Source organism: Euphorbia lathyris, chromosome 5 (assembly GCF_963576675.1).
Source record: "Euphorbia lathyris chromosome 5, ddEupLath1.1, whole genome shotgun sequence".
Classification (NCBI taxonomy): Eukaryota; Viridiplantae; Streptophyta; class Magnoliopsida; order Malpighiales; family Euphorbiaceae; genus Euphorbia; species Euphorbia lathyris.
Window position 1 is genome coordinate 29059516 of NC_088914.1, and position 62533 is coordinate 29122048.

The 62533-nt window shown below is 37.1% G+C and overlaps 6 protein-coding genes, 1 non-coding gene and 2 pseudogenes across 12 annotated transcripts in view; 6 read left to right on the top strand and 3 right to left on the bottom strand.

Moving 5' to 3' along the window:
• Nucleotides 1-1145, top strand: part of LOC136229996 (xyloglucan endotransglucosylase/hydrolase protein 2-like) — a 2147-nt gene extending 1002 nt beyond the window's left edge. The window contains exon 4 of the mRNA XM_066018897.1: nucleotides 520-1145. Coding sequence (XP_065874969.1) covers nucleotides 520-910 — 391 coding nt within the window. The 3' untranslated portion in view covers nucleotides 911-1145. The remainder of the gene's footprint in view (nucleotides 1-519) is intronic.
• Nucleotides 1146-3586: 2441 nt separating this feature from the next.
• On the top strand, nucleotides 3587-4659 carry LOC136229736 (xyloglucan endotransglucosylase/hydrolase protein 2-like; annotated as a pseudogene).
• Nucleotides 4660-8733: 4074 nt separating this feature from the next.
• Nucleotides 8734-13269, top strand: LOC136229995 (GPI transamidase component GPI16). Its single transcript, XM_066018896.1, has 5 exons — nucleotides 8734-9112; nucleotides 9798-11033; nucleotides 12208-12357; nucleotides 12450-12630; nucleotides 12886-13269. Exons 1-5 carry the CDS (start codon nucleotides 8873-8875, stop codon nucleotides 13062-13064), a joined length of 1986 nt encoding a protein of 661 aa, XP_065874968.1. The 5' UTR covers nucleotides 8734-8872; the 3' UTR covers nucleotides 13065-13269.
• A 250-nt stretch (nucleotides 13270-13519) lies between these two features.
• Nucleotides 13520-14839, bottom strand: LOC136230771 (uncharacterized). Of its 2 annotated transcripts, none has more exons than XM_066019948.1 (4): nucleotides 14436-14839; nucleotides 14288-14356; nucleotides 14104-14199; nucleotides 13520-14010 (listed from the first exon to the last, which is right to left on the bottom strand). In XM_066019948.1, exons 1-4 carry the CDS (start codon nucleotides 14737-14739, stop codon nucleotides 13874-13876), a joined length of 606 nt encoding a protein of 201 aa, XP_065876020.1. In that variant the 5' UTR covers nucleotides 14740-14839; the 3' UTR covers nucleotides 13520-13873. The 2 variants fall into 2 exon arrangements, with proteins under 2 accessions (XP_065876020.1, XP_065876019.1); XM_066019947.1 differs by having other exon boundaries at nucleotides 13520-14013.
• Nucleotides 14840-24683: 9844 nt separating this feature from the next.
• Nucleotides 24684-29054, top strand: LOC136230633 (uncharacterized). Of its 2 annotated transcripts, none has more exons than XM_066019760.1 (11): nucleotides 24684-24857; nucleotides 24946-25044; nucleotides 25325-25401; nucleotides 26145-26224; nucleotides 26421-26481; nucleotides 26744-26811; nucleotides 26921-27002; nucleotides 27509-27595; nucleotides 27703-27774; nucleotides 28009-28128; nucleotides 28651-29054. In XM_066019760.1, the coding sequence occupies exons 1-11, from the start codon at nucleotides 24839-24841 to the stop codon at nucleotides 28834-28836; spliced, it is 951 nt and encodes a 316-aa protein (XP_065875832.1). In that variant the 5' UTR covers nucleotides 24684-24838; the 3' UTR covers nucleotides 28837-29054. The 2 variants fall into 2 exon arrangements, with proteins under 2 accessions (XP_065875832.1, XP_065875833.1); XM_066019761.1 differs by having other exon boundaries at nucleotides 24949-25044.
• Nucleotides 29055-29184: 130 nt separating this feature from the next.
• On the bottom strand, nucleotides 29185-29839 carry LOC136229737 (acyltransferase GLAUCE-like; annotated as a pseudogene).
• Nucleotides 29840-41901: 12062 nt separating this feature from the next.
• Nucleotides 41902-46491, top strand: LOC136229350 (uncharacterized). Of its 4 annotated transcripts, none has more exons than XM_066018073.1 (8): nucleotides 41902-42171; nucleotides 42413-42465; nucleotides 42615-42686; nucleotides 43646-43707; nucleotides 43812-44083; nucleotides 44981-45061; nucleotides 45154-45216; nucleotides 46064-46491. In XM_066018073.1, exons 1-8 carry the CDS (start codon nucleotides 42151-42153, stop codon nucleotides 46106-46108), a joined length of 669 nt encoding a protein of 222 aa, XP_065874145.1. In that variant the 5' UTR covers nucleotides 41902-42150; the 3' UTR covers nucleotides 46109-46491. The 4 variants fall into 4 exon arrangements, with proteins under 4 accessions (XP_065874145.1, XP_065874146.1, XP_065874147.1 ...); XM_066018074.1 differs by having other exon boundaries at nucleotides 41910-42171; nucleotides 44987-45061; XM_066018075.1 differs by having other exon boundaries at nucleotides 41911-42686.
• A 713-nt stretch (nucleotides 46492-47204) lies between these two features.
• Nucleotides 47205-55866, bottom strand: LOC136229214 (uncharacterized). The gene is made up of 13 exons (XM_066017847.1): nucleotides 55667-55866; nucleotides 54847-55555; nucleotides 54319-54403; nucleotides 53787-53876; nucleotides 53536-53609; nucleotides 53130-53214; nucleotides 52934-53023; nucleotides 50329-50459; nucleotides 49505-49586; nucleotides 49384-49431; nucleotides 48362-48434; nucleotides 48142-48245; nucleotides 47205-47635 (listed from the first exon to the last, which is right to left on the bottom strand). Exons 1-13 carry the CDS (start codon nucleotides 55842-55844, stop codon nucleotides 47516-47518), a joined length of 1869 nt encoding a protein of 622 aa, XP_065873919.1. The 5' UTR covers nucleotides 55845-55866; the 3' UTR covers nucleotides 47205-47515.
• An 86-nt stretch (nucleotides 55867-55952) lies between these two features.
• On the top strand, nucleotides 55953-56025 carry TRNAK-UUU (transfer RNA lysine (anticodon UUU)). Its single transcript has one exon. It is a non-coding gene; the product is annotated as a tRNA-Lys (tRNA).
• Nucleotides 56026-62533: the final 6508 nt, after the last annotated feature.

A 62533-nucleotide genomic window follows, 5' to 3' on the forward strand; every position in this document is an offset into this window, starting at 1 on the left:
TCATTCGCTATAAAATTTAGCGGATTAAGAACTTTGAATTTTATCTAGATTATTTCCAGGCTATGCTTACTTTGTCAAAAACAAAGTAAGCATAGTCTAACCCCTTATTTCATATCATCTTTTGTAATAACGATATAAAAAATGTCTTCCAACTTTAATCAGTGTTACAAAAAAAAACTTTTTTTTTACTAATATTAAAAATCATACAGTATCATTTTACCATAAAAAAAATTCATAACCCTCAAAATATTGAAACATAACACCATATTTAACAAAAAAAACCCTTAATTAATTATTAATTAATTAGTAGATGAGTTGGCTCATAAATTAATTAACATTACTCGAAATTTTACAATATTTCTAATGCATTATACTATTTGTATAGATTTATTTCTTCACGTCAATCATTTCCCATGTAGTGATATCTGTTTTAATTGGTTAAATGGATTGTTCTATCAGTATAATAGAAGTTGTTTTAACACTAAAGATATTTAGATGAATTGTTAATTTAATTGGCAGATATTTTGTGGATGATATTCCAATAAGAGTATACAAGAACGATACAAAAATTGGAGTGGATTATCCATCACACGCAATGCAAATAGAGGCAAGTCTTTGGGATGGATCTAATTGGGCAACAGATGGAGGCCAAACTAAGATTAATTGGAGCCATTCTCCTTTTAAAGCTTATTTTCAAGGTTTTGACACTAATGGCTGCTCAATTCAAGAGAGTTCAACCAACCTCGGCCAATGTTTCTCTGAAAATTACTGGTGGAACTCACAGAAATATTGGAAATTGGATAATGCTCAACAAAAGGTTTATGAAAGTGTGAAGAAGAAGTATTTAACTTATGATTATTGTTCTGATAGGTCTAGGTATCCTACTATTCCACCTGAATGTTCTCATTGATCACTTCATCTCATCATGTTTAGAGAGGGATGTATATGAGACTACTTTATTTTGAGAATTTGGAGAATCCTAATTCAAATCTTAATTAATTACACATTATTTATAATAATAACAAAATAACAAAAAAAAAATCTTGTGGTGGTGGTTGAGAGCTTACCTATGTCTTTGGAGGTCATGAGTTCGAATCACATCCGGGTCTGGTGGAGATTTTTCTTTCTTCTTTAATGTATTCGTATTGTGTGCAAATTTATATAAAAAAAACAAAAAAAAAATCTTTGCTCTCTAATATATATAATTATGTATGTGTTATTATTTTAAATTTCTTTATTTTATTTTTTTAATCATTAAAGGAAACTAAAAATAAGGTGTAGAAATAAATTTTTATATAATTTCAGGTTAGAATCAGTATAAATTCAGAAAAGAGAATCTATAAAAGATAAAAGAATTCATAAAACAAAAACCTAGACTGCACATTGAATAAAATACCATTCTGAACCTAAAAAAAATAGATGCAATCCAAATATAAAATTCAATTCATTCTTGTACTCATCATCACCACTCACTCACGCCTTTTTTTTTATCTCAACTTATCTACTTCGGACCAAATCGTTATATTTTATCATCAAAACTCTCACCATGAATTGTCTAAATAATAACTTATTCAATTGTCCATATTGATTATTTAGTTTTTAGCTAATGATTTCCTTCAATTTAAATGGTTAAAAACCCGAGTTTCAAAATTTTCTGAAAAGCCTTCTTAATTAAGCTCAAACAAATGGGGCGGGCTTTAAAGGCCCAAAATCCCAACTATTAACTGTCGTCGCCGGTGTCTAAAGTCGAATTCCAACTTCTGCGAGCTCCAAACCAAATCAGTGCCGGTCTGTAATGGCGGATGCAGTTTGGTCTATGTTCCTAGCGCACAAAACTATACCAATGATTGACGCTTCTACAAAAATCGAGTTCTTGCTCTTTCCATTACTCGGCCATATTGCTACTATATTGAAGAAACAAATCAGCTTCCTGCACTCGTTTGGGTTGCAAAAGCTGACCAAATTGGCTCAATCTAGTCTCAGTTCTGTCAGCAGCAAGGACAACACCAGCCAGTGGCGGATCCAGGATTTGAGGGAGGGGGACAAAACTCTATGTAAATGTTTTTTTAGACAAAATAGCATTAATTGAAAAAAATATACTTGAGTACATAATTGCTATTCGATACAAAATGTCTTAAAATAATAAAAAAAACTTCTAATGCTAAGTAGATCGATTACGAGGTGGCAATTGACATCTACGATCTGTTATAGCTTGAAAACGATCTGATGCCTCTATCTATACTGCTTTTTTTAGGGTTAAGGTGCAAAAATACCCGGTCAGAAGCAATTTTACCCCTAATGTTTGTAGCCAAGAGCAATTTTACCCCTAACGTTGATAAATTGGATCGATTTCAGATACTATTATAAAATACAGTCATTTTTTCTTTATTTTGCACCAATATCAATTTGTTTTTGAAAAAAAAAAGGATATAATGTTTTTTGTAATTTAATAATATAATTGGAGATTAATATTTATAAATTTGGTGAATTTTTTGATTTTTTTTTGTCTAATTCATACAAAAGACAGTATATTTTTAATATTTTTTTTCTTATTTTTTTCACATCCCAACATATGTCTGTGATTTGTTACTGATAAAATAACGCATGTGTGAAGTGTAGATGACAAGATTCATGACCGAGAAGACAGGTTGATGAATTGTTTCTCAAAATGACCTAATTAATCAATGTTAGGGCTAAAATTGCTCTTGGCTTCCAACATTAGGGGTAAAATTGCACCATTTTAGATGTTAGGAGTAAAATTGCTCCTGATCCAAAACGTTAAGGGTATTAACCCCACAAGGCAAAACGGCGTCGTTTTGAGGGGAACCAAAACGACATCGTTTTGGTGCAAATTGTCCGACAAAGAAATTATAGGTAACATCCTGACCCAATACCACGTAGATATTATCCGCTTTAAGCCAAATCCAATACCTTGTGTCTCATGGTTTTAAAATAAGCCTCTGCCACTCTATTTCCATTTTCCATGTATTCAGTTCATTCATGCTCTCGTCGACAGCCAATATCCGGTTGTTACATCAGAAGCCACTAACAAGCTTTCACAAAACAAATATGAAGTTCCTGGTATGGTACTATACAAATTAATGCTTTTTCAAGTTGCAATGCAATATTTAAACTTGATTTCCTTATCACCTATATGAGCTATAAATCTATGTATCTGAACTTTTAAGTTTCAAATCTGGCATTTTAGTTAAATTTTGATAAAGAAGGGTACTATTTATGCACTAATGCTAAATAGGATACAAGAGCTTAACAATTTCATTTCAGCTTTAGCAATTTTGAAGTTCTTGTCAATATTCTCTCAAAGAAAGGAAGAATGAATTTTTCTTGGTGTATTGGAAAAAATGATGTGGCTATATTTATAGGCTTGTAAAACCTATAACTCTCATCATCCACAAATTAAAGGAACATTAAATTTAAGTTGGTAAGAAATAAATATTAAGTTTTGAATTAATTAAAAATGAAGTTACAACAGTTAGTTTATTATGTATATAAACATGCACAGATGAATGAATACTATCAGAAATACAAGCAATAACATATATCTAGTAAGCAACTACATAAAACAATGAATTTTTTGTCTAGCATTCTGGGATTTCTTGTGTTTGCAAAAGTAATATATTGTGCTGATATTAGTTTTGGTCAAAACTATAACCTTACTTGGGGATCTAATCATGCCTTCTCCCTTAACCGAGGAAGACTAATTCAGCTATCCTTGGATAATTCTTCTGGTTATTCTTCTCTTCTCTTTGATTATTCTAATTTTACTATTAATGTACATTTTTAATATATTACTTTTTCAATTGCAGGTGCTGGATTCCAGTCAAAACTTGGTTATGGTTCTGGATATTTCCATATGAAGATCAAGGTACCTGTAAGGGATTCAGCAGGAGTTGTTACTGCTTTTTATGTAAATACTAAACACCCTTTTACTAGCTACTTTGTTAAATTATTATTCCACGCTCTCAATATGTTGATTGTTGTTAAAATGTGACAGCTAACAAGCTAGACTTTGAGTTCTTAGGGAACGATGTCGGAAAGCCAATTGTCTTAGAGACCAATGTGTATGTAAATGGTGCAGGGAATAAAGAGCAAAGACTTTCTCTTTGGTTTGATCCTACTGCAGATTTTCATGATTACAAAATTCTCTGGAACCAACATCAGATTGCGTAAGAATCCTTTCCATTTTCCAGAGTTCGAAACCACAGGATTTTATCATTGTTCTTATTTAAACTTTTATTGATTGGTGTTATTAGATTTTTCGTGGATGAGACACCCGTAAGAGTGTTCAGGAACAACCAAAGAATAGGAGTAGGGTACCCAACATCACAGCCAATGAAAGTATAGGCAAGCATATGGGATGGAAGTGATTGGGCAACAGAAGGAGGGAAGAAAAAGATAAATTGGAGAAATGGTCCTTTTAAAGCATATTTCAAAGGATTTGACATAAATGGGTGCACACTTAAAAGGAACATAAACATATGTTTCTCAAGAAGATTGTGGTGAAATTCACAGAAATATTGGGCATTGGATGATGCACAACAAAGGGCTTATGAGATTGTGAAGAATAGATATGTAACTTATGATTATTGTATTGATAAGTCAAGATATCCTACTTCTCCACCAGAATGTCCTCAGTGAGCAATTCTTCATTATCATGGATGATGGTTCTTTAATAATTTGGAGACTCCAAAACATTGTAATAACTATATTTGCTTTATCCACTTAATATGTAATGTTCTGCTTTTGTAATGCTCATTATTTGGTTTATAATTATATGATATATATGTTCATTATCTTGATTTCTATTCTTAAGTTACATAATCTCATAAATTTCAATGAGATAGTAAGGAATGGTTTATTAAAATTCTTTCATTTACGTATATGAAAATTTGTTTATTTAGAATTTTTTTACATTCAAAGTGGATTGCTATTTGTCGCCCCTATTTTACTTACCGTCGCCTCATGTTTGACATTTTTGCCCTTTTCATTTTTCATTCAAAAAAAGTGAAATTCTCTCAACCGCGAAAAACAAAACGAAGAAAAATCATGCCTCCAAAACAAGGAAAAATAATTGAAAATCTAAGTTTCGTATTTACCAATAAACTGAAATTTAACGAATTGAACTTAAAAAGAAATTTTTTTTTCGTTGAATTTGCTCTAAACGGGTAGTCCATACGGTCTGGCCTATGGACCGGTAGCATGAACTACCCTATTTTACCTAGGCAAAACGGATAGGCTACCCTATTTTGCCTAGGCAAAACGGGTAGGCAAAATAGGGTAGCCTACCCGTTTTGCCTAGGCAAAATAGGGTAGTCTACCCGTTTTGCCTAGGTAAAAACGGGTAGGCTACCCGTTTTCCTTTAGGGAAAATGGGTTTATTTATTTATTTTTTTAATTATAATAAATATTAATTATAGATAAATTATGTATTGATTGGAAATAAAAAATACGTATTGAAGTGTCCAATTAATTTATATTTGGTAAATTATATTTATTTACCTTTTAGAACGTAAATTTAATTATACGTAAATTATGTATTGACTGGATAGAAAAAACGTATATATAAATTATTGATTGGAAATAAAAAATACGTAAATTATGTACTGCACGCGTTAATACATAATTTATCTATAATTAATATTTATTATAATTAAAATAAATAAATAAATAAATCCATTTTCTCTAAAGAAAAACGGGTAGCCTACCCGTTTTTACCTAGGCAAAACGGGTAGGCTACCCTATTTTGCCTAGGCAAAACGGGTAGGCTACCCTATTTTGTCTAGGTAAAATAGGGTAGTTCATGCTACCGGTCCATGGACCGGACCGTATGGGCTATCCGTTTAGAGCAAATTCAACGGAAAAAAAAATTCTTTTTAAGTTCAATTCGTTAAATTTCAGATTATTGGTAAATATGAAACTTAGATGTTCAATTATTTTTCCTTGTTTTGGAGGCATGATTTTTCTTCGTTTTGTTCTTCGGGGTTGAGAGAATTTCACTTTTTTGAATGAAAAATGAAAAGGGCAAAATGTCAAACAGGAGGCGACGGTAAGTAAAATAGGGGCGACGTATAGCATAACCCACATGAGAACCAGAAAATACAGAGTGAAGAATCGGTAGATTATAAATAAGTGAATATACAAGATGAACAACATCCTCTCTCTCTCTATATATATATATATATATATATATATATATATATATATATATATAATGGCTTAAAGCATTATTTGGTCTCTGACCTATTATTTGGTCACATTTGGCCACCACCTATCCCAATTGGTGAAATTTCACCCAATTTGTATGAATACTTAAAAGAATTGTTATCTTATAAGAATTATCAGAAAAGAATTGTTATCTCATTGACAAGTAACGATATTTAGACACTTGAACTTGAGACGTAATATTTTTTTGAAGTTTTTTTTGCCATTTTATGTGGAAATAATTAATTAGATTAAAAAATGAAAAATAAATCCTAAACTAAAATCTATTTATTTCAAGTGTCAAAATGTCATTACTTATCAATGAGATAACGATTTGGTTAAGTTTTAATATGAATTGGGTGAAATTTCATCAATTGGGATAGGTCAAGTGCCAAATGTGACCAAATAATAAGTTAATGACCAAATGATAAAATTTTGGATAAGTAACTTTAAGCTTGTAGAAAAGTAAACCATTCCTACGCTAGTGAATAACAGTTTTTTAACTAATTAATTATTAACATCCAAGATAAATATCTAGTATTTCCAACTGTTGTCTAAGGAATGAATGAAACTGAGGTAAATGTAAATACTTTGGTGAAGCAATATGGAAATTGGTTTTCAGAAGTTACTAGTAATAATTCAATCTTCCAAAATTGAACTTTATCAAGATAAAATCAGAGTAAATTATATATATGGTACTTAATTTTATTTTAGTTAACACTTTGGTACATCAATTTTATTTTGTTCCAAAAATATATCTGAAATAACGAACGCTGGATAATTTAAATTTTTTACCAATCAATGACAGATCAACATAAATTTGACAAATTTTAATTAAAAATTGGGCCCATAATACACACTCTGTTACCATAAAAAAAAAAATACTATCCTTTAATTAAAAATGCAATACTACCTTTTATATATTTTTCGTCCCAAATTCTCTACTATTTATTGGACAATCCATGAAGCCAAAGTTTATAAGGAAAACACCAAACTCTAATTTCCTAATTTTCCTAATCTAATAATCAGCCACTCTTTTTTCTTTTTTTTGTCATGAGATCATTCCAAATTTAATCAAACTTGTTTCCTCACACAACCATCTGCCTTTGAATATCCATCCAACAAGGGGCGGATATAGGAGGTCTGGCACCCTCCGGCCGCCGGAACCACTATGACCACGAAGCTTCCTTTACAAATTTTGAAGCTGTGGTGGTTCCGGTCATCTGTCTCCAAGAAATTTAGATCAGGTACTGAATTAACACCCTAAAATTGGCACAGGTCATGTTAGGTCATCTCTAAATCCAAAATTCTAATTTTTTTTACTTGTTAGACCGTCTCTTAATCCAAAATTCTAATTTATTTGGTCTGTTAGGGACTTCGTAAATCCAAATTTCTATTTTTTTTTGCCTATTAGGTCGTCTTAAATACAAATTTCTAATTTTTTTTGGCCTATTAAGCCCTCCCTAAATCCGATTTTTTCATGTTAAGAATCTTAAGTATAATGTAACTTAATTTTGAGAGGTTTTACATTGATACTTAAAAATTGGTTTTTGACCACTCAGATTATAACATGTATATATACGGAAAAAATTTGAACAAGTTCGATTTAGTAAAAAAAGATTTTTTTTTTTTACACACACATGTAAAATCACCGTCCCCAACCAAACAATTATGTATTTGCCGCTGCCATCGAAGGATGTGGAGATAACGGCAACAACAGTGACACATTAAACATCTCCATCACTTCACCATCCCAAAACTCATTGCAACTTGATGGCTTCACCAGTTCCGTCGTTCCAGCTTTCGCTACTTTACCATCATTTTCCGATGAAAAAACTTTACTCTTTATTATCTTATTATTGTTTCTATCATCTTGTTATGTGAAATATGTTCTCTGCGTTTTATTAGTTATTAGTAGCGTTTTGTACTATTTCAAGCCATATTTACCGTTACTCTATCATGATCTATGATATCGAATATATAGATGTACTTCATTGTAATTATTTAATTACTTATAACGAGATGTATTATTTATTTTTTTACATTTTTTCTAATTAATATATTTACTATCACTGTCTTACTTTTTTTTTTGTTACATATGTATTATAATTTTTATATGAATTTTTTGAACTTATTACAATAAATTTTGATTGATTACGGTTAGCAGTGGAATGATGAGTTTTTTTTTTTTTTTTGATAAATAAACACTTGTATTAACGAGCTAAAGAACTACAATCAGTTTAAATACAAAAAAAACACATAAAAGAAAATCTTCAATGAGAATTTCTATTTCATCAAAAGAACTTGCCCATGCTGCTAAAGAATGCGCCACTGTAATTGTAGATAATTTTTCAAATGTGAATTTATATATAAATTTCTCAAATAAAAAACGTAACTATGGCTTAATTTAGTTAGCTATACTGAATTGGGCCGGCTTTAAAGATTGGGGCGGGCCATAAAGCCCAAATCTTAACCGTCGCCGCAGTCTATAGCCGACGATCGGCGGAAAGTTCAAAAAGTATTTTTCTGGTCAGCTACTCAGGTGCTGAGGTACATCGGGTTCTGAGAACTCCAAACCAAATCAGACCCGCTCTGTAACGGCGGAAGCAGTTTGGTTCTCGTCCCTCTTATAGCGTGGAAATCTAAACCAATGGCGCTTATAAAGAATTCGGACTTTTTTCTCTTCCTAATATTCGTATCTATAGTCTTCACTGCTCTATCCGCTCCTGTGTTGGCGATCAAAGAAGAAGAAGAGTTCCATGAAGAATTACTGTTGAGACCTTTACCCGATCGGAAAGTGTTGGCCCATTTCCACTTCCAAAGTACAGCTCCTCCCTCAATTTCCAATGGCCGCCACCATCACCTCTTCCCCAAAGCCATTTCCCAGCTGGTATTTTTTTTTCTTCAGAAATCCTTTTTCATTTTCTACACATTTGTTGTGCTTATAGTAGAGTTCGTTCGCCATTGATATTTGCATTTATTTCCTGCAATTAAGCGTTTAAGATATTTGAGATCTCGATTTATTAGCTTATTTTAGTTTATTGTTAATTTTCAAGTAGTTTTAGCTTCCAATATGAGCAGTTCATAAATTTTCTTCTTCTTGGAGATTAGGATGTTCTGCTAAGATAGTTCGTATCCTCTTTGTTATTTTATTTCTGGGTTTCTTGCTGAAAACATAAGAATTATATCTGGTTTTGGAATCTAAATCCTGCATTCGGAGTTACAAGTTACAACTTCAAAGTGCTGGGACTGAGAAAGTTGTTTTAGTTTCTATCACCATTACGGCATTACCTGGACTGGTTATTGTTAATTATTTCAGCCTGATTGACTCGTGCTTTTTTTTTCTTCTTATAAAGTTATTGTTCCAACCAAAATACGGGCTAAGTAAATATCTCTATTTGCTCAGTTTTGTGCTTCAATCTTGTCCACTTTTCCAAGTTATGCCTCTCTTTTTTGCCCTATTTGGGCTTCTATGTTTAGTTCTCATGCAACTTGTGCAAATGAGCTCAGTAGTTTTTTCTTCTTCTTGTGATTGAATATAGTACATAACTTGTGGAATTGTATTACTTGTGCAGGTACAGAAATTTCACGTTATGGAAATGGAATTATCTTTTACACAAGGTCGGTGGAACTATGAAAGCTGGGGTGGATTTGATCCTATATCTAGCAGCAACGCTAAGCCTCCTGGGGTTGAGTTGTGGGCTGTATTTGATGTCCCACATGACCAAGTTGATGAATCTTGGAAGAATCTAACCCACACTCTTTCTGGTCTCTTTTGTGCTTCAATTAACTTCCTTGAATCCCCTACAATGTATTCAGCTCCTGAATGGAGCTTCAGACCAGCTTCAGGCAATCTAAGGCATGGTATGTTGCCTCGTGAAGCTGTTTGCACTGAGAACCTAACCCCATGGTTGAAGCTCCTTCCTTGTCGAGACAAAGCTGGGATTTCTGCATTAATGGACAGACCATCTATTTACAGAGGTTTTTATCATTCTCAGCGGTTGCATGTGACCTTGAATAAATCTAGTCTGGAGGGCATCAATCCAGGCATAGTTCTAGAACAAACGCTTACTGTTGTTCTTCAGCCAAATAATTATCAAAATGGTTTGACCAAGAATTTTCAACCAAGCTGGTCCTTAGGATCAATATTTGGAAGGAAAATCAGTGGAAGGTGTGTTCTTGCCAAATGTAGTAATGTATACCTTCATCTTGAGGGAGGCCTGGTTACTCAACTCGAGCAAAATGAGAATAATAGGGCTGACAATGTAGCTTTTGAAGGACTTTGGGATGAACTCGGCTTTGAGCTGTCAGTTAAACCAGACAGGGTGCTTAGAGAAGAGAAGAGCAAACACAGAATTGGCTCCTCTGTTCTTTATGAGTTTTCACTTGATAAATACAGTGACTTGAAGCCTTTTAATCTAGGCCTTACATGGAGATATCCTATTACTTGGTCATGCCAATCAACCCCATTACATGCTAGTAGGTTTTTGATGGGAAGTGGGAATGAAAGGGGTGCAATTGCTATCTTGCTGAAATCTACAGAGTCACGTGATACTTTTCTGGGCACTAGCAGTGCTGGTGATGGATGTAAGTTACAAGTTGATGTTTTCCAGGTTGTGCCTTGGTATGTTAAAGTGTATCATCATACTCTTCAGGTTTTTGTGAATGACCAACCAAAGGCAGTTGGAGATGTTATTGAGAAGATTCATGTTTCACCTTCCAAAGATAAGATTTCACCTGGAGTAATGGAGATGGCTTTGCAATTTCCTTGCAATGTGAAATCAGCTGCTTTAACATTAGAGTTCGATAAGGTATGCCTGCATTTTGTTGATTTCAGATTTGACCTAAATTATATATTAAATTGCAATTATTAAGCTGCTTAATGATAATAACAGTTATTCAAGTGAAAAAAGAAAACCTATAAGCAGGCATATAAGTAACAACATCGTGTTTTGAATTGGTGCCTCATATCTGTATTAGCAAAAGAACTATCATTTGGAGGTATTAGTAGGTTGCAGCGCTTTCATTATTAACTTAATTTACAAATCTCTTCATTTTTGGGCATGTTTTTACCCTTTCACCCGACCTTCCAATGTGGACATATATCTATTTTGTGCTTTATAACTTAAAAATCAATCCGTATTAATATATGCTTCACTATGGTTACATTGTTTATGCTAGAATTTTCAGAGATATCCTACATAACAGCCTTGCTAAATTTTCTAATCATTAATGGAAATTAAATTGCTGGACTATTTTACTTTGCCTAAAATATAATCCTTACAAAAATCCAGTGGTGGTGAAATATTTACGAATCATTAAACTAGAGATTGTATGTGACTGATATGTTCAGTGCAAATTAAATGGCCTTCAATTTTTAAACTAGCTGCGAAATTAAGCAATGTTAAACTTTTTGTTTGTCAGAGTGGGGAAATCTTAATCATTGTATAACTCACAGAAAATATGTTAGTATTGCACTTCACTTAGTGTATATGTTGAAAGGGTTAGTCTTAATTTTGGATATGTTTCCTCTCTCTCCCTCTGTTGAAAAGGTTAGTCTTAATTTTGGATACGTTGAAAAGGTCATTCAGCATTTAATTCCTCCAACGGAAGAATCCTGATTTTGGCCCTGCAGAGACATTCTGCTAATGCTGTTGTTGGCAAATGTTGAACTTACTGACACTTCCTACTGCAATGATACCACATTGTGAGTTGCAGAATAAATATAATCACAAAAATGGAGCATCATAAAACTGTTGCTCATAATGATAATAGTTCAATGAAAAGTGCTGCTTTTTATTATTATTTTGGGTAAGAATGTAAAGTTGTTTCTACTAAACAGTCGAAGGGGCTGAAAGCTGCATGGAATCTACCTTACCAATTATGATTCTACACTTCTCACTGAATTTTATCTGCATTCAGTTGTTCATTGCTCATTATGACGTGTAGCAAATGCTCATCTACTCATTTATGATGTGTGTATAGGGTTTTCTTCACATTGATGAATACCCTCCAGATGCTAATCAAGGATTTGATATACCATCTGCTGCTCTAAGCTTTCCCAACTTTTATACCAGCGTGCGTCTTCCTAACACTAACTCTGTGGAGAACTCACCCCTGTTATCTATGTTTCAGGTAGGTTAACCTCCTAAAACTTGGTGGTTCCCAATTTCTACCATTTTGGCTTTTTTCTGGTTCATTTGATTGACATTTAACTTTTGATGCAGAAAAAGAATTCGGTTCTCTCTTATACGGAAGTATTACTTGTACCTTTGACAACTCCTGATTTTAGCATGCCGTACAATGTTATCACAATCACTTGCACAGTATTTGCATTGTACTTTGGATCTTTGTTGAATGTTCTTCGAAGGCGCGTTGGTGAGGAGGAAAGATTACTTAGAAGTAAAGGTAATATCATCTCAGATCAGGTTGGATGTTCTTGGTGACATGCAATATATTGATGCTGTTACTGAATGCATCTTCTCAGTCATTTGGTTTACTGCTAATCATTCAGTGATAGATATGATTCCCATATCTATTGCTTTGTAGAGAATCCGGATCAAGTTTCAGGATTCACTCTTTTTCTGTGCTTATTTTTAGTTGTTTGACTTAATACATTTATACTGCTTCTAATCTCTCTGCATTTTGTTTTGCTGGTTGCAGCTAAGGAAGGCAGTCGACTTTCTAAGCTGCTGTCAAAAATTTCAGCTAAGCTGAGAGGAAAACCACAGGAAAATCCGGAGTCACCCTCAAATTCGGTATCCTTGCTTAATTCGAAATTAGTGTTGAAAGTATTGTTAGTTGTTGTAATTGCTGTTGCTTGGCAATACTATTTCGGTTGATTTCGATTGAATAGATGTGGAATTAACAAGTTGAGTGTACAATATATGAGAAGAATAGAGTGCATACTCAGTTTAGGAATCAGTGAAAAGAATTGTTTTTTCACTAAATATGTAACATTTTTGTTATAAAATCCATAGTTTGTTTGTATTCCCAAATGCATGATGCATTATGATAAATCATGATGGGTTTTTTTCTTCTTTTTCCCATTTGATGGTTCTGATTTACTCTAGTTGAAACAGGTATGTCGGATTTAGTTCTCTCTGATTGAACGTTTGTGAATCTACAAGTTTTTTCTCATTTTACATTAATAGAATGAAAATTCATACTTCAGGTACTATTGGCTTACAAATAATGTTATATTAACAAGTTACATAAACATATGGAATTTTGCCCCTTGTTTAGATGAAGCCTTTTTAAAATAAGGTAAATCATGGTATGCATGTTATCATGGAAACGCTCTGAAAAGCAGACACATATAATTCCATATATTTATCTTGTTTTATTAACCCTAACCCTCAAAACAAGGAGGGTAGGGATTAACAAACTGTAACTTGTTGAAATTTTTCCATTTGACTCTTTTCAGGGAACTGTAACTTGTGGTTATTTTATTTGTTTTAATTCTTTAAAATGAGGTATTGCTTTGTAGTAATTCAACCAATTAGAACAAACGAAATGGTTTCGATTCAATATATCTATAAACCATCTTCAGTTAAACCATCTTAATTGTTTGTTTTATAGGTAGAGTCAAAATTTGTTATGAGTCTAAATTTTGATATATCACAAGCAAAAGGTGGTTTAATGGCAATTTTCATCGGATCTTTTTGCAAGGAGCAGCTATGATCATCTCATCTTCTCTCATTCTTTTCATAGGCCCAATCGTGTGGCTGCATCTCACTTTCCCGCTTGAAACAGTGCTTTGAAACTTATCTCCTCTATCTCCAATTTCTGCTACAACTCAAAAGAAAGAAAAAAAAACCTAAGCAATAGGTTGAAGACTGGTAAATAAAGGCAAAATTCAAAAATATTGTTAAGCATTACCTGAATCGGTTTCGCTTATCTTCAATCTCTTCAATAAACAGAAATCTTTCAACACCTGTTTCCTCTTTAAGCTTACTTGATCAACATCTCCATATCCTGCACATCCAAAAATTCAATATCAATCTCAAATCTCCCAATTTCACACAACCTCCAAATCTTTAATTGTCTAATATGGAATTTGCACCTGAACTTAATTTTTTATTCTCCACTGCCGACTTTCTACTTCTATCCTCTGGTTCAGGCTCATATCCTCCTGCAAAATCAACAATCAATGTAAAGTTCCCCCAATTTTCTCGGCAACCAAACAGAAGAAACAGATTGAAAATACATACGTTTAGGGCGTGACTTGGAGAGCTTGCCGTCGACAATAAGAGCATCATGATCGTGTGTACCAGTGGACAAGCCTTTAGTAGAAAAGAAGTTGAGAAGCGATCTCCAAGTAACAGAAGAAGAAACAAAATCAACACCTCTGCTAATGAAGTGACCGTTGAGCTTTAAAGTAGAAGGATCTAAACCGAAAGCTTTGGCAATGGAAGCTAAGTCGAGTTTTTGCTCATCCCATGCCGCGAATGATATGATCTTTGATAGTGAAGGGCAGAGTAGCTTAACTGTTCTGGGTTTATTGTCGCCTGACATTGATTGCCTCTTCCTCAACTCAACCCAACCTGCAATCTCTACAACAATCTAGGCTAGAATATATTTATTTTCCGCACTTCTGGAACTCTCTGCAATGCCATGGCGCTTGAGTCCTTTTTCTAACATGGGCTTGGGTTCCTCCGGGTTAACCCGCCTACGCATGCGATCCGATAATTTATGTCCGTTAAATTGAAGTCAAAAGAATACAATTATTATTTTATATTGTCCCTAACAATTTTTTTTTATATAGTTTCTCTTATTTCTCAATTCGATACTCGTAAGAGCAAACTTTAAGTACGCTAGGACGTAAACAGAGAAGCGAGTCTAGGGAGGTAGCCCTCAAATTGGATATCAATAAGGTTTATGATAGAGTTGATTGGGGTAATTTGCTGGCAGTGTTAACCATAATGGGCTTTTGTGATCAATGGGTTAGTTGGATTATGCTATGCGTGAATTCAGTTTTATATACAGTTTCAGTTGATTCGACTAACATTGGTCCCATTATCCGGCGAGAGGGTTGTGGTAAGGTGATCCACTATTTCCTTACTTATTTATCTTGTATGCGGAGATTTTGTCACGCCTTATCTATCGGGCTGATAAGGATGGTCTGATTACTAAATGTAAAGTCTGCATTAGGGCGCCTAGTATTTCCAATTTATTTTTCGTGGATGATAGATTCTTACTTTTTGGGGATTCGGATGAGGAAAGCAGGACCGTGACCGATATTCTGAGAGAGTATGAGATGGCTTCTGGTCAGGCAATCAACTTAATTAAGTCCGGATTTTTTTTAGTGAAAGTGTCAAGGAAGAGGATCATCGGTCTATTTGAGATATTCTCCGGGTTCACTTGCCTTTGGTTACGAGGATGATGTGTCGGTCTATGCTGCTCCGGCTAGGTGGAGTCTTCCGTCCTGAGACGCAGTCAAGTGCAATATCGACGCAACAACGTTTGGGAAGATGGGACTGTTTGGGGTAGGGGTTGTGGTGTGTGGCAGTTCGCAGGAGTTTCTCGAAGGGTTCAGTTCGGTTTCAAGTGGCAGCCCGTCAACGACATTGACAGAGGCACTGGCTGTACAGACTGGAATCAAGTGGGCACTGGATGGCTTTGCCAACATACAGTTCGAGACGGACGCTAAAAGCATAATTGATGTAGTTCACAACTCGAAGAGGGATGCATCAGAAGTGGGTCGTGTGGTAAGTGAGATTCGAGACTCTTTACTTAGTCGTCAAGATTGTTCTTTGACTTTTATTTCAAGATTAGTAAATGAGGTGGCATATGTCATGGTTCGTCACGCTCGTTCCAATGCTATCCTTTTAGTTGTGTAATAACATCCAGTTTTTAGTTCCTATTATTTATAAAAACACTTAGGTGCCGTTTGGTTCGCGGAATAGAATGGAATGGAATAGAATGGTTATTCCAAAGGAATAGAATAGCAAAGAATGGAATAGAAATTCTTAGGAATTACTATTCCTATGTTTGGTTGGTGGAATAAGGTAGAATAGAATAAATAATTTTTTTATTAAAAAGACAATATTATCCTCAAATGTAATTTCTTATTTATTTTAAAATTTTAAATTTTTACTATAAATTGTTCAAATATTTAATATATATTATTTTAAAAAATATATAAAAAATAGAAAAATGGGAAAGACGAAAGACGAAAAAAACACGAAAAATACATTAAAAACGAAAAAACAATAAGAACATGAAAACGGAAAAATTGTAAAAATGCGAAAAAAGAGAGGTAAAAAAACAAAATGTAAAAGCGCAAAAAAAAAATATTAAAAACACAAAAACAAAAGAAAAAAATGAGATAAGAGTGGAAAAGGGTGAAAACGCAAAAACATATAAACGTGTTAACACCTAAAAAAAAATACACACGCAAAATATGAAAAAACACAAAAAAATGTGCAAACCGTAAAAAACACAAAAACATGAAAAAAGTGGAAAATACGAAAATGTGAAAAAAAAGAAAAACGTGAAAAAATCGAAAAACATGAAAAAGTGTTAAAAACACGAAAAATGTGTTTGTAACGTTTTTTATGTTTTTCCGTGTTTCCCAAGTTTTCTTGTTTTTTCCGTTTGTTCACGTTTTTGTATTTTTCACGTTTTGTCATGTTATTGTGTTTTATTTTGCATTTTTTCGATTTTTCACGTTTTAGTTTTTCGGTTTTTCCCCTTTTTATTTTTTTTTCGCGTTTTTGTATTTTTCGTATTTTGTTACTTTTTCGTGTTATTCACGTTTTTCCATGTTTTTCGTATTTTTTCATATTTGTTTGTTTTTAACGTTTTCGTGTTTTGTTTGCGTTTTTCGCATTTTCATGTTTTTCACATATTGTCACGTTTTTGTGTTTTAGCATTTTTCGTATTTTTTCGCATTTTCGTGTTTTTATTTTTCACGTTTTTTAATATTTCGTGTTTTGTTACTTTTTCGCGCTATTCCTATTTTGTGTTTTTCGTGTGTTTGCTTTTTTTTGCGTCTTCGTGTTTTTCGCATTTGTTCACGTTTTCATGTTTTTCGCGTATTTTATTTTTTGCATATTCTCGTGTTTGTAACATTTTCACATTTTTCGTGTTTCATATTTTTCGTATTTTTAAATTTTTGAATGTTTTCGTCATTTTTCCATTTTTCACGTTTTATATGATATAAATTATGGATTGACCAAAATTTATAAGATTTGGGAAAGTGATTAGAGAGAAGATTGAGGATTTAATGGAGGATAATTTTGTAAATTACAAAAATATAATATTAGGAATAGACTATTCCTAACTTAAATTGAAGAATAGCTATTCCATGAAATCAAGGAATAGGGATTCCATGGAATAGCTATTCCATAAAAAAAAAATCAACCAAAGGTGGGAATAGCTATTCTTAGGAATAGACTATTCTATTCCCCCTCTATTCCGCGAACCAAACGAGCCCTTAGAGTATAGATTAATTCATTGATTTGTTCTCTTCGAAAAGAAATTACTAAATGGCGATACTAAATGGATTTAATAGAAAATTAAGGCAAGTACAAATTACTAAATGGAGATAAATTTTCAATTGAATCAAAGACTTGAACAAGGCATGTCCGAAAGATATGTATCCACTTCCTAACATTGATATATTGGTAGATGGAACTGCAGGATATGAAGTTTTATCGTTCACCGACGTGAAATCCAGTTACCATCAGATACCCATGGAGAAGGCGGATGAAATCAAAACATCATTCATAACTCACCAGGCGACTTATTGCTTCAAGGTGATGCCCTTTGGATTGAAAAATGCGGGAGCAACATACCAGAGGATGATGAACAAGATATTTTCAGACAAATCCGGCGAGAACTTCTCGATCTATGTTGATGACATGATCATCAAAAGCAAGAAAATGCAAGACCACCCGCGGGATATCAAAGAAATCCTAGAAGTGTTGATCAAATATGGCCTCAAATTGAACCCAGAGAAATGCACATTCGGAGCAAGAGCGGGAAAGTTCCTAGGTTTCATTGTTAGCGGCAAAGGGGTTGAGGCGAATCCTGAGAAGGTTAAAGCAGTAATGGAGATGAAGACGCCAAGGAACATAAGGGAAGTACAGAGACTGAACGGGCGGTTGGTGGCATTAGGACGATTCATATCATGCTCAGCTAGGCGATGTCTACCTTTCTACAATGCCATCAAAAAATCCAAGTCATTTGAATGGACGCCGGATTGTCAAGAAGCATTTGAGGGGATAAAGCGATTACTATGTTATCCGCCCTTAATGAGCAGGCCGGAAGACGGAGAAGATTTGTTTCTTTATGTATCCGTCACCAGCATGTCGATATGCACTGTGATGGTGCGAGAAGAAGAAGGGCAACAATATCCAGTGTACTGTGTGAGCAAAGTCCTGAAGGATGCAGAACTCCGGTATTCGAGGTTGGACAAAATGGCCCTCGCAGTGATAACCACGACGGCTAGATTGAAACCATACTTTCAGGCGCACACTATCATTGTGAGAACTGGCATCCCAATGCGAAAGGTACTGCAGAAACCTGATGCATCCGGCCGGTTGATGGAATGGTCAATTCGCCTGGGCGAATTCGATATCCGCTATGAAGGAAGACCAGCGCTAAAGAGCCAAGTGCTCGCCGACTTCGTGAACGAATTCACCTGGGATGATGATGAATGTCCAAAGGCATAAAAAGAAGAGTGGAGCATGTACACAGATGGGGCCTTATCTGCAGACGGAGCTGGGCTAGGAGTCGTCATCAAGGGTCCGGAGGTTATTCGCCTGTGCTATGCAGCAAAATTAACTTTCAAAACTACCAATACTGCCGCAGAGTATGAAGCAATGATATGCGGGTTGAAGTTGCTCAATGAACTCACCCCAGAAAGAGTGGTAATCTACAGCGATTCCAAACTCATGATAAACCAGATCACAAAAAATTATCTGGTGAAACAGGAGGAGCTCGTAAAATACCATCAGGTAGTCGGCCGATTGACACAAGAGTTAACGCACAAGGGAGTCGTTTGGGAGATGGTGCATGTTCCACGAGGCCAAAATGCAAAAGCTGACGAATTGGCAAAAGCAGCGGCAAGTAGAGAACCATGGAGTCAAAAAGCATGCAGCTTGGAAATAAAATCGGCACCAGCATTCGAGGTTGATCAGATTATGATCATCGAGGAACTGGAAGACGATGAAGATTGGCGGATACCAATCCGACAGTATCTGGAGCAAGGAGATTTGCCGGTTGATAAGAGCTTAGCCAGAAAAATAATTGGGCAGTCGGCACGATACTCAATGCGAGATGGAACTTTGTATCGGAGATCATACACATGTCCATGGTTGAAATGCGTTAGTCGCAATGAAGGAGACTATGTGCTGCGAGAACTACACGAAGGAATTTGTGGCGCGCACGAAGCTTCGGCGGCATTGGCAAGAAAGGTCAAACTGTTGGGATACTACTGGCCCAAGGTGGTGGAAGACTCCCAGAAGATGGTTACGGAATGTCACAACTGTCAAATCCATGCGAATGAAAAGCATGTTCCCGGAGCTGAACAAATCACTATAATGACGGCGTGGCCATTCGCAACATGGGGAATTGATATAGTGGGTCCATTCCCAGAAACAACAAAGAAAAGAAAGTATTTGATAGTCGCAGTAGACCACTTCAGCAAATGGGTAGAAGCGGAGGCAGTAACCGCACAAACACCTGAGCGAATGATCGAGTTCTTACGAGAGAACATTATCATGCGATTTGGGATCCCACAGAAGCTTATAACCGACAATGGCACCCAGTTCAACTGTGCCAAGTTCAAAACATACTGCGAAAGCATGGGAATCAAGAATCATTTTTCTTCTGTAAACCATCCCCAATCAAATGGTATGACAGAAGTTACCAACCGGGCCATGGTTCAAGGCATCAAGAAGCGACTAGGTGACAAAAAAACAGGTTGGCCGGATGAGATACCCCATATGTTGTGGGCATACAGAACCTCTGTAAAGGCAGCAACAGGCGAAACACCTTTCTCGCTAGTTTATGGAGCCGAAGCAGTCCTACCTGTTGAAATCAAGTCGCCCACAGATCGGACAATTTATTATTGCGACACACAAAATCCTATCAACATCAGAGATGCTTTGGATTCTGTGGAGGAACGAAGAGAGAAAGCTTACATGCGAATGGCAATGTACCGCAATAGAATCAAGAAATACCACGACAGAAGAATGCGAAAAGTAATAATCAACGAAAACGACTTGGTCTTGAAAAAAGCGGATAAAATACAATCCAGAGATGGCAAAGGCAAGCTGGGCGTCAACTGGATCGGACCATACAAAGTATCCAAGAAGCTGGGACCAGCCACTTTTGAAATAGAAGAAATGAGCGGAAAGAAGCTCCCGCGCACCTGGAATCTAGAGAATCTACGCCTATATAGAAAGGCCGAGTAGTTCGAGGAAATGACGAGTACTCTTTTTCCTTTTATGAGTTTTTCCCACTGGGTTTTCTGATAAAAGGTTTTAATGGGGCTTCGATCCCGCACAATTGGTGTACATATGTAATAAACTTTTTCTCGTCATCAATAAAAGTTATTACATACTCAGTATGTTACAACAAAATGCGGATTCTTTACAAATAACACATAAATGTGTTGCCTCTTAAAGAAAGGCGGATGCATGATTACGCAGCACTCGCAAAAAACCTTAGGGTTAAAATCAATAACACATAAATGTGTTGCCTCTTAAAGAAAGGCGGATGCATGATTACGCATCACTCGCAAAAAACCTTAGGGTTAAAATCAAAAAACCTTAGGGTTAAAATAAAAAACACATAAACGTGTTGCCTATTAAAGAAAGGCGGATGCATGATTACGCATCACTCGCAAAACCTTATGATCAAAACTTATGATTATTTTCGAAAGAAGAATTATAAGTTAAGGCATAAAATTAAGCGGATAAACGAGTACTCAAAATTGCAAAAAGGGTCTGGCCACCCTAGCTATGAAGAAACACAAATATGGAGTCGGCAAAAAGACAAAGGGCACATATAAAGGGCAAAAAAGTGACAATCACACACATATGAAAACCAACAACCGAAAGAAAATATATATATCAGAGCGGTTTGTTACATGGTTTTTACATACAAAAGTCCAAATATAAGTTAAGCTATGCTACAGCTTCCTCTCCTTCGCCCCTAATGCCCTCCTGGACTGCGGCAACTCCCTCATCTCCTCCGGTAGGAGGATCTACTTCAAGCGAATCCTCAACCCTCGAATCGGTAACCGCTTCAGTAACCTCTTCGGTGAGAGGTACCTCTCGCACAGGTTGAGAAACGGCTTGGGGTGCCTCTCCTTCCGCGGGCTGAATAGTGATCTCGCAGCTAATCGGAGGATCCTGAAGACTCTTCCAATCTAAGAAGAGTACCTCATCCATATCAGCATCCTCGGCTTCCAGCTTATCCCACTCCCCAGTTAAATCCTTTTCAGGGATGGGAACTTTGGGGCGGTTAAGTACTAAACCCTGATGCCCGTGCTCATAAGCCGCATGAATCCGCTCCCCATACCAGTAGATGCGGGCGCCATCTTCAGCCAAAATCTCCTCAACCCTCTTCTGTTGGGCCTCCTTGAAAGCAGCTAGGTCATCGAGGGCTTTTTGCAGTTCATCGGACTTGGCCTGAAGGGATTTAAGGGCTTCCTCCTTCTCGCCCATGGCCTTCTGACAGGTGCCCTCTAGGACCTTCACCTTCCCTTGGACATCATCATAAAGCGACTTCTGAGTCGCCAATTCCGTACCAAGACTTTCCAACTCCTTGGCTCGCTCTGCATCCCTTCGAAGAATGCCCTCAGCGAAATTGAGAATCTGCATATAACACGACTCACAAATAAAAATGGGCGAATAGAAATATGCGGTTACAATAAACACAAGATATTTGAAAGCGAAGGACAAAGCAATAATATACCTCTACAGAACGCTTCTCGATCCCTTCCACAGCAGCAGGGAGCGATACTTGCTCGCGCACACGGGAGGCAGAGGGAAGTCGCCCGAGGACATTGCATATGGAAGATACAATATCCTTGCAAGAGAAGTTCACGGCCAGGCCGAAAGTCCTAGTCCACCATCCGCTAATATCGGGGATTGGCTGCAAAAGCATAAAGATAAATATCGAAAGAACGGCAGATAGCTCATGAGGAAAAAGTAGCAATACGAGAGGGAGTAGATCAAGATACCTCGTGAATGGGGGTACTGCTCTTTCCTTTAGATGAGGCGGATACAGGTGCGCCGCCAACAGTAAGGGACACATAAGTGTTCTTCTTTTTAGAACGAGAAGACTCTGTATCCGCACTTACCTTCCGCTTCCTGGTTAAAGGAAGATCCTCGGAGGCAGAAGCGGGACCTTGTGAAGCGGAAGCCCTAACCGGGGAAGCCGCCCCAATAGAAGGAATCGTCCCTCCAGAAGGATCCGCCCCTACAACGGAAGCGGTTTCCGTCATCCGCTTCTTTCTTCTCGCCAGGGCTTTGGCCTCCCGATCTGCAGCGATTTGAGATAAAGGATCACCCCTGCAAACGGTTAAAAGAAACCATCAACTCGGAAATAATAAGTACCTTGCACAAAAACGCGGTAAGGAATATAGACAACGCGATCCCTCTCGTGATACGCAATCGCAACTCGGCTCCTTAGCATATGAAAGGCCTGATCGTATGTCCATACAAAAGGAGGAGTGCTCTTCAGGAACTTGATAACGGCGGATTCTTCCTTGCTGGGATACCCAAAGTTCAAACTCTTTACGTTGGGTCGGCTCCAGCAACGAAGGAAGTTCAGGTTTTCCTCATTAAACTTGATAAAAAAGTAAGATCGATCCCACTCGCGGATCTTGTTCAGCTTCTCGTCAAAACCATAGTATCCGCTCTGGCGGATGAAGGTGAAATACCCCGCCGAGCTTTTGAAATGGTGGAGCTTGGAGAAGATCTTGAGCGAAAAGGGAACCTCCAAACAATCCGCCAAAAATTTATCCAGAGTCAAATCGGCCCAGCCGTTAGGATGCAGTTACCCGGGCGCGATTCCATAACCGCCTAAGACGGAAGCAATCTCATCCGCCAGCGGATAAGTGAAGCCGCAGATAATCTGGGCCACGAAAACAGTGAAGTACCCCTTTGGGTAATCGCCCGGCCCCCTATCCTCTCTAGGAATGATCGTCTCGAGACCTCGGAGCCAGGGATAATGCTCCCGCAAATCATCGATTGTCTCTTGACAAACCAGACTTCCCGACCTGTCCTTCTTTGGTAACAAACGAGGGGTTGGGACGGGTGGCGGAATCAACTTTTTGGGGTCAAAACCTAAACCCTCGTCGGTTGTATTCGCCAGATGAAGGAAGTCGGAGGGATGAGAATTACACCCAGGAGAGCTGGTTGAAGCTTCCTCAACAATCTCTTCGACCTCGCGGACATAATCGTCGTCAAACGGTGCGAAGTCGAGGTCTGACATGATCGATAAAAGGAAAACAGAAGCAAAAAGCCGAACAAGGAACAAATGTGAAAAGAAAAACTTACATGAAAAAGACAACACAGTGAAGTGACGAGATTAAGAGGTCAACGCCGGAAAAGAAGTAACGGAATTAAAAGGTCGACGCCGGAGAAAACGAAAGAAGGGAAATGCACAAATTCAAAACTTTGAAATAATCGGACAAAGACGAAGCGTCCCCTATAAAAAGACCCTAAAAGGGCTCTTGCTAGACCAAGGGGGAGGCATATGATAACCCGCGAAGCCCAAAACGGGTTACATTCATTTCGCAAGCCCAGCCCATATTAAAGCCCCATGGGCTAAGATTGGACGGGACCCGAATGAAGGAAGCGGGCACAACGAGTAAACCGCCCCGAATTCCTAGACGGAGCGTCAGAACTCCCACTCAAAACCACGTTCGTTGCCATGAAAGCCATGAAAGGGGCATGGCCTAAAAAGGGGTAACCGCCCTCAGAACGTGGCCCACTAAGGAGTAACCGCCCTCGGCGGTTACCCAAAAAACACCTATAAAAGGCCTTAAGAATAAGGGGGGAGGTACGTTCATATTTTTTCCACAAAGCTATTGCTAAATTATAGACTCATCCTTATAAAAACTGACTTGATCGTCGGAGAGTTTTTCCGGAGATCCTGTCTCCGGTTTTGTTTTGCAGGTAACTCCGGCAAAGGATATCAAAGCGGATCCAGCAAGTTATCAGTTATACTATTGAATTCTCGACAATGAGTTGATTTGCTAGCTTAAATTGATTTAATAGAAAATTAAGGCAAGTACAAGGTTGAATGGAATACTTCCAAAAAGTAAAATAAATTATTTATTGACTATCTTAAAAATAAAACAAATTAAAAAGCTAAAACTTGGCGGGAGAAGGCGAAAGGGTCTTATATGAATGTCAATTCTTTTCGTCGCGCGAAAGAAAACCAACAGAAAATACACAAATCGTATAACTTGTTTGCTTTCTGTAGTTGTTGGAATCCGTAGGAATCAAAAAAATTGCGAAAATTCACTCTCTGAAATGGCGTACATCTTAGGGCTTCGTTTATCTTCCTTCACGATCCTACTTCACCTTTTTATACCTCTCTTTCCGCCTCATCTTTCAACCCCAATTCTCTCCATCTTCTTTCTCCGATGCAGTCCCAGCAAACAGGTATGTATTACATTGATTTGTTTTTCCAAATTGATTTAAATATTGATTTTTCTGACATCAATTATTTATCCATTTTTACTTATTTTAGCAGACAATGAAGTATTGGAAGTAAACAAGCATTTGCTTTGGCAGCTTGAAGATATGGGATTTCCACTTGCTCGAGCAGCAAGGGCTCTTCATCATTCAGGTTAGCCTATTTTTTGATCTTCAATGCAAAATTTGTGCCATACGGAGAAGCTGAGGGTTTGGTTCCAAAAATAGGCGATCAAATGATTGAGCGTGTTTGAGGGGAATTTGAATAGATTGTTTAAAAATTTTGGAATTTAAAAGCGATGATCAACTTTAGATTTCTGTTCATATTTTCAGTAATTACTATTTTGCTTGATCAGATGCCTTCCTGTTCTGAAGGAAACGTACTCATATTTTTCACTCTTTCATGTTTGAGAATATGATCTTTTCGTTCTTAGGCAATGTTAACCTTGAGGCTGCTATAAACTGGATAATCGACCACGAGAATGATCCACATATTGATAAAATGGCATTGGTACGATTTCTTTTTTATTTTTTCTAATTAAAAAGCTGACAGGAAATTACAAAGTTTTCTTAATTGTAGTTCCATGATGATTTGATTTTTTATTTTGTTTTTCTCTTTAATCACATCACTAAATGCTCTCTCATTTTTATGGGGGAGAAATTATATATGTGTATATACAGGAATCTTTTATCAACTCTAATTGGTATTGAATAAAAACTTAGTGTATGTATAGTTTATAGACATTGGTTGTTTTGCAGTTTGTCAATTGTCACGGCTATTACTTTCCAAACTGATATTGATGTTCAATATTGCTATAGAATGAAAACAACATGTTCTATAGTGGTTATATTAGAACATGATTTTGACCTCCAATTTGTAAAGTTAATTAAGGAGCTAACAGGAGATATTTTATTTTATGATCCATGCTATAGGGTAGGCAACATAGAAGCGACCAAGAGTCTCTTTTTATTCAGTTCATTGTTGATTAGATCTCATTATTTGGTAATTTAGTCAACTTTCTTGACACTGAAATACGTCTGCATGCTTTTCAGTCGTCATATTATCGCATGGTCCATTCTAGAAATAGGAAGTTAGGCATTGATGATCTTATTACATTTTTTGGCGATGATCTGGAAATCACTCATTAAGCAGATAAATTTGCATCATTTTATTTAGGAATTGAAAACTATGACCTTGTTGTTGTGCATATTGTCACATAAGTTAAGTGTCTTTAACTGTTTGATTAAATCCAGATAGCAATGAACATTGATATTGAGACTCCTCGACCACTTCAAACTACTGAGGAAATGCAGAATAAAGTGCAAGAATTAAGGTTTGTTCTTCATTGTTTCTCATGATAAAGTTCTGTTGCCTTTGCTATCAATTATAATTATATTACCCTTTACTTCTGCAGCATATTTTTCTGATTTTGGATCCTTCAACTTTTGATGCTCTGGATATCTGATTGTTTTCCTTTTGTTCTTTAATGTTGCTTATTTTGATTTATTCTAATGGCTGCTCACTCTTAGGAGTCAAGCACAGAAAATAAAAGAAGAGGAAGAAAAGAGACTCGAAAGAGAAAGGGAGAAGGTGTGTTAGTTGATGGTTCTGTCTTCCTTCTGTTATTTGATGACTCTTCTTCGTGTATATCATGCTCCACTTTTCTTGGCAAAGTCCTTTCTGCTTCTTTTTCTAAACATTTAATGCTAATCTTTTGCAGCTCGAAAATATAAGAAAAATAAGAAGTGTTAAATATGTTTTGAGTTTGCAAAAGTAATATGATTAAGCAATTGATTGGTTAGATGGTTCACTATGATTTTTAGTGTATTACATGCCTTAAAATTTTATATAGGAGAGGATTCGTGCCGGTAAGGAAATCCTTGACGCACAAAGATTTGCAGAGGATAATGAAAGAAAACGGTATGTTCTTAATTTGTTACACTGGTATTTGAGGCATCTTATTATTATATCAGTTTATCCCAATTGTCTCAATACATGAATTCCTCCTTTTTGGATATTTGTAAGCCAGTAATATAGCCTCGAGGAAAGCAGATAAGGAGGAAGAGAAAAGGGCAAGGGAGAAAGTTCGTCAGAAAGTAGAGGCTGATAAGGTGTTGTGTTAGCTATTTCAAAGTTCTAAAAAATATTTTCTTTCCAACATCTAAAAGTGCACTTTCTGGGATTAATTAATATAAGCTTCAGTCCAAAATTGAAATGAAAGGGATAAAAAAAGACATAAAGATTTTAGGTTTCCAGTAACTGAAAGTAAAACTGGAATCATTAGACCAACATATTTGTTCTTTGTGAATACAAACAAGTCAATACTTCAAGTATTTAGTTTATGAAAAGGTATGGCAGCACATTCTTTGGTTGCCATCACATGATTAACAAAATGCGTAGGGATAAAGAAACGGTCCATACCATGGAGATTCAATTGCTTTTGTATGCATTAAAGACATATAAACAATGCAAAGGCAAGAAACAAATATCCTTTTTGATCATTGATGCATATTTTGATGAAGAATTTGGAAATCCATTGCTTTTATTCAGTATTTATCAATTTCACAAATATTTCCTACTGCCTAATTTGTCTTCAAAATGTTTCACCTTTTCACAGGCGGAAAGAAGGAGGGTGCTTGGGTTGCCGCCCTTAATTAGCCATTCAGCTCCAAATCCTTCCAGAAATGTTGTACAGGAAAAAAAGGTATAGTATTATTTACCTATCTGGAACTCTGGATCTACCAAATCATCTATATTTACAGATAGAAGCTGATAATGATGATCTTTTGGTTTCTTTTGTATGAGTTGCAGAACCTTTTATACTCTTCTCCTAAGGCTGAACAGTTAAGAGAATGCTTAAGGTCTCTCAGGCGCAATCATAAGGTTTAGTGACTTCTAAGTAAACAAAAAGTTATATGTGAACTTGTGATTCTGCACCAGTTATTTTTTAATGAAAAAGTAATCCTGGATGGAGAAAAAATTTAAAGAAGAATTGCACGACGTTGTGCATAAACCATACTGCTTCCTATGACTACGAATTGTGTTTCTCTCTCTGTTATGGACTGGATTCCTTGTAATTAATTAGCATATTTTTTGTGTAATGGTTTTTGGGTATAGGATGATGCTGCTGCTGTCAAAAGAGCCTTCCAGACTCTTCTGATTTATGTTGGGAATGTTGCTAAGAATCCTGATGTTGAAAAATTCAGGAAGATCAGAATCACAAATCCATTATTCCAGGTGAGGTTTTCTTTGATTGATCAACTATTTTGGAAAGGACTGTGTCCTTTCACTAGCAAGTAATGATAAGACGATGTTATTTCAGCCAAAATTCCATTTGCTGATGTGATGGAAATCTAGCGGATTGTTTCTTTCCGTAAATTTTCTTTCTTTTGGGTCTTCAGTGGCCTTAAAGTTTGACAGAACTAGTTCATAATCGACAAAGTGAAATAACAAGAACAATAATTCAAAACTCATGCTAATTTTCAGTACAGCAAAAAAGCTGTCCATTTAAATGACTTGCTTTTTGGCGTGTCCTTTTGAGAGCTGAAGAGAAAAAATGCCTCAATTCAACAGCAGTAAGGAGTTCACCTGTCACTTCAAAAGTCTGTCATGGGATGATTCTAAGTAACCTGAATTAATGAGTGGGATCTCGTATATTCAAATTGTAGATTAGTGAACTTGCAGGGCTTTTCTATGAATCCGCAGAGCTCCAATATATGTAAATACATCCTAATAGTGTTTACGCTAATATGGTGACAGGATAGAGTTGGAAGACTGGATGGAGGTACTGACCTTCTTGAACTTTGTGGGTTTGAGAGAATTGATGGGGGCAAGTTCTTGTTTCTTCCTCGTGACAAGGTTGATATTGCACTATTAAACGCAGCAGGATCTGAAATAAGGTCAGCAATAACAAATCCTTACTATGGTCTTCTCTCTTCTGGGTAACAAACTTGGCGCTGTATTCAGCTTTGCGATGAATTGCTTCTGCAAACTAAGAGAAAACCTTGGCAGTGAATGAAATGGAGCACAATAAAAGGAAAATGTTGCAATCCATCTTTTACAAATTTCAATACTGTCATTATACTGGATTCCTTGTGGTTGTAGAAGACAATTATGTCGAACAGAGTTTTTTCAAATGAATGTGCTGTATATATTAATTTCAACATGTTTCCTAGAAAACGATGTTCGTTTTTCTTTACAGATTTGTCTCGAGTATGAAGATCTCAAACCATCATTATAGGCCAGTTTGGTCAAGTTACCAGAAACACATGAAAGTAGTATTATGCCAAATATCTAGCTCTTATTTTCCATTATCAGTCTGCTGAACTGCACGAATTCGGTCTGGTAGTTGTAAGCATATATTAAGTCCTCCTTCACCTTGTACATCTGGTAGCAGAAAGACAAAAAAAGGCTTGTCTGTTACTGGACTGGTGCATCCAAGTTTTCCCCAGGAAAACTCATCTTCCTCTAGATTCAGTCTCCACCATGCAATTCTCCGTCTGCAGGGCACACCTCTGTGAACCTGTAACCAATCGATTGCAGACCTCACATACTCATCATCTATTCTCTGCATCCCTTCTTGCACTTTTTTCACAATGCAAGACTCCTCCATATCCTTAAGGTCCTTTACGCACGGGAGTACTCCATTACCAGTGAATCCGGTGGGGACTTGCGGCTTGATTATGTTGTGAATGCTCATTGGAAACAACATCATGGTGACTTTCTCGTCCTTCATTTTCATTTGTTGCCTTCATATCTTTGCTGTCACAACTTGAAAACTAGTGCAGCTCTTCAATCTGCCGTCCTTGAGAGCTGCCTTCTTTAAAACTCTGGATGGGGGTGATTGATTAGGGGTGGATCCCTGTGCTTAAAGATTTTTCTGTTTGAATGGCATCGCCTCGAAGGCAGCCCAATCTGTCGTGAACTGACTCACAGCTATTCCATCCATAACGCAAGTGGTTGAATCTTATTCCCATTGCTAAGCTTCCACGCTCGAACCGTGTAAACTGTCATAAAAACATATTAGATATTGAGATGACCAAGTTATAGAGTGATCATATGCTGAAATAGAACCTGAACCTGAAGAATAGGTTTATCTTTGAGATCCTTTCAGTTCATTATGCAAGAAAAGCACCAGCTTCCTATACTCGGGTTTGGGGTCCAATAGTTGACCGAGTTGGCTTAATCTGGTCTCCATATTATTGCTTGATAATCACAGGTGCGCTTATTCTTTAGTGAGTCTTTGAGTATTGGCTTGAGACATGTCGATTGAAGTAAAAAAATTGTTGTTAGTTTAAGCAATTTTTATGGATATGTTTATATTTGTGAAAACTATATGCTTGTAAATTATTTGTCATCCTAGCTTATAGAAACAAGGTCTAAAGGTGCATCTTTAATTCCTATTAATCTTGAAATTGAACGTACTGTTACCAAGTCAAGGAAAAACAGACATATTCAACCTCAAGAAGTAATGGAAGGCCTCGATAACAATGATAATATGAATGGTGGACAAGGTAGCCGCTTTATGAGCGAGATTCTAGCTCTCCACAGATATCACAACTTGGTCGGGATTGTTGCTCGTAATATCCCAGCCAATTCTTATGAAATTAAGCCAAGCATGATTCATCTCATCCAACAAACTGGCTTATTTGGAGGTGATGTTCATGAAAGTCCTAATGGACATCTCGATTGTTTTCTTATATGGGAAGATACCTCGAGAATGAATAGAGTCCCCAGGACATTGTTCGTCTCAAAGTTATTTCCATTATCCATGATGGGGCAAGCGTTGGATTGGCCCGCTCTTTCGAACCTGTATCTATACCATTTGGGAGGGGTTGGAGTAGGAATTTCTATCCTACTACTTTCCCCTATCCAAGATGGTAATGTTGAGGAACAAGATCACTTCCTATAGTTGGAAAATGAAGGCCAACATGCTTCATGGGCATGTTTCTGTAAGATGCTCTGCATGTGCCTGCACCATGACATCCCTAAACACATTTTGGTAAGCGTTTTTTTTATCACGACTTAAATCCACATAATCGTGCTACTACAAATTCTGCTGCAGGTGGTGATTTGTTAAGAACTGGGTGAACGCGACTTATGACATGATCAATGAGCGAGCTAGAAAAAGTGTATAATGACAAGATGAGAAACTTTTCGGACCAACAAGAAAACATGTCTATGTCATGGAGAAAGAGACTCTCAATCCTTTCGTGGCTGAACTAAGTAAGAAGATTGATGTCTTGATGGCACAATTAAGCCTCACTCAACCCGCACAAGTGCTTGCATGTACACATTATGGTGGAGATCATCTCGGGAAGGATTGTCAAGATGGAAATCCTTTCCATGGAGATAATGAAAATGTAAGTTATGTGAGAGGAAATCAAAGGTATAATTCTAACAGGAGAAGGGACTTAACCCAGCATTGACCAAAGCATAAGTTGCCTTCATGCCAGCGTCTTGGGCTGACCTCTAACTAAAAAGAAATCTCATAAGAGAAATCGCAGACTCAGTTAGAGAAGAAGCTGCTGCAAAGTCCTGATTCATCTGCTGCTGCGGAACCAGAAGACTCCTATAATTCTTACAATAATAATGGTTGGAGGAGACCTTAACATCCAAATATGTCTTATGATAATGACCAAAATGTGTTGAGGGCCAGCCGAATTTGTTCATGAGCACAGGGAACAAGGACTGGGAATGTCCTCGTACTATCAAGTAAGCCAAGCTTTACCACAACTCTGTAATTCACAAGACTACACATTGTTGTCTTTTTTTAAAGGACATGTCAACACGACTTGCCAATAATGAGGCATTTTGCAAGGGCTTGAGAAACCAAGTGGCTCAAATGAACCAATGCAAGAGTGTCTCTAAGGTTCTCTCCTGAGTACAATGGAGAAGAACCCAAAGATCCTACAAAGGGAGACAACTCAAGTAATTACCTTAAGAAATGGTAAGGAGGTGGAATCAAAATTTCCATCACAAGTGCAAAATGCACCACCTCCTGAGGTAAGCAACTATGGTTCCAAAATTAAAACTCCAAATTCTTTAGATAATGCTAAAATTGTTAATAATTAAGCTAAGCTTTTTGTGCCAAAATTGTCATTTCCTCAAAAATTGGGCTAAGCTTGATAAGAAATATGCAAAAATCTTGGAACTGTTTAGAAAATTAGAAATAAATATTCCACTGACAGAGGCATTAGAGGAAATAACCACTTATGCTGAATTTCTAAAGGATATGCTTTCAAAGAAAAAGAAGTTGGGAGAAAATGATGTTGTGGCTTTGGCGGAGCAATGCTTCGCCATCATCACCCAAAAACTGAGATTGGGTGAACCAAAACTCATAAATATGACACTCCAATTGACGGATAGGTCCATAGCTCGACCTAAGGGAGTGATTGAGGATGTGTTAGTTAAGGTGGATAAATTTATCTTCCCTGCAGATTTTTTGATCCTTGACATAAAGGAATATAATTTGGTCCCATCCTTTTGGGACGACCATTCCTTGCAATCGGTAGGACATTAAATTAGCTCGTCGAGCTGTGGCTAAGGTCATGACTATAACAGTTGCGACTCTTGGCCAACTCTCATCAATAATTTATTTTGTAAAATTCATTTTGAAATGTGGAAAATAAATAAATCAAAAATTTTAAAAGGATAACTTTAATGAATTTCAAAATGCAAAAAATAAATAAATACTCAAAAGTGAGAGATTTTATATCCATCAGTGTGTTATTCTTGGAGCATGTCTCCAATATCTTGTGCAGATTTAGCACGGACATCCATGTTAGATGTTTCCGATTTCTGACGTCTGGCGCCTTTAGTCGGAATGAAATGTGTTGGATTTGGGGGCTTTCTCTCTAGACTTTTCTTTCGGCTTGAAGCACTTTTTGGCCCATGACCTATCCGAAATTTGTGCATTTGGCCCCTGACCTATTATTTGGTCATATTTGACCCCTAACCTATCAAATTAGATAAAATCCAACCCATATTGGATGAAAAATTAACTGTGTTGGAAAATTAACGGAGGTAACCAATACAAAAATGACACATGACACATAAATAAAATTAATTTTCACTCTATCGGAACATTAGAAAAGTTTTTAAGATTTTTTTCACTGTGTAAAATAGTTACTATTACCATCTCTAGTTGAAAATTAATTTTATTCATGTGTCATGTGTCGTTTTTATATTGGTGACTGCTATTAATTTTGTAACAAAATTAATTTTTCATTCAATATGGGTTGAATTTTATCTAATTTGATAGGTCAGGGCCCAAATATGACCAAATAATAGATGAGGGGCCAAATGCATAAATTTTGGATAGATCAGGGGCCAAAAGGCGCTTTAAGCCCTTTTCTTTCTCTTTCTTTTTTTTTTTTTTCTTTTATCCCTCTCTTTCTAACTTGCCTCTTCCCCCATCCCCTCCCCTAAATCTTAGGGTGTGCCTCCTTTTATAGGCACACCCCTAAAAAAGGAGGGGGTAGATCGATGATCCCCAAATATAGGGCCACTTAATAGGGAGGCCTTCAAGGGAGGGGGGGTGTTGGTCCCTAGTGAGATAGTATTAGTTCCAAAGGGGGTGAATGGAACTATTGGATAAAAAAAATTTGTTTTAATGAATTCTCACTTAGTCAGCACAAGATTCGTAGAATGCACAATAATTGGAATCAGAGGCTGGCTTAAGGTAGACAGAAACTGTTTACCCTTACAGTTCTGATCTCAATTATTGCCTTCCGAGCTTGATGTTAAATTTATCAGATGACAGAATACAATGCACTACTTAAATAAATAAATGATGAGACAGAGGTAGATACACGGTTTTATGCAAGATCAGTTATAACATGTAAATAATCAGAAGCAGTAGGTCAGAGATTAGAAAATAGTTACTCATCAAACTTATCCTGGTTTGGCCTTCAGCCTACTTCCAGTCCCCAGAATACCTTCTTCTGGGCTTTAATCCACTAGAGCACTCTTTCGGAGGTAGAGCACAAACCTTATACAAATAGATAGAGCCTCTGCAAAGTACCTTCCTCTAGAATCACTCAACTATCTATACTTCTATTGCTTGCCTATTACCGAAGCAAACAATAGAGCTTCCGATGAAAAATATTATGAACAATGATTTTTCTTTTGCAAGAAATAAAATGAAGATCTAAACAATATCTTTGGACGAATAAAAATAAGAACAATGCTTGAATGGTTGAATATTGCTTTTGAAGATTGATTTTGCTTGAGAGCTTTTGGATTTCGTCAACTTCAAGTGAAGCTTGTGAGCTTTTATTTATAGGCATACAGAATCAAGAGATCCGTTTGAAATTGAAGTTACCGTTCTGATAGAACGGAGGTTGTCTTGTCCACTCCTGGCACCTTTTTGTCTAGTAGGTGGAAAGGTCTGCCACACGTCCACAACTTTAGTCTTAGGCCGTGTAATTCTGCCACATTTTCTGTCTGTTGTTATGGAAGAGGTACGTTGACCTGACATCCCCACTGTATTACTTATGCTTTTAGATCAATCCTTGAGAATAAGCGTGCCAGCTGTTTATCCCCTCTGTCTTGCGGACTCCGAATGTGGATATGGTCTTCCGGACAAATAATGAAGGTTTATTTATCTCAAGCCTCTTCTGTTTTACCTTGTTACAGCTTAGTTCAATACACTTAACACACAAGATTAGTAAATAAACCAATTTGAGCCTTAGTTTGTTTATTTGGGGTTCTGATTAACTTATTTTTATCATATTCAAAAACTCTATGGAAAATTTCAACAATCTTCCCCTTTTTGAAGTTGACAAAAATTTCAGAGAAGGAACGTTGGTGTCTTGCTCCCCCAAAATTGTTGCACTTACTTTTGCTTAGCTCCCCTAGAAGAGTTGCTTTTCTGAATTTGTTACTAATGTCACACTTATAGCAATATTCAAAAGATGTTAGGATATATATGTCTCAATGCATTCAATAGAATATGCAATAGAATTTGGAAGTTATGAGCAAATGCGATTTGTATTTTCAGAAATAAAAAACATAACATACTAAGCTTATATGCCTTTTGCATAAAGCAACAAAAAGAGCCATTCACCCTAACATAACAAAAGTAACAAAAAAAAAGTTGAAAGTTGATCATCTAAAACAACCAACACACACTGGTTCAACACTGCTCTTTAGGACTCAATCAGTGCTTCTTTCTTATAGAGTATGTTTCATACTTAGATCAAGGTCCTTAAACACCATCATTAAGGTCTTTCATATCATCCATAAAATCCCTCCTAAAAGCCATTTGAGGATGAACATACACCATAGTTAAATAAAACAAAGTACTATTTAAATTACTAGTAAGCATTTTAAGTTGCAGATGAAGAAATTGCATAGTAGATTAAATCCTAGAAATACCACATAACACATTATGCGAGAACACCCAGATACCACCACTAATACCCTTAGCCTCATCAACCTCAATGCTAGAAAAATAAGCTTCCTACAAAGGCTTGAAGCTCGAATTCTCGATAGTCAGGTTTCTAGAAGAATCAAGATAGTAGGATCATGCTTATTAACTAAGAAATGAAGAGTCCAAAGAAACTCCTTACCATCGACTCCAAAGCAATTCCAATATCATAAGAACAATAAATGATAAAAGGAGGAAACTCACAAAAACCATGAAATTAGGATTAAGTCTTATCAACCTCGTTCTTAACCATATCATCAATCACAGTCTGTGTGACTGGACATCTTTGGTGTTGGTGCTTAGGTTATTATTCACAACTTCAACACTCGATACTGTCAAGTCTAGTGGAAAACCAACAACAGTAAGCGAATCTAATCTCGCTGTGTGAGAAGCTCAACCCGACTCATTTTCCCTCTAGATGTGGTTCCCCATTTGGTCTGATATCAAGGTCCATAGAGCTATCTCCAACATCTCTAGCCAAGTCCCTAAAGATATTATGGATACTAGTGTAAAAAAGGAGCTCGGTGAACATTAAGGTTCTTTACACGAGAGGGTGAGGAACCGATGTTTCCTTTAATGGCATGGTTGGCCGATGAGCTTAGAGTCTTCTTGGTTCTGGATCCTCCTTTGTTACTTGACTTGTAAGAAAACTTAGGTTTCAAAACCTCAGGAACAACCCTAGAGACAACAATATTGTCTTTATTCTTGTCCTCATTCATCATTAGTTGTTTCTTACCCAAGTATTTCCTCTTATGCACAATCATCCAATGGTCATATTCAGAATTAATTGGTCCCGCTTGAGAAGGAGGGGGTAGTGTCATTAGAAGTAGTGCCAATAGAATTAGAAGGTTTAACAACATTCTTCCCTTCGTTAGAAGTATTAGGAGGCAGTCCACAATGTTCAAAATAGCAACATGATTAGACACGTTAGGAAAACTACAACTTTCTTTAGCATGGACATGACTCTCACATCTTGTGCAATGAACATGGAGCCCTTCATACTCCATTGTATACAATTTACCATTTAACTAGAATTGAGCTACCAATATCAATGTAAGATCAACTTCAATACAAACTCTAGCAAAATGGCTCCGGGAAACCATTGTAGTAGCTTTATCAGCATGAGCTGCCTTCCCCAACATATTTCCAATAACAAGCAATAGGTCCTCATAAAAAGGTAGGGGTAACTCGGGCACTCTTAGCTAAACCATGGCAGAATCTACAATAAAATTAGACGGGTAGAAATTGAGGTCCAAGAATAGACTGTTAGGTAGTATCCTTGTACAATCCAATAACCTTCTAGGGGTGAGCAAAATCGAACCAAAAACCGAAAATCGAAAACCGAAAAAACCGAACCAAATTGCAATTTGGTTTGGTTTGGTTCTCATTTTTGTGCAACTTCGATTTTTGGTTTGGGGTATAAACTGAAAAAACCTAAAAATCGAATTAGAATATTATTTGGATATTAAAAATAACCTAGCAGATATAAAAGTCGAGAAAGAAGAATTAGAGTATTATTTTTTTTTTTGGTAGAAAAGGAAAAGAAAAATGAAAACAACAAACTACCCAGGAATTAGCCTAGGGAAGCTAACCCCAATCCTATCTTCTAAGAGAAGATGAGAGATGAAACTAGGGGAAACAGGAAGGGTAGTAACGCCTAACGTCCCTTCATGGCCCGCCGCCGCCAAGCGATCAGCAACACGATTCTGCTCTCTAAAAATGTGTCTGAACTCTACGAACTCAAAGGAGGAGCAAAGCCTTATAATAGCTTTGATGAGGTTGCGACTGTTAAGACCCATAGAATGATTCTCAGAAATCATTTTGATTGCTTCCAAATTATCAGACTCCACAGAGAGCCTCTTAACACCCAGCCTTTTAGCAAGATTGATTCCAGTAAGAATAGCCCAGAGCTCCGCAGAAAAGGAAGAACCCAACCCTAAATTCTGGGAGAACCCAGAAAGCCAGACGCCCCCTACATCTCTAAGCACACCTCCAGCCGCAATCTTACCGTTACTGAGGCAGGAACCATCAGTATTCAGCTTCACAACCCCCTCTCTTGGCCTGCTCCATCCCACGAGATGGACATCACAACACTGAGAGGCTCTGGCAAGGGACTCTCCTTTGAAACTATCGATAATAGAGAAAAGTTTTTTCGAGAAGAAATCAGCTAAGTTTGTCATAAAAACAGTTTTATCTCCAAAAATCTCCTCGTTTCTCCATTTCCAAACTTGGTGACAGATAATAGCAAAGAAAATGTCACCATGCTCCATGTATGGAAGCAACTTTCCTCTAACACCATCAGAGAACCAGTCGACCTCAGAATGTGCCATGAAGGAAGAGAAAATATGGTGTGGGAGAATTTTCCTCCAAACCTCTTTACTATTAGAGCAATCTCTAAGAGCATGGCACAAAGTCTCAACATGGCCTCTGCATCTACTGCAAGCTCCAGAATCAGCCAAGTGCCTTCTGTGCCTATCCGAATTAGTAAGAAGCCTGTCCTTAACGCCCAGCCACAGGAAACTCCTAATACGGAAAGGAACTTTAAGGGTCCAAATCGACTTCCACACATCCGAGGGAGGATCAGATCTAAAGAGAGAGAAAGCTTCAAAGGCCGATTTGCAAGAATAAACTCCATTGTTAGTCAGCGCCCAACAGTGCCTATCCAAGTCTTCCTCTTGATTACTCACCTTCACTCCCCGCATTCTAAGGAGAGTCTCAAGGCTAAAGAAAGTATCAAACTTTGACCAGATCCAGTCCCCTTCCGAGTCAACCACATCGGCAATCCTCCAGTTGCGTATATCACTAGGCGGGGGGGAAGAACACACCTCAATTAACGGTTTATCCCCAATCCAGTTATCAAACCAGAAACTAATGGACTTACCATTCCCCACCTCCAGGCCAACTCCCGAGCAGAACTCATCAAACACAGCACTAAGTCCTTTCCAGAGGAAGGAACAATTAGCAACTCTCTCTTTCGGGCCCCCGAAGATTTTGTCTTTCCGATACTTACCACAAAGGAGGCGAACCCAAAGAGAGGAGGGGTTTTGCCACATACGCCAAAGGAGTTTCATTAATAAAACTTTATTATTGTCCTTTGCTTTCCTAATACCCAGACCCCCAGAATCTTTAGGCTGGCAAACCTCACTCCAAGGCACAAGATGGATCTTCCTGCCCTCCGCAGCTTCCCCCCACAGGAACCTACGGTTAATCTTGTCAAGATCATTAAGCACAGGATCCGGAAGCTTACAAGCCTGCATGATGTGATTGGGAGCAGCACAATTAACAGATTGAATTAACGTGAGGCGGCCAGCGAGAGACAGATTCTTGGCTTTCCAAGTGGCACACTTCGAATTAGCTTTATCCAAAGTCTCTTTGAAGGAGCCTTTAGACACACGCTCACTATGGAGGGGAACGCCCAGATACTTCCCAAGAGAATCAGTAAGAGGAATACCTGAGAGATCACTTAATCTCTTACAGACTCTCTGATTCATATTCTTAGAGCACATCATCCTAGATTTCTGGATATTAAGCTTCTGCCCAGAGGCCGAACAAAAACAATCCAGAATATCCATAATGACTCTCAACTGCTCCTCATTACCCTCAAGAAAGATAAGGACATCATCTGCAAAGAATAAGTGAGTCACCTGGGGACAGAAGCTGTTGATCGCCACAAGGTGGAAACTCCCATTATCAATCGCATCCTGAATCAGGTGAGAGAGCCTCTCCATAGCAATAACAAAAAGGAAAGGGCTCATAGGATCCCCCTGACGGATTCCTCTGCCCGGGGAAAATTCCTCCGACATATCCCCATTGACCATAACTTGAAACACAGGAGAAGAAATACATACCTTAATTAAACTTCTCCAGCTGTCCGGGATTCTAGCTCTCTCAAGGCTCTCCATCAAGAAATCCCAATTAATTCGATCATAGGCCTTCTCTAAATCCAGCTTCAGAGCCACAATGCCTTTCCTCCCCTTCCTAATCTTCATCGTGTGGACCATCTCTTGGGCGATCACCACATTATCCATCATTTGTCTACCAGGCACAAAGCTACCCTGATTCTGACAAATGATCGCAGGAAGAATGCCACGGATTCTATTAGCCATAATCTTTGTAACAGTTTTGTAAAGAACATTACAAAGACTGATAGGTCTCATATGCAAAAAGGAAGAAGGCTTATCAATCTTAGGAATCAGAACCAGGAGGGTTCTATTAACCAGCTCAACATCCTTCGAACCACTGAACACCCCCAAGACAAAATTATAGATGCCTTCCTTCACTACATCCCAATGCTTATGGTAAAAGCCCGCCGGAAGACCATCAATCCCAGGAGCTTTAGAAGCCCCAATGCTGAAGATAGCTTGGTCAATCTCTTTTCGGGAAATAGGTTGAAAGGCCTCCTGACTACAATCCTCACTGATTAAAGGAAATGTAGCAATAGAGTGAGCCCTCTCCAAAAGAACAGGTTCCTCTTTGAACAGCTCTCTGTAGAAATCCAGGGCTAAGTTTCGAATAACCTCATCTTCATAAACCCAATCACCATTAGAATCCTTAATGGCCTCAATTCTATTTCTCTGCCTTCTAATCAGGGTAGAGAGATGGAAGTATTTGGTATTACGATCGCCATCTCTAATCCAGGACTTCCGAGACTTCTGGAACCAAAGGAACTCCTCCTGCCTAAGCACAGCCTCCAGCTCCTTCTGAAGGGTTCTGAGGAGGCCCTCAAGGCTATGATCAAACCTCCCCTCCAACCTGCGTTGAATGCCCTCCATCCTCTTTAATAACTTGTTCTTCCTTCTGATAATATGCCCAAACACATTCCTATTCCACCCCTGCACCTTATTCCTGAACCCTTCAGCAGCTTGCAGTACATACGAATGAGGTCTCCAACTCTCATGAACGAACTCTTTAAACTTAGGATGGGACTCCCAAGCCAACTGATACCGGAACGGTCTCTTACCCCTAGGATGCTTACCTCTCAAAAGTCTAAACAAAATAGGACAATGATCCGAATGACGGAATGGGAGGTTCAACACAGAGCACTCGGGGAAGGAAGTTAGAGCTAAAACATTAGCGTAGACTTTGTCCAATCGAACAAAAGTATTATTACGCTTCCAAGTGAATTTATGACCAGAAGCCCCCAGATCGGAAAGCCCACATAAATCCATACTATTCTTGTGATGCAGACAGCGATTAACATAATGATTGGATCCCCCTCTCTGATCACTCATAAAGGCGATATCATTGAAGTCACCCGCCACAAACCAGGGCTCCGAAATGCTGACACTCATAGAATAGAGAACCTCCCAGAGCCGTTTTCGATTAGACAAGATAGGGTCAGCATACACAAGGGTAATAAAAAAGGGAGTATTGCCGGAAATACTCACTTTACAATGAATGAACTGCTTATCCATGCTAAGAATATCAAAATGAATCCGATCTGGCCTCCAAAAAAGCCAAATCCCCCCAGCCCGGCCAGTTGCCTCCGATCTAACACAGTGCCAGCTCTTAAACTTCTTAACCACCTCATCTGCTTTCTCACCACTAATCTTAGTTTCCAAAAGAGCAAAACAAGATGGATTAAACTGCTTAATAAGATCATTAATATGGATACGGGTAGCCTTGCTAGCCGCACCCCTAACATTCCAAAATAACAAATCCATAGAAAGGAGGACAACTGACCACACCCCTACCCTAAGCTAGGTATTTACTAGGGGCTCCTGAGAGCCTTACCGAGGTACCCCCGGGCCCCCTCTTATCTGGAAACGCCAAAGTGTTAAGGCCACTTTTTTGTTTTCCTTTAAGCTTTTTCATATTAGTTTTGTTAACTCCCATAGATTTCCCAATCCCAGGATCAATACCAGGAACAGGAATACTAACCTCATTTGAATTCTTCATCCTTCTAGCTGCAAGGGTCAGGGTCCCCCCCTGGGCTTCATCCTTAGAGACAAAAAGCGGGTTCACAGATTCAACCACCTTCTCGACTGGATCTACAGACTCTAATCCTGGAATACTCTCATCCATATGATTCTCATCTTGGTCTGACTCTTGAACTTCCTCAATCATCAGGGCCCCAAATCTGGACCCAGGCAAGGCTACTGAAGAAACCTCAGCCTCCTTTCTAGCTTAGAGTATTATTAGAATTGGAGTACTATTATATTATTTGCTTATTAAAAAGAAAAACTTAAATTAATTTAGAATTATTATTTGAGATGTTGTATAATTTATAAACAAAAAAACCAAAAGTTCCAAACATTATAAGAAAAGAAAGGAACATTAATGTTTGAGATTTTTTATAATTTATACAACATTATAAAATTCCAGATAAATGGATATTAAATGTAAAACATTATAAAATTAAGAAAAAAAATCCAGAGAACATTATTTAATTATCTCTAATTTGGTATGGAATAGAACTGAACCGAAATAGTTTGGTTCGGTTCAGTTTATAAAAATGACTCTTATTTGGTTCGATTCGGTTTAAAAACTGAACCAGGTCATACTCACCCCTACTTTGAATCACATGTTGGTTTCCAAAACTCTGAAGCTCTCTTTTTCAAAGCAATGCATCTCAAGTTTCTTCCCAATTACTTCGCAATAAATGTTTGTTTCGAGGGATGTGTCTATTCCTCTAGTAACTTGAGTAAGGGTCAGGTTAAGGCTCTAAAAGTTATCACTAATCAATTCAATAATAGCCAAGCCTACAAGATCGATGAGAGTCCTCTCTTTCTTTGAGAGATCCTTGCTAACAAAAGATTCCTTGAAAGATTTTTTAGAATTTACAGGTTGATTAAATAGTCGAGAACCACGTCAGTCTGGCGACTCACATGGACATCGCTGTTGAAAACGTAAAACTAGGTTTCGAGATAATAGGGTTACTCATCGTTTTTTTTCTGATTGTATTTTAATTTTGGTACCGGAGTGTATAAAATAGTCACCGAGTGTTGGTCAACGGAACTATATATATATATATATAAAAGAAGTAAAATGTAATTTATATATTTTGCTCTCCTTTTTATTAGAAAAAAAAAGAAATATATGTTTTTTCTGGTTCTGTTCTACTTCTATTAACGAGTTTTCTCTGACCAGGGAGAGAGAGAAATCAAAATCGGCAAAGAAAGCAATAAACCTCTCCACTCCCAGTTAGGGCTTTGATTTTTTTGTTTCCCTACCTCCCACTCCCACTCGCTATCAATTTTCTATTTGTTTTTATCTCTGCATCCCAATTTAGGGTTAGGGTTTACGATTCGGTTAAGATGTATGCTGATCGTGTGGAGGCTGCTTCTGGTAGGTCTATAAAGGATCGTCTCAATGGCAATTCTATCGGAGACCCTACGCGACGGCGCCAAATTACCGGCAAAAGGTTTTTGTTTTCTGTTTTTTGAGCATTCTCCTGTACTCCCGTTTTCCTTCTCTGCGTTGATTTGCATTTACATCAATTTGGTTTTTTGTTGCTTCTCATTGTTGGTATAGTTGTGCTAAGCTTGTTCTTGGTTATTTATTTATACCACGTCGTCCTTTCGGTTATCGTTCTTCATAGAAGCTCTTTTGTTTTTCTCGTCCTTCCCATCGCTCCCACATTTTGCATTAGAAGTATGGTTGCATCCAATTGGGAGTGGAACTCTAGTCTCGACATATAGGCTTGATTTTTTCCCCTCTTCCTGATAAATGCCTCGCTTACTCGCATTACGTTTAAAGAATGCTGCATGAGTTAAAGTAGCACATGCCTTGATTTCAGTTAATGCACACTCTGGTCTTAAATATTCAGGTATTTAACTTGATTTTTCTCTAATTCTTGACTTATAAAGAATTTATTGTGTGTGAATATTGAAAAACTGTTGGGATGTATGTAACTCATGCATAAAAGGACAGGGAACTCTAATTTGGGTTTTTATTAGCATCCTTTATCTAGGTAAGTAACAGAAACACTTTATCCCACTAGAAACATATTCTGTGATGATGTTCCTATGTTGGTTAATCATTTATAGTTTTTATTTGCAGAAATTAATTTGATAGGTGTTTCAATTTGAAGAACCATTTTTTTTGCAAATTTTGCTGGAAAGTGCAACTACAGGACATGAGTTTGATATTTATACTTGCCATATTCTACATTCATTCTTCTTCTTTTGCTTTGGTTTTCTTCTTTTTTTCTTTGGGTTATAATCCATGAGAGCTTAAATTTTTTCTTTGAGTGTTTTAAGTTTCTTAAATTGCTATATTCTTCCAATCATTTCCTCAATGTTATTATTTTTGCTTGTATGTTGTCATTTTGTGAAGTCCAAACTCTGTTACGAAGTGAATTGCTTAAGTTTTATTTTGTAGGCAGAGGCAAGATGATAAGTGGGAACACGATCTCTATGACGATGATGAACCGCGTGTTTCAAGTATGGATTGACTCTGAAAAATATCACAGGAAACTAAAATTGCTGATATTCTTGGATGCAATCAACTATATTTGGTTTTGACTTTTTGTTAATGGCTTGTGAAGATCGCAAAGTCAGTGGTCAAGATCTTCGTCTGAAGCTTCAAAAGAAAAATTCGTCACAAGCATCTCAAAGTGTAAAAAGTTCCGTTTCGGGCATGAGGGATCTACGTGAAAGGCTGTCTGGAACTATGAACTCACAACAGATGGATATTGATCCACCAAAAAGAAAACCGGAGGCTGTTAAACCAGCTAGAAGAAGTGTTGCGGTTGAAGTTCCTGAGCCAGAAATTAAAAAAGTCGCCAACATACCTCCTAGGAAAAAATCTCAGCAAAAGGCATGCATATCTTTCTCTTTTCCTATTTATGTGTGAAGTTAACATAAGCCTGCACCTTCTGGTCATATTATGTACCGCTTGTCAAAGAATTATCAGAAACTACTCTCAAGGGTTAATAATTGGTTAGGAGTATAAAAACAAATGAATTTGGGTGGCTGCACTTGCATGTGATTTAGAAAAGGTAGCTTTGGAATAGAACAGTGAAGCTTTGAGTTTGATTTTTGACTTGTGCCTGTTTTTTACATTTTCCATATTATGTTCTTGATCCTTTTCTCTATTAGATGTATTCCATATGGAATCTAGTAATTCTGTCTGTTTGAAGTCAATTACATATCCTGCATGAAACACATGCTTTGTAAAATCAAAAAAAGGGGATATTAAATGCATTTTTTTTCCTTCCTAAGGAAATACGAGTGAGGTTGGATTTTTCCAGCTATATCTCTTTTTGGCCCACCTGTCAGATGTATGCACCCAAGATGTGTGTAGCCTCTAGCATGCTTGAGGTTTGAGCCTTAGTTTGTGTTGCATTTTTATTGATCTTGTAACTGGCTTACACTTTTAGCAAGAGGAAAGCCGCAGTTTGAAGAATCATGCTGGCATCCACATTCCTTAGAAAAGTTGAATTGGTCTCAGATGTCTTATTAATCTGACTCATAAAGATAGAGTAGAACTCTTGTAAACTATAATATGATCATGTAGTCTATGTAGTGCAATTGTTATTTTGCATAGTACTCATTGCATGTTCCTAGTTGTTGAAAAGCTGGTTTTCCTGTGTTTTTTTGTGTCTATTGCATTAGTTGGTACTATTACTACCACAATAGTGCCTAAAGAGGCTTGCACATTGAAAACCATAAACTCATTGTTTGAGCTGCTTTATCTAAAAGTGCTAAATGTCAGGTGCAGGCTGATTCTTCAGTGGAGGGTTTTCTGCATTCAATAGGCCTGGAAAAATATCTTATTACCTTTCAAGCTGAGGAAGTAAGCTAATCCTATGCTGTAAATGTTTATTGCTTTCATTCAGTTCCTTTCCTTGAGGTGCTTTCTCTTTTATTTTATTTTACTGTCTACAGGTTGATATGACTGCTCTGATACACATGAATGATGAGGACCTCAAGGCTATAGGTATTCCAATGGTAATATCAGCTGACCTCAAACTTTTATGACGCACTGTATTCTAGCAATATTGTTGTGTTCTTTGATTGATCAGGAGGGATATTATTTATTTATTCACAACAGTGAAATTAAAAGTAATAATGTGCAAAGTAGCAGAATATTTAGGGAGAAATTCTTTCGTAGAAGCATCCAGAAGCCTCCCAGGATTGTTTCAGGATTTTTCTTTTTAATTTCAAGGAGTCCAAGTTATATCAACTATGTATAGAACAAGTGTTTGGTTTTTGGTTGGTTAAAACCTATGTTGCATGGAAACTCTTCTTCAGTAGCATTTTGTATCCATTTCCGTTTCTTTTCCATTTCCATTACCGTTTCCTAGCTATATTTTTTTAGAAATGACGTTTCCTGGTGTCCCTTTCTGTTTCCATGCAACATAGGTTAAAACCATTAGAATTTTTATACCTTGAGTAAAACCTATTAATTCTTTATCTAACTTACTATGCTGCGGGATCAGTTTTCTTGAAGATCTAAAATCCTTATTAGAGAAATGGTACATACAATATATGTTGTTTGATTGCATGAAACAATGCTTTCTATTGACAATCCTGATCCATGAGCACTAGAGCACTCATCAACCAGTGCCTAATTGGATTATCAAAATTTTGCCAAGAGAAGAATAAAAATAACACGAAATTATGAGTGTCTGGATTAGATGGTCAAAATACACTGAGGATTTTGCATATCATAAAAAACATCAGAGTACCTGCTTAAGTTTTCACTGCTTCTGTTTCTGCACGATACTAAGGTTGTCATTGTTTTCCTCACTGTAACTTCATAGTTGATTAGTTTTTTATTTATTGGCGATTTCAGGGCCCGAGAAAGAAGATACTGTTAGCGCTGGAAACCAGAGGCTAAATATTGGGAGGAAACATGTACCGTTGTTTGTTGGTCAGCAAGGCTATATTTTGATAGATAGATATATGCCTGGATGTAACAATTCCCCCCTCCCCTTTATTTCATCGTTGATGTATTGCTGAAAATGGCTTAACTGCCTTAATATTGATAGCTTGCACTGGAATTAGTTTTTTCTTTTTTTCCCCTTTTTTAGCAATTTGTTAGGAATTTAGATTAATGAAATTATCGTCCTTAATTTGGTTTCTTTTGGATGCAATACAATAGCTGATTTCTCCAAACCTGTAATCAAAAACTTTTTGTAAATAGCTGGTTTTGTCTCGATCAGATCAGCTATGGATTCTTGGTGCTTATGAAACTATTATGTCTATGATGTTTGGACTAAATTTCCTGCAAACTTGTGTTAAATATATTTTTCTTTTGTATGGCATACTAATTCTGAGTGCGAGCCTTGGCGTAACGGTGAACGTTGTTATCGTGTGACTAAGAGGTCACGGGTTCGAGTCTTAGGAGCAGCTAAGCGGGGACGCGTAATGCACCAGGTCGCCTTTTTTATGGCATACTAATTCTCTTGCAGCAATGAGGTAAATTGGTCCTCATAAATGATTAAGTTAATGGCTGGATTGGTTAGAAGCTCTTTTAGGTTCGAGTTTTGTATGTAGCTAAAATAGTTGTTGGGAGAATTAGCTCTTTTGAGGGTCTTAGGTTGATTGTATCAAAAGAATTGATTTATTTTTAAAGATTAAGTCCCCATTATTTATTGTTTTAAATTGAGTTCATAAATTTTAATTTTTACACATTGAACCTTTCACTAACTGTTTGCTAAACTGCATGTTTGTAATGATTAAAGATCATACTTGTATAATGTAATTAATAGAAGTAATACATTTGAAGAGTATGAATATTTTTTAATATTTTTTAGCTGTCAATTCTTAAAGCTTTTCCTAAGAGTTGATGCATTATTATGTCTTTTGCTGTTTTGGAACTGTATGTTTAGACAAGAAGAATCTCAAATCCAGATGCTAGAAGCAAGTCTGAAAGTGTTTCATCCTAAAGACTTATAGACAATAAATTGGTGAGCTGGAATAACGAGATTGGAAACGAGAAAATAGATGCAATCTAACTCATTGGCCATTGTCCTGATGTGATGAAGCGGAAGCAATGTTAATCTATAAATTACAAATTCTGATTTGTGTTTCTATTGTATAGCAACTAGTTTTGAAAAAGAAATTTATAGTGAAAAACAAAATTGATAGAAAAATTTGAACTGGATTTCTGAAATCATCATAAATATAGAAATGGTGTACAAAAAGACAGCAACACTGGAATGCAGTCACCGCTTGGGTTTCTTCTTCCCTATCAGCTGTTGGGTAATTTTCAAAACCTGAAATCATGCGTTGAGGGAACTAACTAAGCTGCTCCTTGAGTTTTAGCCTTCCATAACAAGTACTTGGCTTTTTCTTGCTTGTATCTCCTCCATTCTCTTAATGCTGCCAGGATCACGTGCATCGACACTGGTAGAAAGAATGGCTGCCAATTTCAAAGCAGAGGTCCTTATGTTAGAATACCCGATATCTTCTACAACTTAAACTAATAGCATTTCACCAACAAACTGTTGGCCACTGAACCAAGATTTCAGGTTTAAGACTTGTTTCATGGCCAAAACAGTTGTGTATAAAGCTTTATCCCCTTTGGGGGGAGTCCTTTCTAGCTCGAACCTTGAGCCGAGCTAATTGTTGTCCAAAACGACAGAAAATCATGCCCCAGTATGACTCAAATAGAGTCTAATTTGCTCCAAAAGTTAAGTTGAACCTATTTGTCCAAACCAAACAAGTAGCTTAAAGGCCATTTCATGCCTTCACCCTACCTAAATTTATTTCGAAATCACATACATGTTCATTGGGCAATGGTTGGTAACAGAAATTCCCATGTAGAAAATCAATTATGATTCGTCCATAGATTTAATATCTTCTAAATATATACTCCTAAAAATTCTATCAAACAAATGATGATAAGATAAATATTATGAAATATACCGAGTAGACTGCAAAACAGTGCTCAAATGAGTAATAGCTGACGGACATAATGGATGGATGGAAAAAAGCATCCTCAGCCAAGGATCTTGCCTGCCTCGACGATACTGACAAGAGAAGTTTTATAAAAGTTAGTCTCCTCTATAATTTAAAATTACGCACAAAAACTTCATCTGAAGCTGCAGGGAAACATACACATACAAAAGTATAAGTAGGAACATACCAGCTGAAGCATCATAAACACCATCACTGGCGTTGACTTGAGCTAATTTTGCTGATTCGAGAGAGAACTTTACCTGTTCAAAGGTAGATATTCCACATATTTATGTCCCACTACAACCTAAAAGAGAAGCTTAAAAGCAACAAATCTCAATTTGAAATAAACAGGAAAGAATTGAAATTTGACAGAAGGATGAATCAGAATACATAGAACCAAAAGGTCACAAATTAGCTTTAGTTTAGGTGTCAATGAACTGGTTAACCAGTCCATAGACATTTTCTCTTCAAACAAGTCCATTATGTTCTGTTTATAACAAATAGAAACCAAATTTTGAAGCAGTGAAAATTGCTAACTATTCTAATGATAAAGCCGACTACCCTTTTGGATTTGAACCATTCAAAGAAGTCATTCCTAATCAACATTATCTAACAAATTTGATAAATAAATCAAACTAGAGTACATTGTAAAACAATCAAATACAATACCATTTATGAGACTGGATTTATGGTGTTCTGTTATTTCTATGAAATTTTTAATATATCAAAATGCTTGAAAAAAGTAGCTGAACTCCAAACTTTGACATCATCAAAAAAACCCTAATGAAATGATTATTTACTATGACATTATGCAAAGCGATTCCATCTTGCTAATATAAAAGTTTAGTACACATATGGTTTGTGTTGGGAGGATACATTCTGTCATTTGAAGTTGACAAGAACATTTATGAATTCGAGAAAGGGCAACGAGGGAGTTAATTAAGAAGTTTTTAGACTTCAATGCGTATAAGTGGGGAGATTCTGGTTTGACTTAGTTTTAAAGTAAACTTCACCTTACAAATAACCACTTTTGAGGGATTGCATAAATACTAGATGGTAAACAACATCAAAATAGCCAAAGAAGGCTAGGACAGAACACATAATGAGTTCTCAATCAACTGAGCTTCAGGATAATAATGTCCTACAGTAAAAACAGACTTGGTCCTAATAAAATGCACAAAAGGAAAAGTTCACAGTTTGGCAACTGACCTGCTTCCCTATCTCATCCTTAATAATCATCCTTGGTAATGATTGAACCTGCAGAAACAATTTATCAAATTTTGAAAAAGAATCCACCTGAATCAGCCGGGTTATCAATGCCCAATCGTACCAATCTAGATAGAGAACCAAGAGTTGTAACACTTGAATGAAGATTAAAACAAGTATGCTGCCGTGACAAGAAATCCAGTTCCCTAAATAAGAATATGATAACTAGTCAGAAAGATGCTCATGTTAAGGCTATACTGTCTCAAAACAATTAAAACAGAATTAAAAGTAACATATATAGCAAAGCTAAATGAGTACGATGGGCCCATTCACCTACTTCCTGATGTTAAGGACATCTCCCATTATGAGAGGCCAGGGTTCAAGTTTCTTAAGAGCACATACTCAACTCTTGTAAAATACAAGAAAAGAGTGCAATTAGAACAAAACTATACAAATTCAACAACAGTAAGAGGAAAATTTCTAGAAAAAGATAGGATCCTTAAAACTTTGCCAAAAAATATAATATGGCCGTTGAAATTGTCCAAGTCGAATTATGAAGTCCTCAACTTTCCAACTTCCTTACACTCTATTCCTATATTAAAATATCACAATTAGACCTTCACTTTTTGAATAAACCAATCCTATATTTCCTGGATATATGACTTAAGCATACAAATTAGCAGGTTCACATAAGAATTTAACCACACCCATTTTTGAAACAAAAGTATTCAACTTCAAATATACGTATATTCAAGAATTCTATTTTCAAAGAAATTCATGATCAATTAAGAGGCATTTAAACTGTTGAGCTGATTGCTAGTTTTAGCTTGTAGCACATTATTCTTGCAAACGAATCCATCTTACAAGTATAAAATGAGGGTGCGAAAACAAATCTTTGAAAGCTTAAATCAGTAAATTAGACAAAATCTGTGAAAAGACCACTGTTACCATTCTGTGAAGCCTCTTTCACTAGGTAAGAGAGTGCAACTTCCATGTGCACCGATATAAATATTCTCAGATTTAAAGCCAAATAGCTGTCGTACCTGCCCCATGCAAACTTCCAAAACCTTCTGAAGATCCTGTTCAGAGTGTACATGTACCAAACTTAAGAAGCATAAATAGAAGCCATCTGCAACAATGGCATATGAATATCTAGACATTTCAAGTAGAGAAATTATAATCTTCAAACACAATAACTGCTAAAACACCAAAATTTTATCTTTCATCCACTCCCTGGCGCAACGGTAAAACGTTGTTGCCGTGTGACCAGAGGTCACGGGTTCGAGTCTTAGGAGCGGCCTCTTGCCAATTAAATTGGCAAGGGAAGGCTTGCCCCCAATACACCCTTGTGGTGGGACCCCTCCCCGGACCCTCGCTCAGCGGGGACGCGTAATGCGACCGGGCCGCCCTTTTTTTTTTTTTTTATCCACTCCCTGGCCCTTCAGATGAAAAAAGTAAGACCATTGAAATGGCATACCTATTAACCTTCTCATCTTTATTCAGGATATTGGAACAAATCAAATAGCAAAATAACAAAAGTTCAAAGCACCTATCAAACATGCTTTTTCTAACAAAACCTACCCAGGTAATTGAATAGAGGTAACCGCTTCACTTCAGTCTTAACAAAATTAAATTATAACAATAAGTCTGCTCTCATGCAAATTGTTGGAGTAGATTACTTTCTTAATAATAGCACTAAAAACATGCACAAATATAATAAGTGCCATCCTGTTTTGGTAGATATTTATACACCAAACAGGTATTTCAAGATGTATAAAGTTTCAAACTTCAAATTATTATTCACAAAACTGTTTTGCAACACTCTTTTAATTTTATTGAATAATAGAAAAACCTTAATAATGCAAACATGCATATACCATAAACCGGACCACAGATGACACACACAAGACCCGACATATTGATACATACTTGTATTACTAGTAAGCCAGTTTCCATCCAAAATGGACCTCGTGACAACAGCTTTCAGAGCCATGAGTCTCTCCCTAACAGTCACTGACAATTGACAAATGTAAGCCAAGACACCCTTTTACATATATCCAATCAGTTCGTTATAATCAAACTCTTGTACTCATAATAAAGCTTCTAGGACAAGATCTTCTAGGTTAAAGGGATTCAAAGAAATTCTTGATGTAGTCTGTCCTTAATCTCAGTAATGACTGTCCATACTTGAAAATTTCTCCAATTTACATTGCATCGCAAGTACACTCACCTTCTTGTCTTCATTTTCTCTATTCTGGAAATTCTGCGAAGTTGGCTTTCCCAAATTTTGCAACAGCTCGGACCAAACTTCTTAATGCAGCTACTGGCCCATCTTTATCACTTGGTGATGCCAAACACTTAACCAGGCATATTAAGTTTCCAACTGGATCTGACCAACCATCCTCTTCACCAATCCAAACCTAACCTCGTTTAACTTTTGTTATGCTTCCAGCCATGTGCCATCTACAATCATATTGGTCATGCACATAACTCAACCAAGTGTGTTCTAATAACCATTAAACTCTGTAGTCTCCAATGGTGTAAGATGATGTTTCTAAAACCCCGCTCCTGGCAGACAGCCCTAGGTACCTTCATTCAAGCAGCAAATAGCCCTTTTTCTTCTGGACACTCAAACTTGATACTACTCTAGTAGCCTGTCCTAGGTCCTTTCCTTTGGCAGCTCTGTTGTAGGTACCTAGTTCGAGACTCCCCATCAAGCAATTCAAACTCCAACATAACCTTTTGATACTTTCTTTATAAATTCATAGCCAAAGCAAGCCAATTTGAATTAATTGTCCCAACACATTACTTCAGTTTTATACTTGTCAAGTTGGATGATGTGCCAGAAAAACACTGTTCATTTTTATTGTAAATTTGAAACTGAGCCATTTATGGATTCATGGGGAAAGAAGAAAATCATAGTCTCATTTGTTTCACACTAACACAACACCAAAAGCGTAGTTTACACAAAGATCTCTCCCTCTGCTCTAGCAAGGGAGCTCAAATTCTCTTTTGCAGTTGTTTAAGTAAGCAACTCTTACACCAGTAAGCTTTCAGGAAAATCTCTTCCAGATTTTTCCAAAGAAAGAATTATAGAACTTTCAAAGCATAGATTTATACTCTCGACCTCAACACCAAGTCCCCTATAAAATACTCTCACATGGTTATCTGGTTAATATGCTATGTAAAGAAAATAACAAAAAATAAAACTCCAATGTGTGAAGGGGGATCTATGTTCATTTAGCTTGGCCTGTAAAAGGAAGTTTCAAATCTGCTCCATGTAAGGGCAAGACAGAAATAGCTCTCAAGCAAACAGCACAACCTACAGACGTTGTAATATTTCCTTCAGCTCAAATCAGCTACAATTAAGCAAGCACTCAAATACTCTCTAACAACTTGTAGATATGAAACTGAATAGGTCTCACTAAAACAAGATGTGCAACTTGATAAAACAAATAGCATAAATAATGGATATGCTTCCAGCATACAGTGCACTCATTCTAAGGTTCAAAACAATAAAAGGACCTGGATGGTCTAGGATAAACCATATCACCTGAGTGGATATTTTATGCTTCCCATGAAGCACATTTTCTGAACCTTTTGAACAGTCTGGGGGATTCCACACCATAATGCCTCCCCACATCTGTGGTCAGTTATTAGGAACAATCAGTAACATTAAACAATGATTTAACAGAAAAAATAGATTAGCAATCAACAAGAAAAAAAGATGAAAAGGAATAATAACTAACTGGCGAAATAAAGCCATTTGTAGCAGAAATCTGTCCATTTGAAAGCTTTAGAATAAGAGGACATTCAGTGGCAGACGGTACATATCTGAAAAGAAAACATGCGAACGCTGACATAAAGATTCAATAAGCCGTATTTTCCTTTTAATAACCAAAGCAGATTGCAAGAAAGAATTAGAAACTACATGATGGAAAGAGGCTGTGCCATGAAACTACAATTACAGTTTTGTCTTGAAGATCATAAACAACAATTTTTCTGGAAAATGCATCCAATTGATTGGAAGGTACATAAGTTAAGATGTTTGTGTCACATCACAAGGTAGGTAAAGTACTAACTGATTTTAAAAATATATACGTAAAAAATGCTTCAAGTTGAAAGAAACAAAGGAGATCAAGCAAAAGAATATACACCACAAATTGCAATATCTTTGATCTTCCACCAGCTGCAATAGAAGTATCTAAGTGCCATTCATTTGAGTTCACCTGTTCACAATATTTGAAGTATTAGTGAGGAAAAACAATTGAGAATTCATTCTTTGCAGATGTTGAGTAAGCCAGTCACATAATTCATTCTAAGTCTCCAATAATGTACACCACCCCGAGAGGCTCTCACAATTAGAGATACTACCGAAGTAAAGTAAGGAATTTATAGAAACATACAAAAAAAGGAAGATCCTTCACACTAAAGGTATAGCTGCTCAGCTTTTCATCCCAAGAAGAGAATGAAGATTTGGGCGTATGATACAGAACCTATTAACAAGAAAGAAACAAAATTTTAAGGAAATGGGCATAAAGTACATAATTTCATCAAAAACAATTTGGCGCCTTCTACAAATTATGGATTTCAGCCTCAAACTTTAATTTGGTGAGATTTGGCCTTGTATTTTGATTTTAATTAAACTGTACCTCTTAATGAACACTACTTTCATGTCGGAAAGACACATGCCTTCAGCTTGAACTTTAATTTGGTTCCATCAGCTTGAACCTTTTGTCTCATGAACTTCAGTTTCAGGACACGTGACTTTTAAGCATGAAGGTATCATCCATTAAAGGTATATTTAACCAATCAAAGTTCAAGGGTTCAATCTCAACAAATTAATGTTCAAGTGCTGAAAGTCACAAGTTGGCCAAGTATAGGGACCAAAGATATGCATGGCCAAAATGTTTTGCATAAGCATGGATGATTCCTAACCTGGCTTTCAACAGTAATGTTAGCTATAGGCCCCAACGCTTCAACGACAGGGGCCAATAAAGTGTCATCTATACTCTGGAAGTCCCTGCAGACAGAAGGCAATATAGGATTAATGGAATGCATAAACACTATCCAAAGATTAGTTTTACATATCATACTAGATATCTCGCCATCAAAGATAGAAACTAAGAACTTAAAATGATAATGAAACTGAAGAGTTGGGTATTCTATTCTATTAATCAAACTAACATCCCACTGCAAGTTAACCCAGAATTTGACTTCTTTTAACATGCATACACCTCTTCATTTCATTGCTTAGAAAGTAGCTTCCAATTAGAACATGAAAGATTTCCTCAAATACATTATCCTGACATTAATTTCCAGCATGATTTTACCAAACTAGAAAGAAATGCTCAGCATTCATGGTTCTATTATCAGCCAACAAGCAGACAATATATTGCAGTTCTACTTCATCTGCTACTACCTAAAACCAAAAAGACTAGAAAAATAAGTGATAAGCTTTTTTACCAATCATATATCCAATCATGCGGATTTGAATTGAGCAGATTAAAGGATAGAACAATCTTTCCATCAGCACCTACAGGCATAAACTCTCCATGGATCAATCCCTCGTCTCTACCTCCATTGGCAAACACCTTCACAAACATCTCTGCAAGTCTTTCCACCACTTCCTCAGTTTTCAAATCCCTGCCCACAATCCACGCATGCCGATACTTCCCCACAACTGCTCTTAACTCTTTCACATCATCTCGATTCAGCACCACGACGCTATATACTTTCCCGCCAAAATCCGAAAAATGATTACCCAAGACAGGCTCCAAAACTTCGTCAAGCCTCCCTTCATCATCGAAATCGAAATCAACAGCAGCAATTGAGCCACATTTGTATAAGTAAGATGGATTGTCATCAAACGATTGCTTACATCCTCCATAAGAAGAGTCTAAACTGACAGAGACAGTGAAATTACTAGAACAACTACCGCATTGGGGACCTCGGTAGTTCATTTTGGACATTTTTTCGAGGATCGAGTGTTGCAGATTATGTGGACTGAGATTAGAAAAGGAAGGAGATTTAGAACTGGAATCGACGAATATGGCTTGGAATTGGCACGGGAATTGCAAGGGATTCGATTCGATTTCTTTTGAAAGCGTCTCCACATCGTCGAATGGAAGCTGGGAGCGGTAAATTTCCACTGATTTCCACAAAAATGGAAAACCTGCAAAATCATCGTTGAAAACAAAAAGAAAATATTACTATCTTCAAAACTCGAAAATGTAAAGTTCATATAGATGGATAAGTGTTAGTTAAACAAAGATAGAAAGAGGACCTAAAAGGAAGGAAAAAAGCACAGAGAGACTGAGAAAGAGGCGCTTCAATCCCGGTTTACTGGTGCGCATAGTTTTCGGGTCGAAATTCGAGACGGGATCTTGTGGTAGTGGGTCAGCTGTTTCCGCTATCTCAGACATTGGTGGAGCAGGAACTAGAGGTTCTGAGGTTTCAGGCATTACTGAAGAAGGCAGAACTCTGGTTTGAGACTTGTTGCAGCAAATAGTCGAGCACATTGAAAACTTGGTGTGGATTCAATATACATAAGTATGAAGCACATTTCATGAGCCGTCTTAGCTCAGCTGGTAGAGCGCATGGCTTTTAACCATGTGGTCGTGGGTTCGATTCCCACAGACGGCGATTCTTTTTCTTACTAACTGTTTTGTTATTTATATCTTTTTCTTACTGTTTTGTTATTTATATTTTTGAAATTGTATGTTTGCTTATAATAAATACTTTATACACTTTAACGGAAAAAATTTGCGATTAATTTACATGCAATAGACTTAGTAAAATTTATGATTATTTTATCAATATATCTCTCATTTTGTTGATTTGATTTTTCTCTTTATCAAGATTCTTTAAATTTGACCCTAACTTTTTCGAAAAAAGTATTAGTCTATAAAAATTTCGTATATTTTTTTTGTTAATTATTTATAATATATTAGACATTTTGACAATAAAAAAAATATGATTAATTTATATATGATAGACTTAATTATTATCATACCTCTTTTTTTTGTTGATTTGCTTTTTTATTTTTATTAAAATTCTTTAAATTTGGTACTAACCTTTTTCAGAAAAATGCATTAATGTAGCTTTTTTCATTCTCGTAACGGGAGTGAGTGCACCGCAAGACCAGACAAGTTACTCCTTCGCCTCGCAGCGGCGGCATCTGTTAAGTGAAGAAATTACCTAAGACGGCTTCTCTTATTCTACGATAATCCAAGCAGCAGCCCCACAAGTCCACTCGGAACCAGTCGATTCCACTAGAAAAAATAAGAGTAAGAGAAGTATATATAATAAATGTGTTCTATATACATCTATATTGAATTGCGGATAGAGAAATGATAGAATCCTTTCTGATTAGACTAAAGAAGGGTCTCTGCTAGAGATGAAAGAGGATAGACAAGAAATAAAAAAGAAAGACTTTTTCTAGGAATCAGCATCTAATTGTTGAAACACCTTTCTCCAAGATTTTGATTTGACAAAATCATCCATGATTAAGAGGCAATTAAATTTAGATGCTTTGATTTAATTGTACTAATATGTTTGTTAAATATTGAGTGCAAAAATATATAAAGTAAGGACAGGTCAAAAGTCAGCATAAACGAAGCTGAGTAGAAACGGAACTCAGCATGACAGAATAGAAGCTGAGTGGAGTTAAAATTCAGAAGCAAAACGAAGCTGACTAAAGTTGAAGACTTCTTCAGGAGCGGTTAAACAGAACGGAGCTGACCTTGAAAGAACTCAGCATGAATGTTGAACATTCGAAAAGAACAAACGAAGCTGAGTAACAGTCAGGACAGCATGAAGGATCCGTTCACTAAAAGACAAAGTCTGCCAATCTTCTGCACCAATAATTGGAACCTCGAAGACATCTAAAAGACTAATTCCAAGAGTCATGGGACGTTGGATTATTGGAAACAGACAACTGGCACAAACAGACAAACCAGACGCTAGAAGACAAACCTGACGCCTGAAGAAAACAGAGAAAGGGAATGGAGGTGCAGTCTGAAGCTTTCCAGAAATTGTTCCCCAAAAGAGCCGTTTTGATGTTAACGGTTAGGACATTTCAAAACGATCAAATCTACAGATTTCCTTCTATAAAAGGACAATCGAAAAACTTGGACAAACACCGAAGCATCGAAAGAAAAATACAAGAGAGAAAGTTTCAAAAGCACTCAAATACAAAAAGAATCTTACACCGAATTTTCTATTCTATGTGTAAATGCTAGATTGATTTGTAATCATCTAAAGTGTTCTTTAGTTCAAAAAGAACAAGTCTGTGATCAATAGGAATATTGAGAGTGAAAAGCTGAGTGCTTGGCTGTAAGCATTTCAGTAGTAGAGAAATCTAGGTGCTGGGTTGTAGCACTTAGTAGGAGTTGAGTAGACGAATAGAGGAAGGTACTCTTGCATATTCAACTGCCTTGTAATTGGTTTGTGCTCTACCTTTAAAGAGCTCAGTATTGGATTCAAAAAGCCCGGAGGACTCTAGGGACTGGACGTAGGCAGCGAGGCCGAACCAGGATAAGTGATACTGAGTAATCTCTAAACTCTCTCTTATAATTGCATGTGTTGTTTGCTTTATTTACTCAGCATATAAATTGCCTAAGCTGATCTTGAGTAAATAAGTGGTGCTGAGTTAGAAGCTGACCTCCAAGAGTGTCAATTCCTAACTCTCAAGAAAATAACTTTGGTCAACATCTGACCAAAGTTGTCCTGAGATATATCTCACCAAGCTGACAAAAGGCTAAGTTAATAAACTCTCAAAATAACATCCAGTCAGCTTAATTAAAACGCGAAAAAGTTATATTAGTTCCTAACCCCCCTTGGAACTAATTACCAGGGACCAACAAGTGGTATCAGAGCCTAAGCTCACTACTCAAAGATTTAACAATCTTGAGCTGATCCCTAAAAATGGGTGAGAATAGCACTCGTTTCCTTCCTGGAAACCAAACAACGCAGATACTCCCTGAGGGGTTATCGATCACTAGACCTCCCCTATTCTTTGGATCAAACTATACTTTCTGGAAGAATAGGATGAAGAACTTTATACAAGCCACAAACATGAGTGCATGGCTTGCAATTGTTCAAGGTCCACATGTGCCATACAAAACTGTTAACAATGAGAAAATTGTTAAAAGTGAGGCTGAGTGGACAGAGGATGACCTCAGAAAATTACAAAATAATGCTTCGGCTATAAACATGCTTCACTGTGCGTTAGATGCTGCAGAATACAATAAGATTTCAGGTTGTGAGTCAGCACATGAGATTTGGAAGAAGCTTGAAGTAACCTATGAAGGCACAAGCAAAGTTAAGGAGTCTAAAGTCAATCAACATATGAGACTCTACGAGCTGTTTGAGATGAAGGAGAATGAAGACATCTCAGAGATGAACGCAAGGTTCACAAACATTATAAATGAGCTAAAAAGGCTTGGAAAGAACTTCACTGAAGAAGAACAGGTGAAGAAAATTCTGAGAAGTTTGCCCAAGAGCTGGCAAGCAAAGAAAACAGCCGTAGAAGAAGCCCAAGACTTGACTATCTACAAATATGATGAACTGATCGGTTCCCTACTGACCCATGAAATCTCTATGAAAAACTTTGAAGCCAAAGAGAAAGAAAAATTAGAAGATAAGAAACAAAAATCCCTTGTCATGAAAGCTGACTCAACTGAAGTGGAGTCAACTGATGATGAGGAACTGGCCATGTTCACCAAAAAGATGAAAAAGCTGTTCAGGAGAAATGATAGAAATGGCAAAAGATCATTTAGAAGAAATGATAAGTACAAAGCTGAGTCAAGTGACAAGTACAAGAAGGACAGCTCGAAATCTGTCACATGTTTTGAGTGTCATCAAACCGGGCACATCAAGTCAAGCTGTCCCAACCTCAAGAAAGAGAAGAAGGGAAGCAAAAAGGCTATAGTAGCCACGTGGAGTGACAGTGATGAGTCAACATCATCTGAAGCTGAGCAAAATAAAACAGCCAACATATGTTTTATGGCAGATGATGGAGCTGACCAATCCCAATCTGAGCATGCTAACCTTTCTGATGAAACTGACCAGGAGAATCACAACAATAAGGTAACATCCTTACTTTTTCTTAGAAACGAAATGGTAAATGCCCTGAGTGACTTATATACACTAACTAAGAAGTGTAACAAAAAAATTAAGGCACTCAGCAAGCGCTGTGATGAGATTGAAGAGGTCAATCTGAGTGACCTCTGATATCTTCTCCAGGACAACTCTAACTTGCATACCAACATGCAAATCTTACATAAGTTTGTCACAGAGGTTCAATCTGAGTCAAAGAAACTTAGAAAGGATATCACAACATTACAAAGTAAAGAGAAGGGCTCAAAAAGAAATAAAGCCCATGCTGAGTACGCAAATACTAGTCAGCATAAGCAAGTTACTCAATGTGAGTGTTGTGGAAAAAGGGGACACACAAAGGATGTATGTTGGCATAACAAGCGGACTGTCCAATGTGACTTCTGTGGAAGAAAAGGACATACCACAAAAGTATGTTGGCATGCCCAACACAATAATGCTGACTATACTCAGTTCAACCCACAAAGGGTACCTTTTTGTGATTTCTGTGGTAAGCCAGGCCACACCATAAAAGTATGTCGTCACAAGCTAAAATATGATTTTGCACCTGTTTATACTAACAAGAAAGGACCCAAAAGAAATTGGGTACCTAAAAATGAATAGTTTGAACTGCAGGTCAGCTTGACATGCGTGGAGAAGTCAAAACTATGGTATATAGACAGCGCATGCTCAAGGCATATGACAGGTGATGAAACTCAGTTCATCACACTAGAGCTTAAACGAGGTGGAAGTGTAAGCTTTGGAGACAACAAGAAGGGTAAGATAGTCGGATCAGGTACTATCGGAGGTAACCCAACTATTGAGTCTGTCTCCTTAGTTAAAGGTCTCAAATACAATCTGTTGAGTGTAGCTCAACTTTGCAAGAGCGGCAGAAAGGTTGTATTTGATGATACTAAGTGTCAAATACTCGAGGGAAATACAAATGAACTGATTTTAACTGCCCCTCGTGTAGAAAATGTATATATGTTAAACTTAGAAAAACAGTTTTCTAAAAACATATGCCTAGTGTCTAAAGAGGACAACTCCTGGCTATGGCATAGAAGACTTGGGCATGTCAGCATGGACCTTCTTGCCAAATTAGCTAGAAAGCAATTAGTTGAGGGATTACCCAAATTAAAGTTTGAAAAAGATCAACTATGTAAAGCGTGTCAGCAAGGCAAACAAACTAAAAAGTCATTTCATAGCAAAAATATTGTCTCAACCAAAAGACCATTAGAATTACTACACTTGGATCTTTTCGGACCTATCCAGCCACTCAGCTTGGGAGGTAAGAAATTCTCCTTGGTTATTGTAGATGATTTCTCTCAGTACACTTGGATCATCTTGCTGAGTAGCAAGGATGAAACTTTTGAGATGTTTACCACAATGATAAAAAAAAGCTTGAAAATGACAAAGACCTAAGAGTAGCTCACATTAGAAGCGACAATAGTTCTTCTTTGACTCGCTTTTCAGACTAGGGACTGGCATCCACCATTCGCCCTATCTTACTAATAAGAAAGAAGGAGCTCTGTATCCTTCGGGCTTGAGCCAGCAGCATCTTTGGGCACTTATGGGGTATCGATGGGTGGTGAATTCAAAAACCAACAGTTTGATGAATTCTATGAAACCAGTGGTATTGACCACAACTTCTCTGCTCCTAGAACACCTCAACAGAATGGGGTCGTTGAAAGGAAAAATAGAACCATTGTCGAAATAGCTAGGACAATGCTGAGTGAAAATAGGCTTCCAAAGTACTTCTGGGGTGAAGCTGTTCACGCGGCATGTTACATACTGAATAGGGCTCTAGTTAGACCTATACTTAAGAAAACTCCATATGAGCTTTAGAAAGGACGAAAGCCCAACATTGGATACTTTCGTGCCTTTGGGTGTAAATGCTTTATACTTAACACAAAAGACAACCTTGCTAAATTTGATGCTAAAGCTGATGAGGCGATCTTTTTAGGGTACTCAACAAACAGTAAAGCATATAGAGTATTTAATAAAAGAACTCAGGTTGTAGAAGAGTCTGTACATGTTGAGTTCGATGAAACTGACCCTATAGGTAAGTCAGCTCAGCCTGAAGAAGATGAACCAGGCTTAGCTTCCGCTGATCAACCAGAAGCCTCTGTGTCATCTATACAGGAGCTGACTCAAGGTAAGCAAGAAATTGAAATATCATTTGCTGACCAATCTATTCCTGTAGAGATTGTAGAAACACCTCTTCCAAACAACTCAACACTGCCCAAGGAAATAAAGATCCCAAGAGGACATACAGAACAAGCTATTCTTGATGCCGCCAACAACAAATTAATGACCAGAGATCAACTTAGAAAATACCTCAGCAATGTTGCATTCGTCTCAATACATGAGCCAAAGAACTTTGCTGATGCTGAGCAAGATGAATATTGGATCAATGCTATGCAAGAAGAGCTTGACCAATTCACCAGAAATGAGGTATGGGATTTAGTACCTAAACCTAGGAATCAAAAGCCCATAGGAACCAAATGGGTCTTTAGAAATAAGCTAGATGAGCATGGAAATGTGATTAGAAACAAAGCTCGACTTGTAGCCCAAGGCTATAGTCAGCAAGAGGGTATAGACTATGGAGAAACATTTGCTCATGTTGCTAGATTAGAAGCTATACATATATTGTGTGCCTATGCTAGTTACATGAATTTTAAACTATACCAAATGGATGTAAAAAGTGCGTTTCTTAATGGCTTTATAAACGAAGAGGTATATGTTAATCAACCTCCTGGGTTTGAAGATTCAAAATTTCCAAACCACGTTTATAAACTCAAAAAGGCCATGTACGGCCTAAAGCAAGCTCCAAGAGCTTGGTATGAGAGGTTGACCAACTTCCTGCTGACCAGGAACTATGTTAGGGGAAAAGCTGACACAACCTTGTTTATTAAGAAAAAGGGTAAACATACCCTACTTGCGCAGATATATGTTGATGATATAATTTTTGGTGCTACTGACGAATCCTTGTGCAAAGAATTTAGCCAACAGATGCAAACTGAGTTCGAAATGTCCATGATGGGTGAACTCAACT

Bases quoted from the DNA above. Each gene is read 5' to 3' on its own strand.
- LOC136229995 (XM_066018896.1), top strand. From the start codon at position 8,873: ATGGCGCTTATAAAGAATTCGGACTTTTTTCTCTTCCTAATATTCGTA. The intron at 11,034-12,207 runs GTATGCCTGCAT...ATGTGTGTATAG, and splicing joins TAACATTAGAGTTCGATAAG to GGTTTTCTTCACATTGATGA. The intron at 12,631-12,885 runs GTAATATCATCT...TGCTGGTTGCAG, and splicing joins AAGATTACTTAGAAGTAAAG to CTAAGGAAGGCAGTCGACTT.
- LOC136230771 (XM_066019947.1), bottom strand. From the start codon at position 14,739: ATGTCAGGCGACAATAAACCCAGAACAGTTAAGCTACTCTGCCCTTCA. The intron at 14,357-14,435 runs GTATGTATTTTC...TTGATTTTGCAG, and splicing joins CTCCAAGTCACGCCCTAAAC to GAGGATATGAGCCTGAACCA. The intron at 14,014-14,103 runs GTAATGCTTAAC...TTTGAGTTGTAG, and splicing joins GATAAGCGAAACCGATTCAG to CAGAAATTGGAGATAGAGGA.
- LOC136230633 (XM_066019760.1), top strand. The intron at 25,045-25,324 runs GTTAGCCTATTT...TTTCGTTCTTAG, and splicing joins AAGGGCTCTTCATCATTCAG to GCAATGTTAACCTTGAGGCT. The intron at 27,003-27,508 runs GTGTTGTGTTAG...ACCTTTTCACAG, and splicing joins AGAAAGTAGAGGCTGATAAG to GCGGAAAGAAGGAGGGTGCT.
- LOC136229350 (XM_066018073.1), top strand. From the start codon at position 42,151: ATGGACATCGCTGTTGAAAAC. The intron at 42,172-42,412 runs GTAAAACTAGGT...TTCTCTGACCAG, and splicing joins TGGACATCGCTGTTGAAAAC to GGAGAGAGAGAAATCAAAAT. The intron at 44,084-44,980 runs GCATGCATATCT...GCTAAATGTCAG, and splicing joins GGAAAAAATCTCAGCAAAAG to GTGCAGGCTGATTCTTCAGT.
- LOC136229214 (XM_066017847.1), bottom strand. From the start codon at position 55,844: ATGCCTGAAACCTCAGAACCTCTAGTTCCTGCTCCACCAATGTCTGAG. The intron at 49,587-50,328 runs GTAACAGTGGTC...ATTCTTATTTAG, and splicing joins GAAAGAGGCTTCACAGAATG to GGAACTGGATTTCTTGTCAC. The intron at 47,636-48,141 runs GTATATTTCATA...TGAAATTGGCAG, and splicing joins ACTGTTTTGCAGTCTACTCG to CCATTCTTTCTACCAGTGTC.